This window comes from Cervus elaphus, chromosome 8 (genome assembly GCF_910594005.1).
Source record: "Cervus elaphus chromosome 8, mCerEla1.1, whole genome shotgun sequence".
Lineage (NCBI taxonomy): Eukaryota > Metazoa > Chordata > Mammalia > Artiodactyla > Cervidae > Cervus > Cervus elaphus.
Genome location: NC_057822.1, coordinates 21,094,718 through 21,166,806, shown reverse-complemented (window position 1 = coordinate 21,166,806; position 72,089 = coordinate 21,094,718). Strand labels below are relative to the sequence as shown.

Genomic DNA, 72,089 nt, shown 5'->3' with positions numbered 1-72,089 from the left:
TGAAATTTTTTTTAAACTGATAGTGTAGGACAAGCCATAATTAGACCTAGATGGAAGATAAGAAGAGAGACTAGCTTTGAATTCCGCAAACATTCAGAGTTAAAGCACTTTTTAAAAAATGTGTAAAACTGACTTTATAAAAACTTTTATTCCCATTATCTCTCTTCTCCCTCAACCCACAATTTCTCTTAGTTAAACTGTTCCATTAAACCTTTTAAAATACATATCATCTTGTATTTCCCCTGTATTATACATTCTCTCTTTTAAATCCTATTTCCTCCTTTAGGCCCCTTTCTCCTTCATTTTCTCTTCAATCACCCTACTCCCTATTTTTCTCTTAGTCAATTATTATTTGCTTATGTTTCTGATCACCAACAAAAAACTACCATTGACAGAGAATGGCCTACTTTGCTTCTCCTTATTAAAGTCTTAAAGAATCTTGATAAGATTCTCGTGATTCATCCTATCCCATTCCTTTTTAAAACTTTTTATTGGAGTATAGTTGATTTATAATGTTGAATTAGTTTCAAGTGTGCAAGTATAACTTAAATCACACAGACACACACATACACACACACACACACACACACACACATACACATATACATATAGCCACTCTTCTTTCGATTCTATGCAGCACTGTTTTTGATAGCCAAGACATGGAAGAACCTAAATGTCCATTGACAGAAGAATGGATAAAAAAGATGTAGTAAATATCCCATTCTTGATAGCTTAGTTGTCACCTTCACCTCCAAGTTGCCACTATTGACTTTCCTTCCAAGCCATCATCAGGCCCTGATAATTTACCTTATAAGGAAGTGATCTATCAGTCCCATTCCATACCCCCAAAGAGTCTTGTTCCAACCCCTCAGATGCTGTTGGGTCCTGCTTATTAATGTTTCCAGTGTGTATCTGGCTATAATTTTGGCTATTTCCAAATAATTAGAAACATGGGCACTAGTTGAGAAATACACTTTTACTCTTTGGCATCTTCTCTTAGTGATAACTAATATAAGTGAAAGTCACTGTCATGTCCGACTGAGTCCCCACGGACTGTAGCTCCCCAGGCTCCTCTGTCCATGGGGAGTCTCCAGGTAAGAATACTGGAGTGGATTGCCATACCCTCCTCCAGGACATCTTCCCACCCAGGGATTGAACCCAGTCTCCCGCTTTGCAGGCAGATTCTTTACCAACTGAGCTACCAGAGAAGCCCTTGATAGCTAATATACTCCTTTGAAATTTTGGAAACTACCTATAATAAATTCTTTAGTTTGCTTTCTGGTGGCTTATATTAGTCAAGACTTTCTTCATTGAGAGTAAGAAATCCACTCAGGAATTTAATACCATATAAAAGGAAAACTGTTGCCTCAACTAGGAGTTGAAAGGATGATTATCTTCAGGATTAGTTAGATCCAGAGCAGTGATGATATAATCATACTGTCTGCTCATTCTTTGCCTCACTCTTAGTTTCTCAGCATTGCATCTTTTCTGTGCTGGCCTACTTATCTGCTTCCCAGTCACATAGACTAAATTTCTGCATTATAATGATTCCAAGACAATATTCTATAACCTTAAAATCCAAAAGCTATGTTTTCTTTTTTATCTCCAACAGAAATTTGAAGAGAGAAAATCTCCCTTGGGTTTATTCCTATTTTTTATAAAGAAAATAAGCTATAGTACTCTGTGTGGCCCAGTCTAAATAAAATACCCCAATAGTGGTAGAGTCTTACAGTGTCTTGATTGAGGTCCCTATGAAAATTATATGAAATGGAGGAAATAGTTCCAAAGGGAGATGGGAAAGCATTATTAAGAGGAAACAATTATATTTAGAACAGTCCAAACTTCAGACTTTTCAAAATTATACAATTCTGGGGTGTATCCTTGTAAACTCAAAACAACTATCACAGATATCTGAAAATTTCAGGAAACCACTTAAATTCCAACAAATAGGAAAAGTAGGTATAGACTGCATAACTAATGTAACTAATCCTTTGAAAATGTGCCAAATTTTTATGGTTCTTAAATTAAACAGCAATTACCATAGTTTTTCACATCACATTTGTTTAAGAATAAGTTCACATGTATTAGTGGATCAAAAGTGAGTTTTATGGTTTGCTTTTTTCCTTCCCAACGTTTATTTCTTCTCTTCTAGTACTTCAATTCTCTTCTGGGATACCACTTTTATACAATTTTCAGTCTAAGATTTAATCTTTAACATCTCCTGCCCAAGGTGTCTCAATTCACTGAGAATGAAATTTAAAGCCCTTAAAAATATCTATAGGACTTATAAAACCCTGCCCCAGTACTTCTAACCTCATATTCTCTTTAATCCACTTACTCTACTCCAAGTCACGCTGGCCTTTTCTTATAGTCCTCAAACTTGCTGAGTACACTCCCATCTCAGGGTCTTTGCATGTATTTATCATCTTCCTGGAACACTCACCTCTCCATAGCACATGGCTTACTTCTTCACATAGTTTATTCACTTAACTGTCTTCTTTTCAGGGAGTTCTATATTAGTCTCTTTAAAACAAAGAAATAAAACCTTCTCTATCTCATTAGCAACTCTAATTTTCTTCAGAGCACTTTTTACCAACTGGCATGTTATATTTCTATTTGTTTATTTTCTCCTTACTCATGGCATGTGAGTTACTTGACAATAAAGATTTTGTTCAATGCCATGTTTCAGCACCCAGGACAGTACCCGACACATTGCTATTGTACAATAAATAAGTGTTAAGTAAATTTCTAAAGGGAGAAAGAATGGAAGAATGGTCCCATCATTCAGATACAAATGTTGACTTATGACCTGTTTATCTGTTCTATCATATTATCATTCCTAGCCAAAGTGATGCTTGAAGAATGGCCATGAAACCTACATCAAACAAGTGATATATACTCACAATAGAGCTGTGTGTGACGCTACAGGAAAAACAGCACAAATCAAAGCAATGAGACCCATGAAGACGTCAGCCTGATCAATAGTCCAACACAGGCATGATGAGAAGTATGATGACCTTAGTAATACCTCCTCTTTTTTTTTCTTATGTCAGTTGGGACTGGCTTTCTTTTTCTTAAAATTGAAAGAATTCTGAAGTCCTTGATATTTTTTTCCAAAAGAAATGTAGTGTCTGTATCACAATGATCAATTATAATGCAGTTATACATACAAATATAATAATTAATTATCAATAATTAATGAGTATTTCAATTTTTGATAGTATAATTTGTTATAAATTTTATATAGTTTGCTAATCTGGAAAAGGATAAAATGTACTGTTTTTAGTATATATGAATTCCAGTCATTTTAGCATGACTAACTTATTAAAAGCATTTAGTGATAGATTGAGTTATTAGTAATGACTTGAAAATATCAGATGATATCAAAATGTGGCTAAATAAAAGATGCCCTTGCTTATATTTCCCTCTCAACAATAACAATTTGGCATCTATCCATGGACAAAGACACCTTTATGGAAGCTGTGAAATCCAGCATCAAATGTCAATGGATCCAGAAAGACTCATTCCCATCCATGCATTGAATAATTGTTTTGACTATGGCCCCAGCAGTGAACTGTAAATAAGCTCTGACCTCTCTTGGCCACAGTCTGGAAGCCCCAGAGAAACATTATCTAAAACAACCATGACAGATGTAAGAGCAGTTGTGGAAGTTCAGGTTTTTTGAGACAAGTGTCTGGTACAAAGCTGAAGGAAATAAAAATGAGTTTGGACATGTGGAAGAAGGTAAGAGGCACACCTTCGCTTTCCTCATATTGTGTCTCTCCCTGGACAGCACAGCTCGGTGCCAAGAGGCCCTTTTGGTTCATGATTTCTCTCAAGAGGGAATGTGAGAAAGTATGAGTGAGTGTCTAGCTTCCTCAGCTGTGTGGGAGGTTTCCAAAGAGGCTTATTTATCTCTCACCTCATTCAGAGTACCAAGTAATGTGCTGCATGACTGGGGAGCAGGAGGAAGCTGGGAGAGTGGCAAATAGGATTCTCAGAGGACATTGAAGGGAAAAGGATCCGCTGATTGCATTGCACATGCAATCAGGAAGTCCATCCATGAGTCACTTGGGATGCCTGGCGTGTAGATCTGTTTACTATCCTGCGGGTACTTTCAGTGCTCTGCAAAGCTCATCCACACCCTCACACCCCAACCTGTAGTTGGCTTCCTGTGGCTCCCAGTGGTGATGAGAGTGACCTTTGGCAGACACATAGTGAACATGCATAGAAAGTCAGTTTGCTTCTGCAGGTCAAGGAAAGACCACATTTCAACATGAGTCCACACTTAAAAACAGAAAAGAGAGGCTGTCAGGACCCATCCAGGTACATTGCCAGGATGAAGAGAAGCCATACAAGCTTAAGAATTCTACCACAGGAGGGAGCAAGATGCATGGGGCAAGCACATGGTATAAGGACTGAGAAAGTTTCAGAATCCCTAGTAAGGCTCATGGAAAGTATTTCTCCCCCAATGTCAATTAGTAAAGACTGGAAGAGATGATTGCTATTTGAAATGTGATTTCTACCATACAAAATTTGAATCAACATTGAAAATCTAGAAAAAATAAACACCACTATGGGATGACACTAATCTTTCAAAAGACGTGGAGATAAGTGGTATACCTATAAAGAATTCTAAATAGCTGTTTTATGGAAGCTTGATGAACTACAAGAAAACACAGGCAATTCAGAAAAATCATGAAAACAATACAGTAAAAAAAAAATGAGAGATATTAAAAAAAAAAGAAATCACTAAAAAGAACAAAATGGTTATAAAGAAGCTTTGTGCAAGCCTTATGGTAATCATAAAATAAAAACCTGCAGTAGATACACAAAAATAAAGGGAAAGAATCAAAGCATACACTTATGAAAAGTCAACATTTCATGAAGAAAAACAGCAAGAGAGGAAAAAAGGACAAGGGGACTATAACATATTCAGAGACAATTAAATGACATTGCTAAGTCCTTACCTATCAATGTTTACTGTGAATTTAGATGACTTGAATTTTCTAATGAAAAGACAGAAAAAAGACAGGAAAAAAAACAAGTGAACAGCAACAAAAACAACAGCATGACGTAGCTCGCTATATACTGTTTATAAGAGATTCACTTCAACTTTAAAGACACATATAAGTGCAAAGCGAGGGGATGGAAAAAGATACTTCATGCAATTATAAACCAAAAGAGAACAGGGGTTTATATAGATCCAATGGATAAAATAGACTTTAACTCAAATTTGTAACAGGAGACTAGGTTATTATACAATGACCAAAGGGTAAATTCATCAACAACATATCCAACATCAGAAATTCTAAAAGAATTAAGGAGATACTGACATATCTGAAGGGAGAAATAGAAAACAATACAACAATACAGTAATAGTAGAGGACTTCAATGCCCGACTTTCAACTATATATAGATTATCCAGACAGTAAATCAATTAGGAAACTTTAAGCTTGTACTATACTTTAGACCAACTGAGCCTAACAGACACATAGAGAACATTCCATCCAACAACAGAAGAATACACATTATTTCTCAGTGAACTTGGAACATTCTCCAGGATAGATCAAATGACAAGTCACAAAATAAATCCTAGCAAATATAAGAAGGCTGAGATCACACCATATATCTTTTCTGACCCCAGTAGTTTGAAACTAAAAACCAATAACAGGAGGAACACTTGAAAATTCACAAATGTGTGAAGCAATTAATGGATTTTTAAAAAAATCTAAAACGAAAAATTTTCAAAGTCATGAAAAAAGTGAAAATGAAAATACAACATATTAAAACTTATGGAACAAAGCAAAAGCAGTTCTAAAGCAGAAACTTGTGATAAATGTCTACAGTAGGAAAAAAAAATAAAGTTTTCAAGTAAGTAACTTAACTTTACACCTCCAGTATTGTGAACAGAAGAGCAATTGGAAACCAAAATTAGAAGAATGAAGGGAATAAAGATTAGAGCTGAAATATATAAGAATCAAAAAATACATACATAAAATAGAAAGATAAAAAAACTAAGACCTGTTTTTTAAAAAGGTAAAAGGTGAATAAAATTGACTAAATGAAGGAAAAAAAGAGAAAAGATTCAGGTAAATCAGAAATAAGAAGGAAGACATTACAATGCAAAGCACAGAAAGAAATATAAAGGCTCATAAGTTACTATTATGAACACTAGCATGTTGAATAATTTAGAAGAAATGAATAAATTCCTAAAAAAACACAGTCTATTAAGACTGAATCATGAAGAAATAAAACAAAAATATGAGTAGGCCAATAATAAATGAGGGGATTGAATCAATAATGAAAAACATCTCAACAAAGAAAAGTCCAGGATGAGATTACTTTCACTGGTGAATTGGATCAAATGTTCAAAGAAGAATTAATGCCAATAGTTCTTAAACTCTTCCAAAAAGAGTTTAAGAAGAAATACCTCCAAACTCATTTTACAAGGCTAGCATTACCTTCATAACAAAGCAATATGAGGACACTACAGGAAAAGAAAACTATAGGCCAATATCCCTGATGAAAATTGATGTAGAATTTCTCAACCACCCCTTAGTATGCTGAGTTCAACAGTATGTTAAAAGGATCATACACCAAGATCAAGTGAGATTTATGCCTGTGATACAAGGAAGTTTCAACATATATAAATCAATAAAAATGATATGTACATTAACACAAAGATAAAAATTATGTGATTTCCTGATTTCTTTTTAGATGCAGAAAGAGCACTTGACAAAAGAAAACATCCATTGAAAACCCTCAAAAAATTGGATATAGAAGGAACATACTTCAACATAATACAGGTCAAATATGGCAAGCCCGCAGATAATACCATACTCAACATTGAAAGTCTGAAAAGTTTTCCAGTAAGATTAGTTATAAGAGAAGAGTATCACTCTCACCACCCACATTCAACATGATACTAGAAGTCTTAGCCAGAGAAACTAGGGGGAAAAAAATGAACAACAGAAAGAAGCAAAATTGTCTACGATTTTAACTATGTAATAATATCGTATACTAAATACAGAAAAGTCTAAAGGCTCCACCTCCCCCCAAAAATGTTAGAACCAATGAATGAATTCAGTAAAGTTGCAGAATATAAAATCTGCATACAGAAATTAATTGCACTTCTCTACACTAATCATGAAATATCTGAAAAAGAAATTTTTAAAATTCCCATTCACAATACCATTAAAACCAATAAAATACATAGAAACAAATTTAATTCAAGAGCTAAAAGATCTACACATTGAAAGTACAGACTTTGATAAAAGAAATTGAAGAAAACCCAAGTAAATGAAAAAAATGTCCCCTGTTCATGGATCAGAAGAATTGATATTTTTAAAATGTGCCACTCAAGGTCATTTATAGATTCAATGCAATCACTATCAAAATTCCAATGGCAATTTCCACAGGAAAAAATCATCCTAAAATGCGTACGGAATCACAAAGGTCCTGAATATACAAAATAATTCTGACAAAGAACAAAGCTGGAGACAGCACACTTTAAACTATATATGCAAAGCTACAGCAAGCAAAACAATGTTACCAGCATTCAGTCCAGTTCAGTCGCTCAGTCGTGTCTGACTCTTTACGACCCCATGGACTGCAGCACGCCCCAATGAAATAAATTAGAAGCCCCCAAATAAACCTTCATGTATATGGTTAACTAACGTTTGGCAAGAGAGTTAAGAGTACTCAATGCAGAAAAGATAGTCTCTTCAATAAATTATGTTGCCAACCTGGATAATCATTTGCAGAAATATGAAACTGGACACTTAACTTACGGAATTAAAAAAAAAAATGGATTAAAGACTAAGCATAAGACCTGAAATTTTAAACCTCTTAAAAGAAAACATAAGGAAGAAACCTCCTTTAACTTGGTTTTGGCAATGTGTTTTCGTATATGACACCAAAGGTGCAAACAGCAAAAGTCAACAATCAGTAAGTGGGAATGTGCTGTGCTGGGCTTAGTCTCTTAGTTGGGTCCAACTCTTTGTGACCCCGTGAACTGCAGCCCACCAGGCTCCTCTGTCCATGGGGAGTCTCCAGGCAAGAATATTGGAGTGGGTTACCATGGCCTCCTCCACGTGATCTTCCCAACCCAGGGACTGAACCCAGGTCTCCCATATTGCAGGTGGATTCTTTACCATCTGAGCCAACAGGGAAGCCCTAGAATACTAGAATGGGTAGCCTATCCCTTCTCCTATCCCCTTTCTATGTGACCTTCTACCTGACCCAGGAACGAATCGGGGTCTCCTGCATTGCAGGCAGATTCTTTACCAGCTGAGCTACCAGGGAACCCAAGTGGGACTACATCAAACTAAATATCTTCTGCATAGAAAAAGAAACAATTGACAGGACTAAAAGGCAATTTGAAGAATGTGGGCAATATTTGCAAAACATATATCTGATAAGGGTTAATATCACAAATTATAAAGAGCTCATAAAAATTAATAGTAAAAAATTTGATTTAAAAATAGGTGCAGGAACTACTTAGACATTATTCTAAAAATAAATGGCCAGCAAGTGCACGAAATGGTGTTCAATATCACTAAACATGAGGGAAATTCAAATCAAAACCATGATGGGTTAACACCCTGCACTTGTCAGAATGGCTAGCATCAGACAGACAAGAGATGGAGATATATAAATATATATATATATATATATAAGATAACTAATAACCTACTGTATAGCACAAAAACTCTATTCAATACTTGGTAGTGACCTATATGGGGATATAATCTAAAAAAGTGAATGTATGTATATATATATAAATGATTCAGTTTGTGGTACAGCAGAATATTCACATCATTGTGAATCAACTACACTCCAATAAAAGAAAAAAAAGAGAGATAATAAGTGTTGGTGAAGACGTGGAGGAAAGGGAACTCATGTGCATTGTTGTCAGGACTACAAATTGGTAAATACACTATAGAAAACAGCATGGAGGGTTGTCAGAAAACTGAAAATAGAATTACTATGTGATGCAGAAATCTCACTTCTGGGTATGTATTTGAAGAAAATGAGCCAGGATCTCAAAGAGATATCTACACTTGCATGTTAATTGCAGTGTTATTCACAATAGCCTAAATGTGCAACTTAAGTGTTCATATATGAGTTACTGGATAAATAATACATGATACACATATGATATATAATATAAAATGATTATATATATAAATGAAATATTCAGTCACAAGAAAAAAGGAAAATCTTGCCATTTGTGGTAGATGAAAGTTGAGCACATTATGCTAAGTGAAATAAGGCAATTAGATACAGAAAAATGAATATTGCATGACATCACTTACTTGTGTATCTAAAAAAGCAGAATTCATAGAAACAGAGAGGAGAATACTGGTTTTCAGGCACTCGCAGTGGGGGAAATGGGGAGATCCATTCAAAGATACCAAGTTATAAAATGAATAAGTGCTAGAGATGTAATGTACAGCATGGTAATGGTAGTTAACAATACTCCATTGCACACTTTGAAAGTGGCTAGGAGAGTGATTCTGAAATCTCATCACAAAAGAGATGGTTATTGTGAGAGATGATGGAGCTGTTAACAAACTCTACTGTGGTAATAATTTCCCAATATATAAGAGCAACTACTCCAATAAAAGAAAAGAAAAATGAGCTTTATTGTCACCATTTGTCAATTACGCTTGTAGCTAGTAATTTAATTCATTGCTTAATAAATCCAGAGAAACTTAGATGGAGAGGATCTAAGAATCAAACTGCACCCCTTTATTTCACAGATTAGGACACTAAGATCAGGGAAATGTAATAATCTAGGTAGTAAATTAAAAGTCATACATGTTTCATTTTATATAAGCCTTATCGAGAGCCTAGTTGAATTTTAGTATTTACATATTCACAAATAGAAATGTAGCTGTGAAATTGAAACCAAATTATGAGTCAGTGGTGACTAAAAATTTCATAGCAGGTGCAGCCCTTAAATTTATCTTGTCTCACATTCCAGATGATGCACCAAGTGAGGAACCTGACTATATTAAATGAACACATCCTAATATAAGAGACTGCAAATACTCATATGAAAGGTCAACATTAATACCGAAAGATCAGTGGTATGAATACAGTTAAGACATTTTAACCTAATTGACAATAATATCATACTATAATAAAGACAAGTCTTATTAAGACCCAGAGGGATCGGATGGGGAGGGAGGTGGGAGAGGGGATCAGAATGGGGACCAGAATGTAAATCCGTGGCTAATTCATGTCAATGTATGACAAAAACCACTACAATATTGTAAAGTAATTAGCCTCCAACTAATAAAAACTAAAGGAAAAAAAAAAAGAATGAAGCAAACAATGAAGAAAAAAGAGTGATCTGAGGTACGCAGGAGAATATGTTACATGAGTCACAAAATTTCCTTTTTACTTAAATAATTTGGAATTGAATTTTTGTCACTGGCAACCCAATAAAGGGCTTAACAGGTGGCTCAGTGGTAAAGAATCCACCTGCCAATTCAGGAGATGCAGGCTGGATCCCTGGGTCTGGAAGAGCCCCTGGAGGAGGAAATGGAAACCCACTCTAATATTCTTGTTAGAAATTCCTATGGACAGAGGAGCCTGGTGGGCTGCAGTCATGGGGTCACAAAGAGTTGGACAAAACCAAGCACAACCAAGAAGATTTGATTAGCACAGGACAGTGCCTACAGGAAACACAGAATAAATACATACATCTGCTTCTTTCCAAAAGCTTACATTACCTTCAGAAAAACGTAACTAGATTGCATGAAATAATAAATAATATGATGATAGAATATAGAATTAATTACTGACTTGATAGTTTGTAAATCGCTTTGTGCTCATTTATATATGCCATACTCATTAGAAACAGGATCTTACATGCTCTAATAAGTAGGACATTTGACAAGTTATATAATCTTTTTACAGTTTTCCATCAATGAAAAAGGAAATGTGATTGTATCTCTTACAAAATTGCTCAAGCATTAAATTAATAGTATATACAAGGCATAAAACACAATGTTGCCAAATAATCATTTCTCAATATTAACTATGATTATAATTGGTACTGTCATTATTATCATCATTTTGGTAGGCAGCTTGTAACAAGGATCCCAATGATTTCACATCTTAGTATTTATTAAGTCTTTGTATAATCCCCTGCACTTGAGTATTGGCTGTATCTAGCTGCCTGCTTCTAATAGAATACAGGAAAAGTGATGAAATATGATAAGATAATAAGAAAGACCATGAGTTCTATTTTGCTAGCACTTTCTCTCTTGCTGTTAATCTCTCTTGCCATTCTACTTGCTTGCTCTGAAGCAATGACCTACGAGGCCTTAAGATGTTCTATGGAGGTCTGGTGGGCAGGAAATGTTAAAGCCTCTGACCAAACAGAGCCTCCATGAGAAAGTATATTCTTCAAAACCTATGTAGGTAGGCTTAGGAGCAGATCTTCTCCAATCAAGCCTTCAGTTAAAAATACAGTGTTGGTTGATATATTGATTGTGCATTGTGATCTGCAGACACTGTAATATAATAAATGTCTATTGTTTTTTAAATCATTATATTTCATGTAATCTGTTATGCAGCAATAGATAACTAATAGAGTCATCATTACCACATGATACTCAAGAAATACTCAGGAATAATACCATATTCTATGAATGCCTTTGGAGGAGTAGGGACTTTAAAAGATTAAAATAAGATTGGGATAGGCATAAGAGGTGATTTGAAAGTGTGAGGTCATTTAAGGAGACAGAAGAACATGGGCTAAAGCATCAAAAACAGAATACGGAACATTTAAAAAGTGCTAGTGTTAGTTGTTCAGTCTTGTCCAACTTTTTGCCACCCCACGGACTATAGCCCGCCAGGCTCCTCCGTCCATAGCATTCTCCAGGCAAGAATACTGGAGTGGGTTGCCATTTCCTTCTCCAGGGGATCTTCCCCACCCAGGGATTGAACCCCTATCTCCTGCATTGCATGCAGATTCTTTACCATCTGAGCCATCAGGGAAGCATAAGAAGCATTAGTGAAACTGAAAGTCACTAGGTTGGGTCGACTGTTTGTGATCCCATGGACTATACAGTCCACGGAATTCTCCAGGCCAGAATACTAGAATGGGTAGCTGTTCCCAACCCACAGGTAGAACCCAGGTCTCCCGCATTACAGGCAGGTTCTTTAGCAGCTGAGTCACAAAGGAAGCCCAAGAAGCATTAAATTAAGCTCAAATATGACTGAGATGGGAATGTGTAAGTTTGTAAGTTTGACGGAGGAAAAAAAACCAAGTTCACTCAAGTGCAGGCTTTTCCACTGGACTTATTAGATACTTGATAGCGAAATAAGTGACATGGTGGTAAGAAAAAAAAATGTTTATAGAAAGTTTTTGAGTGGACATCTGCACCATTGATTACAGAGAGAAGAAACTTGTCATGGAGGTCAGCTCTTATCCATGTATGATAACACGTGAACACAAACTAAAGGGAGAGCAGTAAGGATGGAAGATACTCAGTGACAAAACACGGTTTTCCCAGATGGCCACAGGTGAGCAGACTGTGCCCAGAATGTCAGATCGTTAAGGATGTCAATATATATATAATTAACTTTATCATTCCTTCTACTCTCCTCACTTGGAAGTTACTAAACTATTAATTCTTTACTCATTAACTCTTTGACTGCTGTCCATCTATGCAACTACTGTCCATAAGTAGCTGAAATAGCTATAAATCTATAAGGACGGATAGGGTAGATAGGGTCTTAGGCCAAGAACAGTACTCAGAGAGAGGGGAAATCATGAAGACGGATTCCAAACACTCATCTTTTTTTCAACCTAAGGATGTCCCATTTGATTCCCAAAATTGTCTCATAAATCTAACAGAATGAGATAAATACAAATTACTGTATTTGAGAATGAGTCCACTATTTTTTGTTTTTGTTGAACAACACAGTGCTAAATTCCGAGCAAACCAAAAAAAAAAAAAAAAAACCCCAAAAGTTACACACACAAAATTGCTGCCCTAATGAACCTTTCAATCTGAGTTTAAAAAGTAAAAATGCTTAACTAGCCATTCATAAAAGTAATGAAGGGTCATTAAATTATAGAGGTACTCTTAATGTGAAGCACAATATGAGAGTGATTTAGCAGAGTCAATATTTAATGGAATATTGATTTATATGTAGAAACCCTATTACTAACAATTTAAAATAGAATTTAAGTATTTGAGCAAATTTTTCTAGGGCAGTCACTTTTCTTCCTCACCTGTTTCTTGTTTGTAATTTTATTGTTTGCCATCTGTTTTGTAGCTTTGTTTTGTACTAGAAGCTATTTTGACATTCTGTAAAAAAAGGATGAATTATTATTTAAATGTAATTAAAAACACATGGAAGGGGGGATCGGGATGGGGAATACGTGTAAATCTATGGCTGATTCATATCAATGTATGACCAAAAAAATAAAAATTAAAAAAAAAAACAAAAACACATGGAAAAATCATTGATAGCAGTGTGACAATGAGAGAAAGTTCTGTAAGCAAGAAAACTGTCTACATGATATTCTTAAGAAAAGCAAAATCGAATCAAATTTGGGATTAATATCCATGCAAGAGGTCATTTAGATAAGAGAACAGTCAGGCCTTTTCAGTTTGTATCTTAGATTTTTCAAGTAAATTTCTCATTCATATACAACACACTTACAGAAAAGTACATAAATCATAAGTGTAGAGCTCAATGAATTTTTTATAAATTGAACCCAACTGCTCAGCCAAAACCCAGATCAAAAAACAAAATATTGCTGGCACCCCATAAAGACCCTTAATATGTCTCCAAGTTACTTCTGCCCTCTGAAGGATAAACGCCCTATTCATTTCTCAAATCATAAATAGCATATGCCTATTATGTAAACGGTAATTAATGTTTACTTAAATGTTTTCAATTTTCATCCTTGTGTGATGGTGCAGTCATCAATTCTCATTTATGTAATGGTATTACAATGAATATATTAATTTACCAAAATGTATTATTCTTTCTCCTCTAGATGGACATTTGGGTTTGTTTCTAGTTTCAGGCTATTACAAACAGTGCAGCTATGAACCAGCTACTATCAAATGAACATACATTGATATAAACATCCACTTTAGGGCTTTCCTTGTGACTCAAGCAGTAAAGAATCTGCCTGCAATTCAGGAGACTAAAGTTCGATCCCTGGGTTAGGAAGATCCCCTGGAAGGAAATGGCAACCCACTCCTGTCCTCTTGCCTGGAAAACTCCAATGAACAGAGGAGCCTGGCAAACTACAGTCCATGGGGTCACAAAGAGTTGTATATGATTGAGTGGCTAACACAACACAATGACATACAAACACTTACATAATTTGAACTAGATACTATGCATGGTGTAAAACTCCTTAGATGACTGACTTCATATAATTTTTCAATAAAATAGCATACTATAGATATTATTAATATCTTCATTGTTAAACTACAGAAACTGAGGTTTGGAAAAGCTGCCTAAGGTATCATAGCTAGTAAGCAAGGAAGATGGAAGTCTTGATTCAATGCATAATATGTGTTGGAACTTCATGTAGAAACAGTGTTATTGTTGTTAGTCTCTCAGTCATGTCTGACTCTTTGGGACCCCATGGAATGTAGCCCACCAGGCTCCTCTGTTCATGGAATTCTCTAAGCAAGAATATTGGGGTGTGTTGTCATGAGCTTCTCCAGGGGATCTTCCCAACCCAATGATCAACCCCAAGTCTCCTACATTGCAGGCAGATTCTTTACTATCTGAGCTTCCAGGGAAGCCACAGAAACAATAGAGATAGCAAGAAACAAAACAACTCACAATCCCTGTCAACTGTTTTGGATGGTTTTTGGAAAAGGAATGATAAAATGCCATACATTAGTCTGTGAGGTAAAAAATGCAAAGAGAAGGGTAAAATAGGAAGGAAAATAAGGAGTGGGGAAGTATTGATTTCAAAGCATGATGGCTAGAGAAAACTGATGAGAAGAATGCTGTTAGAATAAAAACTCAGAAGGAAAAATATGTCTAATTACAGAACCCATCCTGTTTACTGCCATATTAAACCATTACACATACACTTATATCTTCTTAATGGAGATTCCCTGGAAATACTGTGCATCTTATTTTGAATAAACAGTCTATTGACCACACAGCCTATAGACCATTCAGTTCAGCTCAGTCACTCAGTAGTGTCCGACTCTTTACAACCCCATGAACCACAGCATGCCAGGCCTCCCTGTCCATCACCAACTCCCGGAGTCCACCCACACCCACGGCCATCAAGTCAGTGATGCCATCCAACCATCTCATCCTCTGTCGTCCTCTTCTCCTCTCTCCTTCAGTCTTTCCCAGCATCAGGGTCTTTTCCAATGAGTCAGTTCTTCCCACCAGGTGGCCAAAGTATGGGAGTTTTAGCTTTAACATCAGTCCCTCCAATGAACACCCAGGACTGATCTCCTTCAGGATGGGCTGGTTGGATCTCCTTGAAGTCCAAGGGACTCTTAAGAGTCTTCTCCAACTCCACAGTTCAAAAGCATCAATTCTTCGGTGCTCAGCTTCCTTTATAGTCCAACTCTCACATACCATACGTGACCACTGGAAAAACCATAACCTTGACTAGATAGGCCTTTGTTGGAAAAGTAATGTCTCTGCTTTTTAATATGCTGTCTAGGTTGGTTATAACTTACCTTCCAAGGAGTAAGCATCTTTTAATTTCATGGCTGCAATCACCATCTGCAGTGATTTTGGAGCCCAGAAAAATAAAGTCAGCCACTGTTTCCATTATTTCCCCATTTATTCACCATGAAGTGATGGGACCAGATGCCATGATCTTAGTTTTCTGAATGTTGAGCTTTAAGCCAACTTTTTCACAGTCCTCTTTCATGTTCATCAAGAGGCTGTTTAGTTCTTCTTCACTTTCTGCCATAAGGGTGATGTCATCTGCATATCTGAGGTTATTGATATTTCTCCCGGCAATCTTGATTCCAGCTTGTGCTTCCTCCAGCCTAGCTGGAGGAAGATGTACTCTGCACATAAGTTAAATTACAATATACAGCCTTACGTACTCTTTTCCCAATTTGGAACCAGTCTGTTGTTCCATGTCCAGTTCCAACTGTTGCTTCCTGACCTGCATACAGGTTTCTCAAGAGGCAGGTCAGATGGTCTGGTATGCCCATCTCTTTCAGAATTTTACACTGTTTATTGTGATCCACAGTCGAAGGCTTTGGCATAGTCAATAAAGAAGAAATAGATGTTTTTCTGGAACTCTCTTGCTTTTTTGATGATCCAGTGGATGTTGGTAATTGATCTCTGATTCCTCTGCCTTTTCTAAAACCAGCTTGAACATCTGGGGAAGTTCAGGGTTCATGTATTGGTGAAGACTGACTTGGAGAATTTTAAGCATCACTTTACTAGCGTGTGAGATGAGTGCAATTGTGTAGTAGTTTGAGCATTCTTTGGCATTGCCTTTCTTTGGGATTGGAATGAAAACTGACCTTTTCCAGTCCTGTGGCCACTGCTGAGTTTTCCAAATTTGCTGGCATATTGAGTGCAGCGCTTTCACAGCATCATCTTTCAGGATTTGAAATAGCTCAACTGGAATTCCATCACCTCCACTAGCTTTGTTCGTAGTGATGCTTCCTAAGGCCCACCTGACTTCACATTCCAGGATGTCTGGCTCTAGGTGAGTGATCACACCATCGTGATTATCCGGGTCATGAAGATCTTTTTTGAACAGTTCTTCTGTGTATTCTTGCCACCTCTTCTTAATATCTTCTGCTTCTCTTAGGTCCATACCATTTCTGTCCTTTATTGAGCCCATCTTTGCCCGAAGTTCCCTTGGTATCTCTAATTTTCTTGAAGAGATCTCTAGTCTTTCCCATCCTATTGTTTTCCTCTATTTCTTTGCACTGATCCCTTAGGAAGGCTTTCTTATCTCTCCTTGCTATTCTTTGGAATGCTGAATTCAAATGGGAATATCTTTCCTTTTCTCCTTTGCTTTTAGCTTGTCTTCTTTTCACAGCTATTTGTAAGGCCTCCTCAGACAGCCATTTTGCTTTTTTGCATTTCTTTCTCTTGGGGATGGTCTTGATCCCTGTCTCCTGTACAATGTCACGAACCTCTATCCATGTTCATTAGGCACTCTATCAGATCTAACCCCTTAAATCTATTTCTCACTTCCACTGTATAATCATAAGGGATTTTATTTAGGTCATACCTGAATGGTCTAGTGGTTTTCTCCACTTTCTTCAATTTTAGTCTGAATTTGGCAATAGGGAGTTCATGATCTGAGCCACAGTCAGCTCCCTGTCTTGTGTTTTGCTGACTGTATGGAGCTTCTCCATCTTTGGCTGCGAAGACTATCATCAGCCTGATTTCAGTGTTGACCATCTGGTCCTGTCCGTGTGTAGAGTCTTCTCTTGTGTTATTGGAAGAGAGTGTTTGCTATGACCAGTGCGTTCCCTTGGCAGAAATCTATTAGCCTTTGCCCTGCTTCATTCTGTACTCCAAGGCTAAATTTGCCTGTTACTCCAGGTGTTTCTTGACTTCCTACTTTTGCATTCCAGTCCCCTATAATGAAAAGGACATCTTTTTGGGGTGTTAGTTCTAAAAGGTCTTGTAGGTCTTCATAGAAATATTCAACTTCAGCTTCTTCAGCGTTACTGGTCAGGTCATAGGCTTGGGTTACCGTGATATTGAATGGTTTGCTTTGGAAACGAACAGAGATGATTTTGTCGTTTTTGAGACTGCATCCAAGTACTGCATTTTGGACTCTTGTTGACTATGACGGCTATTCCATTTCTTCTAAGGGATTCCTGCCCACAGTAGTAGATATAATGGTCATCTGAGTTAAATTCCATTAAACAGAACAAAAGAAAACAAAGCAAACAAACAAATAAACAAAAAAACTAATAACATTGGATTTAATTACAAGAGCTTTAAAGACTAATTATGAGTAAGTAGCAAAACCATGTATACTTTTTACTTATAAATGACTGAAAATTCATAGCTAGACTAAAATATCAATTTTGATTAGACAAACACTGTTAGTTAATGGCAAAATTAGATAACACACTAGAAAGAATCAAGCTACTAGCACTTGTCTTTATGATTTAACCTTTATTCTAAGGGGTAATATACTTATAAAGTCAAACATAAAGTTATATAAATTGATTTCTGAAATATTTTATACAGTATAAGTTAATGAATCATTGGAATCATTTTTATTTTTATTTACCTCAAGAAAACTGGGTTAAATAGTTTGATAAGAGGTTTTTATTTCTGATGTGACCAAGCAGCTATTAGAGGATACTACCTTGACACTTATTATTTTGAAAAATATAAACAAGCAAACATAATCAAAAAACTCCATAATGACCTGAAAGTATTGGGAGAGTGAACCGAAGCACATCATTTTAGATGGAAGTTGACATTCATTAATAGAAGAATGAAGATAAGTGAATTACCAATTTTTATAGCTTTTAACCCAGGTCAGGTAAAACCTGTACATGGGTTGTCTAAAATCCTCATTGAAAAATCTACAAAGTTTCTGGCTTGAAGAACCACAGGACAAAGATTTGATAAGCTATAGCCACTGGTAAGTTTTGGAAGGGGTTTTAGAAAGGAGTGAATCAAAGAGAGAAAATCCAAAATTTGTTAACAAAATTTTTACAGTCTCAGGCTAATGTCTAAATAGTCATGTAGAAGACATCTTTCAAAATATAGAATAACTTTGTCTGAGTTTGAGTTGCCAGTCAAAAAAAAAAAAAAAGGGTTTATAGTTTTAGTCTAGTTAATTTAATTATATGTTAAAGAAAAGAAAATAAATAAACAAAACCACATGGTCTTAACTATATTCAAATGATGCTTAATATAATGTTCACAATATCCATGATAAAATCAAATATTAGTAGATATTTGAAGATTCAGGAGAAACGACAACAAAAGCAACTGCTAAAATTATGCAGTATTTATCAGAAAAAATCCACCTTTAACAGAACTATGTTAAACTCATAAAGAAAATCTCCTTACAATAAATAAAAGTATAGACAGTTGCATCAAAAAATAGAATCAATTTTAAAATCAAATGGGAATTTTACTACAATATAAGGAATTACTACAACATAAGAAATGTTTAGAATCATTGGGTTTATATAAATAGAATAAAGATAATGGAGGAAAATCAATGAACTTGTAGAAATAATAGCAGAAACAATCCAGGATAAAAAAAAATTAACATGATTTCAGGAACCTGTGAGTCAGTACAAAAAAATTCCAAGGTATGTGTAATTACAGTTCTAGAAAGAGAGGGCATAGAGAAAGAAGAACACAAAATATTTGAAGAACTGACAGCCTAATAATCATATATTTTAAAAAGGTATTAGTTTTAGATTCAAATAGTTCAAGAAATATAAACACAAAATAAGAGCAGGGGCCATATTACCTTGAAAGAAATGTTAAAAGCAGCTAATCAGTTCAGTTCAGTTCAGTTCAGTCACTCAGTGGTGTCCAAACTTTGCGACCCCATGAACTGCAGCATGCCAGGCCTCCCTGTCCATCACCAACTCCCGGAGTCCACCCAAACCCATGGCCATTGAGTGCGTGATGTCATCCAACCATCTCATCCTCTGTCATCCCCTTCTCCTCCCACCTTCAGTCTTTCCCAGCATCAGGGTCTTTTCCAATGAGTCAATTCTTCCCATCAGATGGCCAAAGGATTGGAGTTTCAGCTTCAACATCAGTCCTTCCAATGAACACCCAGGACTGATCTCCTTTAAGATGGACTGGTTGGATCTCCTTGCAGTCCAAGGGACTCTCAAGAGTCTTCTCCAGCACCACAGCTCAAAAGCATCAATTCTTCAGTGCTCAGCTTTCTTTATAGTCCAACTCTCACATCCATACATGACCACTGGAAAAACCATAGCCTTGACTAGACGGACCTTTGTTGACAAAGTGATGTCCATTAGTTTTAGATTCAAAGAGTTCAAGAAATATAAACGCAAAGGACCATATTGCCCTGAAAGAAATGTTAAAAGCAGCTCATTAGAAAGACCAATGACAGATAAAAAACTAGTGCTTTGTTTTAAAGAAAAAAGAGAAAGCATCAAAAATGTATAAGTGAAGGTAAAATAAAAACTAGTTAATCTAAAAGATAATAGTTTTAAAATAATGGCAAAAGTATATTTGGTTATGTAAAGTTATGTAAAAGTGAAATGAATGGTAACAATGATGAAGGTGCAGTGTTTTTCAAAAGTGGACTAGGGTTAGTTGTAAATGTGTATTGCAAACTCAAGGGTAATGACTTCAAAAGATAAAATAGTAATAGCAATAATCTCTTTGGCCACCTGTTATGAAGTGTTGACTCACTGGAAAAGACCCTGATGCTGGGAAAGACTGAAGGCAAAAAGAGAAGGGGACGGTAGAGGATGAGATGGATAGACAGCATCCATGAGTCAACAGACATGAATTTGAGCAAACTCTGGGAGACTGAAGAACAGAAGAGCCTAGAATACTGCTGTCCATGGGGTTGCAAAGAGTCAGCATGACTTAGCAACTGAACAGCAGCAACAACAACATAGTTGATATAAGAAAGGAGAGAAAGCTGAATCACATAAAATTTCAGTTAAAAGCATAAAAGGCAAAAAAAGGATGGAATAAAAATAGATAAAAGGAACTATGACAAATGAAAAATTATCAAATAAGGTATATGTTACTGGAATTATATTTAATCAATAATTTCCTTAAACAGTAATGGTCTCCTTAAACACTAATGGTTCTTGCCTGGAGAATCTTATGGCGGGCTATGATCCATAGGGTTGCAAAGAGTCCTACATGACAGAGATGACTTAGTATGCATATAGACTAAAACTAAAGGGATGGAGAAAGCTATTCCACAGTAACACTAATGAAAAGAAAGAGTAGCTATATTAATTTCAGACAGAGTAGACTTCAGGCCAAGGAAAGTTATTAGAGATAAAGAGAGGTATTACATAATGATAATGTGGCCAATATTCCAAGAAGACAAAATAACCTTTAATAAGTATTAGCCTAACATCAGAGTTCAGAACCGTGGAACTTTCCAGATGTTCAAGCTGGATTTAGAAAAGGCAGAGGAACCAGAGATCAAACTGCCAACATCCATTGGATCATTGAAAAAGCAAGCGAGTTCCAGAAAAACACCTACTTCTGCTTTATTGACTATGCCAAAATCTTTGACTATGTGGATCATTAAAAAAAGTGTGGAAAATTCTGAAAGAGATGGGAATACCAGACCACCTGACCTGCCTCTTGAGAAATCTGTATGCAGGTCAAGAAGCAACAGTTAGAACTGGACATGGAACAACAGACTGGTTCCAGATCAGGAAGGAGTACGTCAAGGCTGTATATTGTCACCCTGCTTGTTTAACTTTTATGCGGAGTACATCATGTGAAATGCTAGGCTGGATGAAGCACATGCTGAAATCCAGATTGCTGGGAGAAATATCAATAACCTCAAATATGCAGATGACCCCACCCTTATGGCAGAAATTGAAGAAGAACTAAAGAACCTCTTGATGAAAGTGAAAGAGGAGAGTGAAAGAGCTGGTTTAAAAACTCAATGGGGAATACGTGTAAATCTAAGGCTGATTCATATCAATGTACGACAAAACCCACTGAAATGTTGTGAAGTAATTAGCCTCCAACAAATAAAAAAAAAAAAGAAGAAGAAAAAAAAACTCAATGTTAAAAAAACTAAGATCATGGCATCTGGTCCCATCACTTCATGGCAAATGGGTGGGGAAACAATGGAAAGTGACAGACTTTATTTTCTTGGGCTCCAAAATCACTGCAGATGGTGACTGCAGCCATGAAATTAAAAGATGCTTGCTCCCTGGAAGAAAAGTTATGACCAACCTAGACAGCATATTAAAAAACAGAGATGTTACTTTGCCAACAAAGTTCCACCTAGTCAAAGCTTTGGTTTTTCCAGTAGTCATGTATGGATGTGAGAGTTGGGCAGTAAATAAATCTGAGCACCAAAGAATTGGTGCTTTTGAACTGTGGTGTTGGAGCAGACTCTTGAGTCCCTTGGACAACAAGAAGATCCAACCAGTCCATCCTAAAGGAAATCAGTACTGGATATTTAATTGGAAGGACTGATGCTACAGCTGAAACTCCCATACTTTGGTCACCTGATTTGAAGAACTGACTCATTGGTAGACACTGATTCTGGGAAAGATTGAAGGTGGGAGGAGAAGGGGATGACAGAGGATAAGATGGTTGGATGGTATCACCAACTCAATGGACATGAATTTGAGTAAGCTACAGGAGTTGGTGATGGACAGAGAAGCCTGGTGGGCTGCAGTCCATGGGGTCACAAAGAGTTGGACACGACTGAGTGACTGAACCAAACTGAACATCAGAGTATCAAAATATGTGAGGCAAAATGTGATAGAACTGCAAGAAGAAATATATGAATCCACAATTTTAGCTGAAGAAATTAACATGTCTCTTTAAGAAATGGACAAATCCATTATGCAGAAAATCCAGTAAGGGCATAATTGAACTTAACCCTGCTGCTTTTGCTTAATCTCTCAGTTGTGTTGGACTCTATGAGACCCTAGGCTCCTCTATCCATGGAATTCTCCAGGCAAGAGTACTGGAGTGGATTGCCATGCCCTCCTCCAGGGGATCTTCACAAGCCAGGAATCGAAACCAGGTCTCCCATATTGCAGGTGGGTTCTTTACCTCTGAGCCACCAGGGAAGCCTGAACTTAACTCTACCATCAGTCAAATGGTTATAATTGACATCTACACAACACTTCATCTGACAACATTCTGCTTGATAGAAGAAGGCAATGAAGGTATTTAATCTTAGAGTGTTATTTATTATAGTTCAAATTCTGTTGGAAATGTGATGCTATTTAAGTTATTTATTTCTCCTTGAGTGTGCTCTGGCATGTTGTGTCTTTCAAGTCATTTGTGTATGGCATCTAAGCAATCTAATTTATTAACATAAATAGTCTGGCATATCCTCTTATCATCCTTTAAGTGTCTGTAGGATCTACAGTAATATTTCTGCATTTATTCTTTATATTGGTAATTTGTATGCTTTCCTATAATAAAATAAATTTAAAAGGCACAATCTTTTAAATATATAATCTGATGAAATTTAAGGATGGATACCATGTAGGGATACCATGTAAATAACCAAAAAGAAGTTGTTAAATGAACAACAAAAAATACTTTCACAAGAAAATTAATTGAAATAAAAGGGATATTTCATTAATAAAAAGGGTCATCCAGCAAAAATAGAACAACTATAAACTCACCAACTATCTAGATTAAAATACTTCAAGAAAAAAAATTAACAAAACAAAAAGAAAAATCACCCAACTTTTAAAAATTGAGACTTTAATAAACATCTTAGTAATTGATAGAATTAGAAGGTTACTAGGTAGTAAAAATCATATAGAAAATCTGAAAGCAGAGTTCTAGACTTGGCTTAATATATAAAGATACTCCACCTAATAATTGCAAAATATATATTTTTTCTTTATAAGTAACCATGAAGTATTTAGCAAAATTGATCATTTACTAGCAATAAAGCTATCTCAACACATTATAGGATGAAATGATGCATAATTAATTCCAAAATCGGAATAGAACTAATCTAGAAATCGGTTAAAACCAAAAATATCTGAAAATATCCATATATTTGGAAATTAAGGATCACTTTTCCAAATAGAGTACTATGCATCATAAAATAAATTCCTTGAAAATTAGAAAGTATATTAAACTCAATATTAACAAAATAATTACATATGTCAACATGTGACCTGAAGCACAGCTGTGCTTACAGAGAAATTTTACCCTTAAATTAGTTTACTAGATTTTTTTAAAGACAAAAAGCAATTATCTAAATATCCTTTTCAAAAAAATTGTGTTAACATCAAAGAAAAAGTAGAAATAAAATAAAATAAAGAATAAAAATGATGAAAAGAGAGCAAACATACAATATAGTGAATCAGCAAAACCAAAAGTGAACACTTCAAAAAGGATAATTCAATTAATAAATCCCTTACAATATTGATTAAAAAAAAGAGGGAGGGAATGAAACAGAGAGAGAAAGAGAGAAGTTATATAGCTAGGAGTGAAAGCAGTAACATCACTACTAACAGCTCCGACATGAAAAAGATAACACAAAGTCATCATGATCAACTTAAAGCAATGAAACCCTAGAAAAATGGCAAATTCCTTAAAAATACAAATTACCAAGACTGAAGATAATTCACCAGCAAATTCTGACAAACATACCAGGAAGAAATAGCAACAAGCACAGATTCTTTCAGAGACAAGAAATAGTTGGAATGGTTTCCAACACATTTTATAAGGTCAGCATAACCTTGATAACAATATCTGACATCCAACAAATTTTAAAGGGAAAATTACCAAGGCAGTCCCACAGAAAAACACAGCTGGAACATGCCATGAAGAAATATTAACAAAATAAATCCATCAATATAAAAAAAGATAACATGTTATGACAGTATTGAGCTTATTCTCACTGGACTATAATCCAAAGCAATAACAGAACAATTTCGTTAATGATAGTTTATTGTCGATAGATAGTTTATTGTCGATAGGTAGTTTATTCCAAGAGTCATTCAATACTCATAAAGCAACCACTATGAAACACAATAACAGGCTGAGAAGAAAAATCACATGATTATAACAGTTGATGCAGAAAATGCATTTGAAAAATTTTAAAAACCTATAAATGATTAAAAACATTTCTAAAATATAGGAACGTTTTATAAAATTTTATAAAAATATTCCTAAAATATAGGAATAGAGGAAAATTTCCTAAATTTTATAAAGAGCACCACAAAAACCTATGCCTTCAACATAATTAATGGTGAAAGAAAGAATGCTTCCCCTTGAGATTGAGAAAAAGATAAGGGTGTCCATTATGTCACTTTTATTTGACATAGTGCTAGAAATTCTATCTAGCATATTAAGGCAGGAAAAGAAAGATAAAAACACACAGAACACAAAGAAGAAATAAAACTCTCCTTTTTCTTAAATGAAATAATTATTTATCTATGTAAAATAATTCCGATGATTTTACAAAACAAACAAAAACATTCTTGGAGCTAAGTAGCTCAGCAATATTGCAAGCATACAAGAGAACTATACAAAAATCTATTTTATTTCCATAGCAATTGACACTGAAATTGAAAATACCAGTCTAACAACATTTACAGGACTTCTATACTAAAAACTGTGAAACAGTATGAAAATATAAAATATATAAATTAGTGGAGAGTGGTATCATGTCCATATATTGAAAGACTCAACACTGTAAAGTCAATTCGTTCCAAAGTGTTCTATAGACTTAGTGAAATTTCTATCAAAACCCTCACAAGATTTTTATAGATTTAGACAAGATTATCCTAAAGTTTATATGGAGGGAAAAGACACTATAAAAGGAAAAGCAATTTTGCAAAGGAAAAATTAAAATTCAAGTAAATTTACCTGATTTCAAGAGTTACATAGCTATAGCAATCAGGACAACTTACTTAAACTTCCTTTAGGCAGTAATGTGTGTGGGTGGGTGTGGGTGTGTATATGTTAGTCACTCAGTTTTGTCCTACTCTTTGCAATACCATGGACTGTAGTTGGCCAGGCTCCTCTGTCCATGGAATTCTCCAGGCAAGAAAACTGGAGTGGGTGGCCATTTCATTCTCCAGGGTATCCTCCTGACCCAGGGATCAAACCCAGTTCTCCCTGGATTGCAGGCAGATTCTTTACCATTTGAGCCACAAGGGAAGCCCTTAGACACTAGTATAAATCTGTAGTTATTCCATTTTTTAAAATTTAATTTCATTCTTTGAACCCATTCCAGTACATTGACTTGGAGAATCCAAAGGATAGAGGAGCCTGGTAGTCTATAGTCCATAGGGTTGCAAAGAGTTGGACAAGAATGAAGTGACTTAGCATGCACGCACTCAAAATATAAAGTCTACTATTTTAAATTTCCTTTTTCTCCCTTTAATTCAATCAATATTTACTTCATTTATTTTGAATTTCTGTTGTTATGTTCAGTTCAGTTCAGTCGCTCAGTCGTGTCCGACTGCTTGCGACCCCATGTACCACAGCACGCCAGGCCTCCCTGTCCATCACCAACTCCCGGAGTCCACCCAAACCCATGGCCATGGAGTCCATGATGTCATCCAACCATCTCATCCTCTGTCGTCCCCTTCTCCTCCTGCCCTCAATCTTTCCCAGCATCAGGGTCTTTTCCAATGAGTCAGCTCTTCACATCAGGTGGCCAAAGGATTGGAGTTTCAGCTTCAACATCAGTCCCTCCAATGAACACCCAGGACTGATCTCCTTCAGGATGGACTAGTTGGATCTCCTTGCAGTCCAAGGGACTCTCAAGAGTCTTCTCCAACACCACAGTTCAAAAGCATCAATTCTTTGGTGCTCAGCTTTCTTTATAGTCCAACTCTCACATCCATACATGACCACTGGAAAAACCATAGTCTTGACTAGATAGACCTTTGTTGGCAAAGTAATGTCTCTGCTTTTAAATATGCTGTCTAGGTTGGTCATAACTTTCCTTCCAAGCAGTAAGTGTCTTTTAATTTCATGGCTGCAATCATCATCTGCAGTGATTTTGGAGCCCCGAAAGATAAAGTCAACCACTGTTTCCACTGTTTCCCCATCTATTCACCATGAAGTGATGGGACCAGATGCCATGATCTTAGATTTCTGAATGTTGAGCTTTAAGCCAACTTTTTCATAGTCCTCTTTCACTTTCATCAAGAGGCTTTTTAGTTCCTCTTCACTTTCTGCCATAAGGGTGGTGTCATCTGCACATCTGAGTTTATTGATATTTCTCCCGGCAATCTTGATTTCAGCTTGTGTATCTTCCAGCCCAGCGTTTCTCATGATGTACTCTGCATATAAGTTAAATAAGCACGGTGACAATATACAGCCTTGACGTACTCCTTTTCCTATTTGGAACCAGTCTGTTGTTCCATGTCCAGTTCTAACTGTTGCTTCCTGACCTGCATACAGGTTTCTCAAGAGGCAGGTCAGGTGGTCTTGTATGCCTATCTCTTTCAGAATTTTCCACAGTTTATTGTGATCCACACAGTCACAGCCTTTGTTCTTGTTATGTACACGTGTTTATAGTAACCGCAAGTTCTTGGTGGATTGACTTTTATCATTATAAAATGGCTTTCTTTGTTTCTGGTAACAATGTACACCATAAAGTCTGTTTTGTATGACATTAATATATCTACTCTAGCTTCTTTTTAGTTACTGGTTACATGGTGTCAGGGGACGTTTAAGGAATCCAGTATGTTGCATTTTTCTTCCTTTGTGTGCCATTTCTCAAGGATTCTCTGTTCCTTATCAGTTCCTATTCCAGGAACAAGTAGAGCTGCATGCAGCTCTCAGGACTGAGATCATGAGAAATGGTATCTGCTTGGATTCCTTTCAGTAACTCCCTTCAGTGACTCTTTTCAGCGTTAGCGACCTTGTATGTATTAGACTATCCATATTGTGACTATTGATAAAATTTCATCCTGTGTAATAGCTGTGTAATCATCTTACTAAACTTATCTAAGCCTGCATTTCTGCTAATAAAATACCTTTGCTCCATCAGAGCTTGGGTCCCCGTGTCTTTCTCTCTCTCTCTCTCTCCCTCCCTCCGGCTAATTCTCTGGAGCACAGAAACATGATTGGTTCTCTGCATAAACCAGGGAATATTAGCTTCTTTCTCTCTTTCACTTTCTTATTGTCGACTCCAGACTGCCAGGTCCTGGTCCATTAAAGGACCGCAACAACATGGTATGTCTTTTCATCCTCTTCCTTTCAACCTATTTGTGTATTTGAATCTAAAGTGTGTCTCTTATATATAGCATATGTGTTGATTTAGTTGCTAAGTTGTGTTTGACTCTTCTGTGACCCCATGGACAATAGCCCACCAAGTTCCTCTATCCATGGGATTTTGCAGGCTTTTAAGAATATTAGAATGGGTTGCCATCTCCTTTTGCAGGATATCTTCCTGACCCAGGGATCAAACCCAAGTCTCTTGCATTGGGAGAGTCTTTACCACTGAACTACCTGGGAAGCCTCATATACAGTATATAGTTGGATTCTGCTTTGTTTTGTGTTTTTAGCATTCTTCCAACATCTGACATTTAATTGAAGAGTTTAATTTAGTTACATGTAATATGCTTACTAATAAGCTGTGATTGGCCTCTGATCTTTTGTTGTTTTCTATATGTCTTAGGTATTATTTTTGTTCCTCAGTTCTTCCTTTACTGCTTTGTTTCCTGTTAAATAAATATGTTCTGGTGTTCCATTTTAATACTCTGGCAGTTTCTTGTACTATATATTTTTGAATTATCAGAGATGGCCCTTGGCATTACCATTAACATCCAAATTCCTACCAACCCAACTTCAACAGTATACAAAAATTTCAATCTTATATAGCTTCATCCCCCTCCTTTATGCTACAATCAAAATGTAATGCATCCTTACTCATTGTGTGCCCGTTGCCTTAGATTTATAGTTATTATGTTATGAAGCTGTGATTTAAATCAGAAAGTGAAATAAAAAGGAACTACAAACAAAAACATTTATACTGTATTTTATATTTACCTATATGTTATCATTTATTAGTACTTTCAGTTTTTTTATGTAGATTTGTGTTATGGTCCAGTGTCCTTTAACTGAACTTCAAGGTCTGGCAGGATGAGAACTTAAGGCTTCTCATGTCTTTTGTGATAATGCGTCCAGCTGCATATGGCCTGTACATGTGCATTGCGTTCTAGGACTTTAGGAATATGTTGAAGCTTTCCAAACACCCGAGGGGCATCTCATTCTGCAGTTTTCCATGTTAAACTTTTTAGATGATCTATAATTTGCCACAATTTTTATCCTCTGCCTCAAACAGCTGTAATTTTAAAACACTAGACAGAAGCCTCCTCACTCCAGCCTTTTAGGACTGGTAGAGTTCAAGTTTGAATAAAAACAAGTCTTTTGAAAGAAGTTTTCCAGGGAACCACCAGACAGGTCAAATAATGGCAACTGTTTGGAAATGAGATCTTTTTTTCTCTTAAATTCCCCAAATATGAGCTGTTAGTTTCCAAGGCTACTGCTGAGTTTGGGAGATTGGAATAAGACTAAAGTCAAAATTCCACAGAGCTTGCTGTTCTTACTGAGATCCAGTAATTTCTCTGAATTAAATACTCCCCTAGTTGTGGCAAGCCTTTGGTTAATTCTCATAATTCTGAAAAAAGAATGGTTCTGACAATTTTTTGCCAGTTTTTGTTGTTATTGCTGTTACATTTACAAAGGAGGTACCCTTTGGGAGGTTTTGTTGGTCCTTGTTTTTCAGCCACTTGGTAATGTCCGACTCTTTGTGATCCCATGGACTGCAGCACACCAGGCTTCCCTGTCCTTCACTATCTCCCTGAGTTTCTTCAAACTCATGTCTATTGAGTCAGTGATGCCATCCAACCATCTCATCATCTTTCCAAGGATTTCCCTCAATCTTTCCAAGCATCAGGGTCTTTTCCAATGAGTTGGCTCTTTGCATCAGGTTGCCAATATATTGGAGCTTCAGCTTCAACATTAGTCCTTCCAATGAATATTCAGAATTGATTTCCTTTATGATTGACTGGTTTGATCTCCTTACTGTCCAAGGGACTCTCAGCAGTCTTCTCTAGCACCATAGTTCGAAGGCATCAATTCTCTGGTGCTCAGCCTTCTTTATGGTCCAACTCTCACATCATTACATGACTACTGGAAAAACCATAGCTTTGATTAGATGGAACTTTGTGGGCAAAATGATGTCTCTGATTTTTAATATACTGTTTAGGTTTGTCATAATTTTTTTCCAAGGAGCAAGCATCTTTTAATTTCATGGCTACATTTACCATCTACAGTGATTTTAGAGCCCAAGAAAATAAAGTCTGTCACTGTTTCCATTTCCTCCCCCTCACCCCCATCTATTTTCCATGAAGTAATGGGACTAAATCCCCATTTCCATGAATATTAGATGATACCTTATATTTTATGACACATAATCATATTGCATTGACTGTAAGCATTACTTTAATAATTTAAGGAGTCATCATTGTGAAAAAATAGGTGTTTACAGTATATGTGTGAAGCTATCTGTCCTCAATTGCTGTGTTTGCTCATAAGTTTGGTATATTCCAGTTTCTGAGAGCTCAAGTTCAGCATCCATATGCAACCAGTATTTTTTGACATAAATATTGAAAATTATTTAACATTGCTTACCAGTTTATGGACTATAAAATAGATTAGGTTCATTACCTGGAAATATTTTAAAAATAGCAGAAGGACCTTTCTATAGGAAGGCTTTAACTACAAGTGATTTAGATCCCAATGCTGCTTCCCAGGTAATTCAGATAGTAAAGAATTCATGTGCAATCGAACCTGGGTTCGATCCTTGGGTTGGGACGATCCCCTGGAGGAGGGCATGGCAAACCACTCCAGTACTCTTGCCTGGAATAGGAGTCCCTGTGGACAGAGGAGCCTGGCAGGCTATGGTCCTCTGCAGACATGACTGAGCGACTAAGCACAGCAGAACATTATTGTAATGACTGAAAAACTATGATTTTAATTACAATTAGGAAATGTTTTAAAAATTTATACCAAACTCACACTACCAACAATGCCTCACATTAGACTAGAAACTACTATTAATACTTTATTGAGGGACAAAGTAAGTTTAGAAATCACTGTGGGGTGACGGAGAACATAAGCCTAAAATTACATGAAACTATCTTACTTATCTCCATCTAATCTTTTAATTTTGTTATTTCATTAGTAGATTCTGTCCTTCAACAGCTTTTAATTTTTCTCAATTTTTCTCTGAAGCAGAGTATTCTGAACAGCTAGCCCCTAAACAAATTGCTTGCTCTGAGGTGGTATAATGTAAGCTGAACTGCTAATGCAGAGTTAGTTTGGATGAGCTTGGATATGTGGATGCAAATAAAAATTAATACACCTGAAAACAAAAGATATGTAATATCACAACCTCCCTTTCAACACCATTGTCCTGGAATTCCATAATACTTCATGGTCTCTGAATGAGGTATTGTGTACTTTTCTTTTCTATCTAAATATTCACTGGAAAAAACAACATATTCTTTACCTTCTAATAAAGGAAAAACAGTGACAGTGTTCAAGATGGAAGCAGAGATTTGAAGTTTTCAAATGATGAGTCTTTTAAAATATATCCCTTACATGAGTTCCAAGTCACTTTGCTACTAAACTGTCCATTACACTGTGATGCTTTTCCTTCTAACCCCACAAAGGGCTAAATTCATATATCCTTTCCTTGCGTGTCATTTATCTGTGAAAATACTTCTGTTACAGATTTTTTTAGCATTATGTAATAAGGACAGATACACATGTGTATCTCCTCAATTAAACGTTATGTTCTTAAAAAGTGGGAACAAGTTCTTAAAGAGTGGGCAGAAATCCTAGTATTGGGTGGATAAGTGTCCAGGCAGGGATGGACATTGTCCATGGAAAGAGGTGGACAGATATAAGATATGCTTCATAGTTACAGTAAGTAAGAGGTACAAATGAATGAATGGATGTGACAGTTATGAGAGACCTAGGTTGTGGAATTGAGCTGGGAGGAAAGCAGTAACAAACACTGAGGATAAGCTGGATAGACAATGAGCAAAGCCAGAGAAACAGAGCAATTTTTCATTTAAGAGAAATTTAAGTCAGATGGAGAGGAAATGTGAAACATTCAAATTTGGATGTCTGGAATTCAAAAGAGAGGATTACATTTGGAAGTCATCAGAATATGGATGTTATTAGAAATGATAGAGAGACTTCCCTGGAAGTGTAGTGGTTAAGACTTCACCTTCCAATGCAGGGCTGAGGGCATGATCCTTAGCTGGGAAACTAACATCCTGTATGCCTCCTGGTCAAAAAACCTCAAAATATAAAAACAGAAACAATATTGTAGCAAATTCAATAAAGACTTTAAAAATGGTCCACATCAAAAATCTTAAAACTATAGGGATGGGGAAGTTTAAAGCAAAAACAGAAGAAGGCTCATTTACAAGGCCTGGGGCACTCCTACATTTAGAAAAAAAGGTATGAGAAAGGCCAATAAGTTGAAAGAAATGCCAAAGAAAGACAATACTAAATAAGCCAAAGGACAAAGTTTTTAAGAGGCCGTTTTATTTATTAATTCATAATGTAAAACTAAGCTTTGGATCTGGTACCAGGCTGTCTGGGTTCATATCCCAGCTCCATTTTTCACTTCTTTGCACCTTAGAATCTTCCAATTTTTTTTTTTTTTTTTTTTTGGTCACGATTAAAGTAATTCATACCCCTATAATATGTTTTTCATTCATTGAACAAAATTGATTTCATTAGAAGTTTAAAAAGTAAGAATTGAAGCCCTTAGTTAATAGGGAGTTATTGAATTAATTTGAGGAGAGAAGAGACTGTAAAAGACAAAAGTGATTGGTTAACACAACAGCCACTGCCAGCTATTTTATTTTTTTATTAAGTTCTGCTACAGAGATTAGAAAGCTGGGTTTTTAGTTTCCAAATTTCTACTGCAACCAGAGATATTGAGGTATCTACAAGATATATTTTAACATTGTTGAATTTACTGTTACTAACATAATACTTGACTCACTGTCCGGTCATTTTAACATAAAATGTACTGGACAATAATCCCTTTCCTTACCCATACTGATTCTAAGGAACATTCTTATAGCCATATTCTTACATGATAGCAGACAACCAATGACTACAAGATCTTTAAAGAAAGCCAGTAATGTGAAATAGAAATACAAAATAAATGACAAAATAAATAGTGATACAGAACAGAACCTAATTATAAGATTTTTTCACAACTGTAGTCACATTTAGGATTTATATTGATAAAACAAGAAGAGTGAGCTATGAAAAATGAGCATAAAACATGAACATGTATCTTAAGTTGAAATATGATTTTCATTGAAAATTAAGAGAGGAGAAAATGTCAGAAATATCTCCCAGATTATAAAGCAGAGAGATAAAGATTAGAATGTAAGATTCTAAAGATACACAAAATCTCAAAAATTTCGTCTTCCTTGCTAACTTCTTTCTTATCCATCAGAGTGCAGATATAATGAAAACCACAATCACAGAAAACTAACCAAACTGATAACATGGATCACAGCCTTGTCTAACTCAAACTATGAGCCATGCCGTGTAGGGCCACCCAAGATGGACTGATCATGGTGAAGAGTTCTGAAAAAACATGGTCCACTGGAGAAGGGAATGGCAAACCACTTCAGTATTCTTGCCTTGGGAACCCCGTAAACAGTATGAAAAGGCAAAAAGATATGACACTGAAAAATGCATTCCTCAGGTTGGTAGGTGGAAAGACCCTGAAGCTGGGAAAGACTGAAGGCAGGAGCAGAAGAGGATGACAGGGGATGAGACGGCTGGATGGCATCACTGACTTGATGGACATGAGTTTGAGCAAGCTCCAGGAGTTGATGATGGACAGGGAAGCCTGGCATGCTGCAGTCCATGGGGTCACAAAGAGTTGGACATGACTGAGGGACTAAACTGAACCGAACTGCTGACTTCTTTGGAAAACCAATTAAGGATATACTTCAAAAGCACACAAGAGTGAGGAAGGCATGGAGTCCATGAAATAGATTTAGGCAAATGCTGCAGTGTGGATTTAATATAAAATTGACCATATACATTCATGAGTAGTTTCACTAAATAAAGCCTTTAGTGGTGAGTACTAGTATATTTTGCTTCTCTGGATAGGGTTTGTTTATCCCTGACACCATCTTATTCTGCTTCTGTACTTAATAGAAAATTCTGTACATGGCTGGCAGTCATCTCATTCAACACATTTGACTTGTAGTAAGAGCTTGTACATAGAAGAGAATAGAGAACCAAAAACAAAAATTTTAGAGAACATGAAGAAAAGGAGGGACAAATGAATTTAGCATTGAGTGACTGAACAAAAACAATAGAAAAATTAATTCAACTGAAGCAAATTTTGGTATGTTGTCTTCAAATGCACAGGGAACATTCTCCAGTATAGTTTTTAAGTTACAAAACAACTGAGATATATTTAAAAGAAACAGAATTATACAAAGTATGTTCTATATACATAATGATATGTAGTTAGAAATAAAAAATGGAAGGAAATGTATAAAAATGTAGACATTAAATTATACACTAATGTAATTTAATTGAAAAAATAGTCAAAATTCATGGGATACAGCCAAATGGTACTAAAAGAGAATTTATATCACTAAATGTGTACTTTCCAGAGGTAAACAATCTTAGATCAGTAACCTAGAAATCCACCTTAAAAATTATAAAAGGAAAAAGAAAATAAACCAAAGGCAAGCAGGAGGAAAAAAACAGTAAAAATTAAAGTGCAAATGAAGACTGAGAATAGATAAACAATAGAAATAACAAAACCCAAATGTTGATTTGAGAAAAAAAAAGATGACAGACATTTATTTACCTAGATTAAAAAACAGAGAGAGAATATTCCAATTACCAAAATCAGAAATACTATAGGGGATATTTGTTATTGTTGTTGTTCAGTCACTAAGTCTTGTCCAAATCTTTGTAACACCATAGACTGCAGGACATCAGGTTCACCTCTTCTTCAGTATTTCTCAGGGTTTGCTGAGATTCATGTCCATTGAGTCAGTGATGCTATCTAACCATCTCATCCTCATCCTCTCCCTTCTCCTTTTGCCTTCAATCTTTCCCAGCATCAGAGTCTTTTCCAAAGAGTCAATTCTCACATCAGATGGCCAAAGTATTGGAGCTTCAGCATCAGTTCTTACAATGACTATCCAGGGATGATTTCCTTTAGGATTGACTGGTTTGATCTCCTTGACCACAATTTGAAAACATCACTTCTTCAGTGCTCACATCCATACTTGACTACCGGAAAAACCATAGCTCTGACTATATGGACCTTTGTGGGCAAAGCGATGTCTCTGCTTTTTAATACTCTATCTAGGTTTGTCATAGCTTATCCTTCCATAGCAGATGTTTGTTAATTTCATGGCAGCAGTCACAATCTGCAGTGATTTTGGAGCCCAGGAAAAGAAAATCTGACACTGTCTCCACTTTTTCTTCTTCTATTTGCCAAGAAGTGATGGGACCGGATGTCATGATCTTAGTATTTTGTATGCTGAGTTTTAAGCCAGAATTTTCACTTTCTTTTTTCACCCTCAACAAGAGGATCTTTAGTTTCTCTTTTCTTTCTGCCTTTAGAGTGGCATCATCTGCATATCTGAGACTGTTGATATTTCTCTCAGAAATCTTGAGTCGAGCTTGTGAGTCATTCAGCATAGTATTTTGCATGAAGTACTCTGCACATAAGTTAAATAATCAGGGTGACTATATACAACCTTGTCATGCTCCACTCCCAATTTTGAACCAGTCCGTTGTTCCATGTTTCAGTCTAACTATTAGATTTCCTTTTCATTTGTATCATATAAGTATAGAGGACATAACTACTGATATTATATAAATAAAAAGGACTTAACAGTATACTGTAAAAAATATGTGAAGAAACTAGATTAGACCATTATCATCCCAGTTGTGGATGTGACTGGTGACGGAAGTAAAGTCTGATGTTGTAAAGAGCAATATTGCATAGGAACCTGGAATGTTAGGTCCATGAATCAAGGCAAATTGAAAGAGGTCCAACAGGAGATGGCAAGAGGGAACATCCATATTTTAGGAATCAGCTAACTAAAATGGACTGAAATGGGTGAATTTAATGCAAATAACAATTATATCTACTACTGTGGGCAAGAATCCCTTAGAAGAAATGGAGTAGCCATCATGGTCAACAAAAGAGTCTGAAATGCAATACTTGGATGCAATCTCACAAGTGACAGAATGATCTTGGTTCATTTCCAAGGCAAACCATTCAGTCCCACAGTAATTCAAGTCTATGCCTTGACCAGTAATGCTAGAGAAGCTGAAGTTGAATGGTTCTATGAAGACCTACAAGACCTTCTAGAATTAACACAAAAAAGATGTCCTTGCAATATAGGGGACTGGGATGCAAAAGTAGGAAGCCGAGAGATACCTGAAGTAACAAGCAAAGTTGGCCTTGGAGTATAAAAAGAATCAGGTCAAAGGCTAACAGTTTTGCCAAGAGAACACACTGGTCATAGCAAACACCCTCTTCCAATAGCACAAGACAAGACTCTACACATGGACATCACCAGATGGTCAATACTGAAATCAGATTGATTATATTCTTTCCAGCCAAAGATGGAGAAGCTATGTACAGTCAGGAAAAACAAGACCAGGAGCTGATTGTGGCTCAGATCATGAACTCCTTATTGCCAGATTCAGACTTAAATTGAAGAAAGTGGAGAAAACCACCAGACCATTCAGGTATGACCTAAATAAAATCCCTTATGATTATACAGTGGAAGTGAGAGATTTAAGGGACTAGATCTGATAAACAGAGTGCCTGATAAACTATGGAGGGAGGTTCATGACATTGTACAGGAGACAGGAATCAAGACCATCCCCAAGAGAAAGAAATGCAAAAAAGCAAAATGGCTGTCTGAGGAGGCCTTACAAATAGCTGTGAAAAGAAGACAAGCAAAAAGCAAAGGAGAAAAGGAAAGATATACCCATTTGAATGCAGAGTTCCAAAGAATAGCAAGGAGAGATAAGAAAGCCTACCTCAGCAATCAATGCAAAGAAATAGAGGAAAACAATAGAATGGGCAAGACTAGAGATCTCTTAAAGAAAACTAGAGATACCAAGGGAACATTTCAGGCAAAGATGGGTTCGATAAAGGACAGAAATAGTATGGACCTAACAGAAGCAGAAAATATTAAGAAGAGGGGGCAAATACAAAGAAGAACAATACAAAAAATACCTTCATGAGCCAGATAGCCATGATGGTGTGATCACGCACCTAGAGCCAGACATCATGAAATGCGAAGTCAAGTGGGCCTTAGGAAGCATCACTACAAACAAAGCTAGTGGAGGTGATCGAATTCCAGTGGACCTATTTCAAACCCTAAAAGATGATGGTGTGAAAGTGCTGCACTCAATATGCAAGCAAATTTGGAAAAACTCAGCAGTGGCCACAGGACTGGAAAAGGTCAGTTTTCATTCCAATCCCAAAGAAGGCAATGCCAAAGAATGCTCAAACTACCACACAATTGCACCCATCTCACATGCTCATAAAGTAATGCTCAAAATTCTCCAAGCCAGCTTTCAACAGTGTGTGAACCGGGAACCTCCAGATGTTCAAGCTGGTTTTAGAAAAGGCAGAAATCAAATTGCCAACATCCATTGGATCATCGAAAAAGCAGGAGGGTTCCAGAAGAATATCTGCATCTGCTTTATTGACTACGCCAAAGCCTTTGGCTGTGTGGATAACAAAAAAACTGTGGAAAATTCTGAAAGTGATGGGAATACCAGACTACTTGACCTGCCTCCTGAGAAATCAGTATGCACATCAAGAAGCAACAGTTAGAACTGGACATGGAACAACAGACTGGTTCCAAATCGGGAAAGGAGTATGTTAAGGGTGTATACTGTCACCCTGCTTATTTAACTTCTATGCAGAGTACATCATGTGATATGCTGGGCTGGATGAAGCGCAAGCTGGAATCAAGATTCCCGGGAGAAATATCAATAACCTCAGATATGCAGATGACACCACCCTTATGGCAGAAAGTAAAGAAGAACTAAAGAGCCTCTTGATGAAAGTGAAAGAGGAGAGCAACATGATGGCTTAAAACTCAACATTCAGAAAACTAAGATCATGGCATCAGGTCCCATCACTTCATGGCAAATAGATGGAAAAACAATGGAAACAGTGAGAGACTTTATTATCTTGGACTTCAACATCACTGCAGATGGTCATTGCAGCCATGAAATTAAAAGACACTTGCTCCTTGGAAGAAAAGTCATGACCAACCTAGACAGCATATTAAAAAGCAGAGACATTACTTTGCCAACAAAGGTCCATCTAGTCAAAGCTATGATTTTTCCAGCAGTCATGAATGAATGTGTAAGTTGGACTGTAAAGAAAGCTGAGAACTTGAAGAAATGATGCTTTTGAACTATGGTGTTGGAGAAAACTCTTGAGAGTCACTTGAACTGCAAGGAGATCCAACCAGTCCATCCTAAAGAAAATCAGTCCTGAATATTCATTGGAAGGACTGATGCTGAAGCTGAAGCTCCAATATTTGGCCACCTGATGCAAAGAACTGACTCATTGGAAAAGACCCTGATGATGGGACAGACTGAGGGCAGGAGGAGAATGGGATGATGGAAGATGAGATGATTGGATGGCTTCACTGACTTGATGGACGTGAGTTTGAGTTAGCTCTGGAAGTTGGTGATAGACAGGGAAGCCTGGCATGCTGCAGTCCATGGGGTCACAAAAAGTCAGACATAACTGAGCAATTGAACAACAACAACAATAGACAAATAATTTTAGTTTTGGTGAAGTCAAATTTATCTGTTTTCCTTGATTGTTTGTGCTTTTGGTTTCATATATAAGAAACTGTTAACTAATCCAAGTCATATTTATATCTATGTTTCCTTTTAAAAATTTTAAAATTTGATCAATTTTAAATTAATTTTGTGTTTATTGTGAAATAATGGGTTCAAATTAGCTTTTAAGAGCATATAAACATCCAATTATCCTAGCATCTTTTGTTAAAAAGACTTATTCATTCCCCGTTAAATTCTCTTGAAACCTGTTATGGGTTGTACTGTCTCTACCCTCCCCAAATGTGCTGAAATCTTGACTCCCAGTACCTCAAAATGTAATTTTACTTGGAAATAGGACTGTTGTAGATATAATTATGAGAACACACTCTTACTGAAGCATATTGGGCCCCTAATCCAATATGACTGATGTCCTCATAGCAAAGTGGCCATAGGTAGACAGACACACATAGGGAAAATGTCCTTTTCTGATGAAGGCAGAGAGTGCAGTTATGAAGTTGCAAGCCAAGAAAAGTCTAACATTGTCAGAAAAACCACCAAAAACTAGAAAGAAACAAGAAAGGATATTCATATACTTTTCTGAAAGATTATGACTCTGCTGATAACTTGATTTCAGATTTCTTGTCCATTGAACTTCTGTTGCTAAGTCACTTCAGTCGTGTCCGACTCTGTGCGACCCCATCCCTGGGATTCTCCAGGCAAGAACACTGGAGTGGGTTGCCATTTCCTTCTCCAATGCATAAAAGTGAAAAGTGAAAGTGAAGTCGCTCAGTCATGTCCGACTCTTTGCGACCCCATGGACTGCAGCCTACCAGGCTCCTCTATCCATGGGATTTTCCAGGCAAGAGTACTGAAGTGGGGTGCCATTGCCTTCGCTGATAGAACTTCTAGCCCCTTGCAAAAACTGACCATTAACAGAGTGATATGCTGGTGGATTTTCAGTTCTATTACATTGATCTCTGTCTATCCTTATATTAGTGCCATAGTTTTGATTATTGTAGCTTTGTAATACATTTTAAAATCAGAAAGTGTAAGACCTCTGAATTCGTTCATCTTTTTCAAGATGCTTTGTCTATTATTTTAAAATGTTAAAATAATATTTCTTGCTATTCCACTAAAATGTTAAGATAAGCTTGTCTGTTTCTGTAAAAAGGCATTGAAAATCTTAATAGAAGTTTTGTTATATCTGTAGATCAGTTTGAGGAATATTAGCATCTAAACAGTATTATGCTTTCCAGTCTATGAAAACCAACGTCTTTCCTTTATTTCTTCTACTTAGGTCTTTTAAAAATCATTTCCAACAATATTTCATAGTTTTTAGTGTCAAGTCTTATACTTCTTGCTTAAACTATATATATATAATGTTTTTATATATATAGAGAGAGAGAGATGTCTGTGTACAGAATTTATCTTTAATTTTGTTAAAGCTATAGTTCTAACCAGAAGAGTTGCATTTGAAACTCAGAAACAAGCTTTTTCCAAATAATTACTTGCAGGGACTGTTTCAGCTCCTACTCTTCCTAAAATTCACTCATTTAGTAATGCATGTGGGAAATGTAAAAATGACCCCACAATAGCAGTTTGTTGAGGCAATGCACAATAGACTTGCAAGTTATTCACTTAACCAATGAGGTTTTTTTTTCTCAGAGACCTCAACCATCTGCTTTCTGGAAGTCAGACTGCTTAGAGTAACTTCAAACATAGCGAAGGAAACCAGTAAGTGGAAATCTAGACAGAACAGATTTGTCTAAATAGAACAGATTTCTAAAACAGGTCATTAGGTAGCCACAGAACCTCTACAAACAAGGAATTAAGTCCGAGAAATTGTGATGATAGTGTAGCCAAGAAGATCAGTGATGCTCTTTGAAGTGTTTCATAAGGGTTTCTAGATATCCAAGCGCTTCACCAGCGGCTCAGTGGGTAAAGAATCTGCCTGCAATGCAGGAGACGCAGGAGACGTGGGTTCCATCCCAGGGTAGAGAAGATGCCCTGGTGGAGGGAATGACAACCCAGTCCAGTATTCTTGCCTGGAGAATCCCATGGACAGAGGAGCCTGGCAGGCTACTGTCCACGGGGTTCCAAAGAGCTGGACACATCTGAGAGACTGAACATTCATGCCTAGATATCCAAAACATATTTTACTGAAGGAGAAAAAAAAAAAAAAAAAGAAATGGAGAAGCCTTTGCTCTTCTGCGCATTGAGAGCTCTTATTTTCTATTTAGGGAGAATAAATAATAGATAAAATCTTAACTGTTTTGTTTTGTTTTGAATCAGAAAATTTAAATGTAGCACTGCATAATCATTGCATTCCCAAATAGTCTTTTCCTGATTATTAATGAAAAAGAGTACTACATGAGTTGTAAAATCCATAATAATGTTTAGCCCATTTTGCCTATCTTCCTTTCACACTTTCTTGCCAGGCGTGCATACTTTTCTGTGGGTCTATGTCCATGAAGACTCACCTCTGTTGATCTTCCATGGAAACACCGAGTCTGATAATATGACAACCTATGATGGGTGATAAAAAAAATCATTCTAGCTGTCTGCTCCTGCCCATTCGACAGATAGCCCTAACTTTCGTGCTGTGCCAGCTGCATCTTGAGACAAGATGGTGAAGGTCGGAATGAACGGATTCGGCCGCATCGGGCGCCTGGTCACCAGGGCTGCTTTTAATTCTGGCAAAGTGGACATCGTCGCCATCAATGACCCCTTCATTGACCTTCACTACATGGTCTACATGTTCCAGTATGATTCCACCCATAGCAAGTTCCACGGCACAGTCAAGGCGGAGAACGGGAAGCTCGTCATCCATGGAAAGGCCATCACCATCTTCCAGGAGCGAGATCCCGCCAACATCAAGTGGGGTAACGCTGGTGCTGAGTACGTGGTGGAGTCCACTGGGGTCTTCACTACATGGAGAAGGCTGGAGCTCACTTGAAGGGTGGCGCGAAGAGGGTCATCATCTCTGCGCCTTCTGCCGATGCCCCCACGTTTGTGATGGGCGTGAACCACGAGAAGTATAACAACACCCTCAAGATTGTCCGCAATGCCTCCTGCACCACCAACTGCTTGGCCCCCCTGGCCAAGGTCATTCATGACCACTTCGGCATCGTGGAGGGACTCATGACCACCGTCCACACCATCACTGCCACCCAGAAGACCGTGGATGGCCCCTACGGGAAGCTGTGGCGTGATGGCCGAGGGGCTGCCAGAACATCATCCCTGCTTCTACTGGCGCTGCCAAGGCCGTGGGCAAGGTCATCCCTGAGCTCAACGGGAAATTCACTGGCATGGCCTTCCGCATCCCCACCCCCAACGTGTTCGTTGTGGATCTGACCTACCACCTGGAGAAACCTGCCAAGTATGATGAGATCAAGAAGGTGGTGAAGCAGGCGTCAGAGGGCCCGCTGAAGGGCATTCTAGGCTACACTGAGGACCAGGTTGGCTCCCGCGACTTCAACGGTGACACTCACTCTTCTACCTTCGATGCTGGAGCTGGCATTGCCCTTAACGACCACTTTGTCAAGCTCATTTCCTGATACGACAATGAATTCGGCTACAGAAACAGGGTGGTGGACCTCATGGTCCACATGGCCTCCAAGGAGTAAGGTCCCTGGACCCCCAGCCCCAGCAGAAGCGAGAGAGGAAGAGAGAGTTCCTCAGCTGCTGGGGAGTCCTTGCCCCACCTCGATCCTCCACCACACTGAGAATCTCCGACCTTGACAGTTTCCATCCCCAAGGCCCTGAGGAAAGGGAGCAGCTTAGGGAGCCCTGCCTTGTCGTGTACCATCATTAAAAGTACCCTATACTCTCCCCCCCAAAAAAAATCCTAAATAAGCTGACAAATCTCCAATGCTAATTCAGTATAATAGTATTGCTGTACAATATTTTTATTTTTATATAGTGTCTTAAGTCAAAGGAGTGACAAGTTCAAGGTTTTCAAGCACCATCTCAGACAATGATGAAAACATTTGTACTCTTCCCCCTCCTTTTTTGAAAGAGCTCAACTGGAATTCCATCACCTCCACTATCTTTGTTTGTAATGATACTTCCTAAGCACCACTTGACTTCACATTCCAGGATGTCTGGCTCTAGGTGAGTGATCACACCACTGTGAGTATCTAGGTTGTGAAGATCTTTTTTGTACAATTCTGTGTACTCTTGTCACCTCTTCTTAATATCTTCTCCTTCTGTTAGGTCCATACTATTTCTGCCCTTTATTGAGCTCATCTTTGCATGTAATGTTCCCTAGGTATCTCTAATATTCTTGAAGAGATCTCTAGTCTTTCCCATTCCATTGTTATCCTCTATTTCTTTGCACTGATCACTGAGGAAGGATTTCTTATCTCTCCTTGCTATTCTTTGGAACTCTGCATTCAAATGGGTATATCATTCCGTTTCTCCTTTGCTTTTCGCTTCCCTTCTTTTCACAGCTATTTGTAAGGCCTCCTCAGGCAGCCATTTTGTTTTTTTGCATTTTTTTTTCTTGGGGATGGTCTTGATTCCTGTCTTCTGTACAATGTCACAAACCTCCGTCCATAGTTCATCAGGCACTCTGTCTATCACATCTAACCCCTTAAATCTATTTCTCACTTCCACTGTATAATTGTGATTTTATTTAGGCCATACCTGAATGGTCTAGTGGTTTTCCCCACTTTCTTCAATTTAAGTCTGAATTTTCCAATTAGGAGTTCATGATCTGAGCCACAGTCAGCTTCTGATATTGTTTTGGCTGACTGAATAGAGCTTCTCCATCTTTGGCTGCAAAGAATATAATCAATCTGATTTCAGTGTTGACCATCTGGTAATGTCCATGTGTAGAGTCTTCTCTTGTGTTGTTGGAAGACGGTGTTTGCTATGACCAGTGAGTTCTCTTGGCAGAACTCTATTAGCCTTTGCCCTGCTTCAGTCTGTACTCCAAGGCCAAATCTGCCTGTTACTCCAGGTGTTTCTTGACTTCCTACATTTGCATTCTAGTCCCCTATAATGAAAATGACATCTTTTTGGGGTGTTAATTCTAGAAGGTCTTGTAGGTCTTCATAGAACCATTCAACTTCAGGTTCTTAAGCATTACTGGTAGGGGCATAGACTTGGATTACTGTGATATTGAATGGTTTGCTTTGGAGACGAACAGAGATGATTCCGTCGTTCTCGAGACTGTATCCAAGTACTGCATTTTGGACTCTTTTGCTGACTATGATGGCTACTCCATTTCTTCTAAGGAGTTCTTGCCCACAGTAGTAGATATAATGGTCATCTGAGTTAAATTCACCCATTCCAGTCCGTTTTAGTTCACTGATTCCTAAAATGTTGACATTCACTCTTGCCATTTCCTGTTTGATCACTTCCAATTTGCCTTGATTCATGGACCTAACATTCCAGATTCCTATGTATTGCTCTTTACAGCATCCTTGCTTCCATCACCAGTCACATCCACACCTGGGTGTTGTTTTTGCTTTGGCTCCATCTCTTCATTCTTTCTGGAGTTATTTCTCCAGTGATCTCCAGTAGCATATTGGGCACCTAATGACTTGGGGAGTTCATCTTTCAGTTTCCTATCTTTTTGCCTTCTCATACTGTTCATGGGGTTCTCAAGGCAGGAATACTGAAGTGGTTTGCCATTCCCTTCTCCAGTGGACCACATTTTGCATGCCCTACAGCAGGGCCAAAAGAATAAACAAACAAGTCAACAAACAAAAACCCATTTATTACCCAGGCTGTTTGTTGTTTTGTTGTTTTCTTTCTTTTCAACAGTCATAAAGGAGTAGTATAGTAAATGATTTTAAGAGTCCAGGTTCCAGAGCCAGTCTGGTTTAATTTGAAAACTGCTTCTTGCCTTTTTTTTAACAGTATGATCCTGAGAAAGTTACTGAAACTGTTTCTTACTTTTATTGTTTGCAAAACATAGGTAATAATAGCACCTTCCTCATAGTTTTTGGGAAGAGTACATGGATTAAATGAGTTCACATATGTGAAATGCTTATAATAAGGCCAGACACAACATGTATAAATGCAATGTTAACTCTAATTATTTTGTTATTCATTTACTACAGTCTTTGTGATTTGTGGTATTTCAGACTATTCCCTGGTACTGATATTTTAAAAAATATATCTTCTTGATGAAACTTAAGTATTAGATTTTAAAATTATATTCCAATCCAGTATGAATTGAATAATTGTTTGTCTGTTTTTTGGTTTTTGTTTTGCTTACTCCAGTCAAGTTGAAGATATCAAAATTGGAAATTAATTTTATCTAGTATATGGAAAGTCTTCATGTCCAAACCTTTTTTCCAAGCTCTGTGCCTAGCTTTAGGGATGATGGTGGTCATACAAGGTGGAGTTAAAATTACAGTTGGATTTTTTGCTTTCTTTCTTACTTGGTAGAAGTCTGACCCTGGGTCCTGGTTGAAAACAAAAGCCAGGCCTACTTCAGTGATTGTGTGAGAGCTCCGAGTCTGTCATTGTTCACATCTAGAAGTAGGAGTGTGATGTCATATTTGCAGGAAGAATTCTTCCCCAGGACGCAATGGCTTGCATATGTGATGAGACCAGAAATTCATAAGATACCCTACTACAATTTTGGAACACATAGAAATCACAGTTTTTAGAGATGGAAAGAAAAAGAAAAAAAAATACAATCTAGTCCATTGACCCATTTTCTAGACTAGAAAGGCCCAAACACCAAGTCCCTTGTGAAAATTTGCACAGACAGTTTAGAGGGAGAAGTCCAGAAAGGAATTGTCTGATTGCTCAGTCATTGTCAATTCTGTTATTCCAGAATTATTATTTCACATCAACACCAAAGAGTCTCATGTTGTAAATATTTGTAACTAATTTGAAATAATTATAATGTATTAGCAATTTAGGAAATCTAAGATATCAGATTCAATCATCAGATAATACAAATATAAATGATTAATAATTACCTAAGGTTTATTTTGGAGAAGGAAATGTACTCTTGCCTGGAAAATCCCATGGACCGAGGAGCCTGGTAGGCTACAGTCCATGGGGTTGCAAAGAGTCGGACATGACTGAGTGACTTCACTTTCACTTTCACTTTCAAGGCTTATTTTAAGATACTGTGCTTTTGAATTAATGATATAGCACTTACAATAAAGTACTAATATGTATGAATTCAGCTGTAACATTTAGCTGAGTGTTTTTTGTCTACCAAGTTCTCAATGAATGCTCATAAAGGAATACTAATAATTTGAACACTATCTGAGTGCCCCTAATATCAAATAAGATAAAATTAATATCTTAATAAAATTAAATTTAGAACCTTTATCCTATTGATAGTCTCTTTTACAGTTGTTCCAAATTTTAAAGAGCTATTCAAAGTGTATTTCAGGTAGCATAAAATGGCTTATCACAGAAGTTTCAAATGCATTACTTTAACTTTCTTTGAAATATTTTCTGAATGTGCATATATATTCAGTGATAGCACTCTAATTCATAATTTTTGATAGGCATCAGATCCTCTAAATCTTCCTGTTTAAAGAAAATATCATTGATAAGTTTTGTGTCTACTGCTTTTGCACTCTTGCTTTCAACTAATGTCTTGCTTATGGTTTCAGACTTTTGGCCTTTTCCTATCAGATATCACTCCCTTTAAGATGCTTATCATACCTTATTTTCTCTTTTTTCCTGCAGATGACTTATTAATTATTTGTTAATCTATCCATTTCATTTAGCTCCACCTAGATTGCTGGTCTTTTGATGACAGAAGTCTGATTTAGCACTTCATCCCCTTGCTCAATGCATGGCCAAGAAAGATACAGGCTAGTTATTGTGAAATTTACAAAGATTTTCATGTCACTAGGGTTATTTTATATTTCACATGCAATGGCTTGAAAACTTTAATCCTGCTCCCACCATTTCTAACATATTGACTTGTTGTGTATTTGAATGTCTTTTTTTCCTTGTACTTGGGTGCCAGCTTCTGTCAACAGGGTCTCTCTAGGGGTCCAATGATCAATAATGACTGTAGCATAAGATCAAGGACATTGTTTATAAGGACATCAACCTTTCTGGAGGTGATATTGCCTGTTAGGGAAAATAATCCTGGTCAAGCTTTATTTACTTTGTATACAGAAACCACAGCCCAAAGCTTTTGCTGTTCACAAGGCTGAGGAAGAACTTAATATAAGCTATTTGCATCACGCCCACTCTTCCTCTGTGGCTATTCTGAAAATTCCTTAGCTTTAACTCATGCTAAACAGGAGGGGGGCCTATTTCATTGTAAGAGAGCTTTAAAAGTCAACAAATTAATTTCCTTTCCCCTGTGCTTTTCCCTGTGCTATTCACCCCCACCTTCGATCTGAGTTTTAATTATGTACATGCTTTTATAATAAAACTAATCTTTTCCTAGTGCTTCCCCAGCTGCAGATTCTGACCCAGATTCCCATTATGAATCATGACTGTCACATGTGCTTGAAATAGACTCCCTTTCCCTCTGGCCTCTCCCAGCTGCTGGAGGTTCTCACTTCTGGATGTTGCTTCAACCTTATTGCAGAGGTTGAAGAGAATGGATTTAACTTGTGTGAGCTCTTCTTTGAAATCCTTCTTTTTTTTTTTGTTTACAGAGGGCATGCCATTCAAGCATCCAGTAATGACAGCTGGGAAAACAAAAACAAAAACAAAAAACACCACACACACACACTCAGTATTGTTGAGTAAAACTAAAGCTGGCCACTGAGTTTATTTAGGTGTAAAATTAATAAAACATTTTAAAGTGAAGGCACACATTTCTGATAAGGAATGAGAGGTAAGAAGAAGTAGCCAAGAAGTGTGTGGAAGCCTTATATTCATGAATCGTGCCTAGTCCCTTTTCCAATCTGTATCTCTCTCTTTTGAAGAGCTTCCAGCTTCTCTCCATCTCCACTAGAATTTCTCTCTGCTTCAAGTCACCGTTGCCACCATCATCTCTTACTGTGAAAGCCTTCAAACTGGCCTCCACATTCCCATTCTTGTCATTTCCTGATCCATTATTCATAGTCAGAAGTTTCTTTGAAACACGCTGATTAAATTTTACCGTTCTACTCCTAAGACTCTCTACCAGCTTCTAATCGTGGCCTACGGGATCTGACAATTTGCAGAAGGGCTACTAACTCTTCATCAAAAGTCGGTTTTATATTTTCCCTGGCACATGGCTATGCTATGTTTTATAGCCTCTTGTAGTTTCGAGGTGGGGAGCTAGGGCAACCATACAACTGAGTATGAACCACAGAATATCAGCAGAAGTGATATACGTGGTTCCCTGGATAGAAATATGAAAGCCTCCTATGTACCATCTTCCGTGTTCTTTTCCACCTATATGATCATCCAGAGCAAGCTTGGAAGGCAAGCACTGGTTATGGCAGCATCGGCGTCAGCCTGTGTCTCCGAATGCCTTGATGGGGCCTTTTCTCTGTACCGGAACTTAATTGGATTAGAATGTAAATGCCAAGCCACTAAAATTTGTGTATTTACTTGTCACAGCCAGAAAACTTTCCTAAGTCATACAACTCTCCATGTAACATAGTCAACTAGTCACTCACTCTCTACCACACCATTACTTTCTATTCCTCTGCATAGCACTCATCACTCTGATATTTCCTCTTCATTTAAAATATTGAAATATCTATTTGTTTATTTTTGCTTCATTTCTGGACTAGGATGTAAGCTCCAGGACTATAGGGCCTTGTCTGATTGTTTTAAGATATGCAAAAACACAGAAAGCAAGGGTATATACTAGTCTTTAGTGAATTTTTAACTGAATGAATGAATCCCATAGAGTTTTTATAGGAAAATTATTGTTATTTATACAATATCTCAAAATAGTAAAAAAGATTACTTTTGTAATTAAAAAAGCATGGTTTTTTATAATTAAAAGCTACCATCAGGAGATCTTTATAATATTAATACATGAAACTACATTTTAAATGTTATCTTTTATTTCCATGAAGTAAACACTAAAGGTTTTTTGATGTATACGAAGGATTCAAAGGAAGCTAGACCCATCATTTAAATAAATAGACATTTAATTCTAATTAAAATCAAGTTTCAAATCTGGCATGCTCTATTCTTTGTTGCTTCTATGATATTAGCTAATACAAGTCCAAAGCTAATTCATCTTCCAATGTCAGAGTTCCTTCTCTCTTCATTTCTCTCAGTCTTTGTCCTCTCAATGTTCTTTTCTCTCTTTTATCAGACATCAGTCTCTTGGCAGAGATTTATTCTTGTTGCAAAAAGTCTGTTCATCCATCTCAGAAGTAAACAGTCTTTCGGCCTTCTTATTCCCTGGAGATAGCTCCCATTTCTGCTCTTTCACCACCTCTGCTCAGAAGCATGACCTTCCCTTACTGACTCCAGCTGCTAATTGCCTTCTTCTCCATCAATTTTTTATTCTATTCCAACTCCGCTAAAACTTTTATCTTTTGGAGATTGTCAAGCACATAAAAGAAAAGAGCTCTTATAAAGTCATCACAATATTCACCTTCTCTTCAGTTCCTGGCCCTGGTAAGACTTCTTTACATCTTATAACTTTCCCAAAGTTTATAGAACACTTCCATCACCTGTTTTTAATATGCTATCCTGACTGTTCATTGTTTGGCCATCTTTTTCATTTGTAGCAGTTTGTATCTCTTAATCTCAGACCTCTGTCTTGCCCTTCTGTCTCACACTGGTGACCACTGGTTAGTTTGCGCTCTATATCTGTTATCTGTTTCTGCTTTGCTATATACATTCACTTGTTTTATTTTTTAGATTCCACATATAAGTGACAACATAGAGTATTTGTCCTACATCTGACTTATTTCTCTAAGCACAATACTGTTGCAAATGACAGAACTGCATTCCTTTTTTAGGGCTGAGTAACATTCTGGGATGTGTGTGTGTGTGTGTGTGTGTGTGTATCATCTTATCTATCCATTCACGTGTTGATGGACACTTAGGTTAGGTTGTTTTCCTATTGTAAATAATGCTGCTATGAACATTGGGCTGCATGCATCTTTTCAAATTCAGGTTTGTATTTTTTGCAGCTATATGCCCAGGAGTGAAATTGGATTTTACAGTACTTCTAATTTTAGTGTTTTGAGGAATCTCCAAACTGTTTTCCATAGTGGTTACATTAATTTACATTATTGCCAGTGGTATACTAGGGTTCCTTTTTCTCCACATCCTTGCCAACATCTGCTAATTGTGCAATTTTTGATCATAGCCATTCTCACAGGTGAGTGGTGACAGCTCATTGTGGTTTTGATTTTCATTTCTATAAGAATTAGCAGTGTTGAGTATTCTTTTAATGTGCTTGTTAGCCATCTGTGAGTCTTGTTTGGAAAAATGTCTATTCAAGTCTTCTGCCTATCTTTTAAATTGGCTTGTTTTTTTGATATTGAATTCTATGCATGCATGCTCAGTCACGTTTGACTCTTTGTAACCCATGGACTGTAGCTCACCAGCCTCCTCTGTACATAGAATTTTCCAGGCAAGAATACTGGAGTGGGTTGTCATCACCTACTCCACGGGATCTTCCTGAGTCAGGGATTGAACCTGTATCTCTTGCACCTTCTGCCTTTGCAGGCATATTCTTTATCACTAGCGCCACCTGGAAAGTCCATAGACAAACTTTATTATTAATAACAGTCATTCTTCTTTCTTCCTCACCCCCATTTTTTGTTGAGAAGAAAATGACAACCCACTGTGGTATTGTTGCCTGGGAAATCCCATGGACAGAGGAAACTGGTGGGCTAGAGTTCATGGGGTCACGAAAGTGGTTCATGACTAAGCAACTAAATAACAACAATATACCTGAAAATGACTTTCTGTTTGTAGGGATTTGCCTATTCTGAACATTTCATATAAATGGAATTATATAAAATACAGCCTATGTGTCTTGGTTCTTTAAATAGCACAATGTTTTCAGGATTCACACATGTTGTAGCATGGATCCATATTTCACTCCTTTTTATGACTAAATAATATTTAATCTAATGCATTTACCACATCTATTTATTCATTTATCAGCTGACAGGCTTTTGGTTGCTTCTACTTTTTGTCCATTATAAATAATGTTGCAAATACCATGTACACATTTTTGTATGTTTTTTCGGTAATATACTTACGAAGAGAACTGCTGAGTCATTTGATAGCGGTATATTTAACCTTTTTGAAGAATTACCACACTGTTTTCCACAGTAGCTACATCATTTTATAATTTCATCAGCAATGAATATATATATATTAGTATATAATATATATTAATACATCAAAAAAGCAAGAGAGTTCCAGAAAAACATCTATTTCTGCTTTATTGACTATGCCAAAGCTTTTGACTGTGTGGATCACAATAAACTGTGGAAAATACTGAAAGAGATGGGAATACCAGACCACCTGACCTGCCTCTTAAGAAACCTGTATGCAGGTCAGGAAGCAACAGTTAGAACTGGACATGGAACAACAGAATGGTTCCAAATAGGAAAAGGAGTAGGTGAAGGCTGTATATTGTCACCCTGCTTATTTAACTTATATGCAGAGAACATCATGAGAAACACTGGGCTGGAGGAAGCACAAGCTGGAATCAAGATTGCCAGGAGAAACAGCAATAACCTCAGATATGCAGATGACACCACTCTTATGGCAGAAAGGGAACTAAAGAGCCTCTTGATGAAAGTGAAAGAGGAGAGTGAAAAAGTTGGCTTAAAGCTCCACATTCAGAAATCTAAGATCATGGCATCTGGTCCTATCACTTCGTGGCAAATAGATGGGGAAACAATGAAAATAGTGGCTGACTTTATCTTTTGGGGCTCCAAAATCACTGGCGATGGTGATTGCAGCCATGAAATTAAAAGATGCTTGCTTCTTGGAAGGAAAGTTATGACCAACCTAGACAGGATATTAAAAAACAGAGATATTACTTTGCCAACAAAGGTCTATCTAGTCAAGGCTATGGTTTTTCCAGTAGTCATGTATAGATGTGAGAGTTGGACTATAAAGAAAGCTGAGCACCGAAGAATCAATGCTTTTGAACTATTGTGTTGGAGAAGACTTTTGAGAGTCCCTTGGACTGCAAGGAGATCCAACCAGTCCATCCTAAAGGAGATCAGTCCTGGGTGTTCATTGGAAGGACTGATGTTGAAGCTGAAACTCCAGCCCTTTGGCCACCTGATGTGAAGAGCTGACTCATTTGAAAAGACCCTGATGCTGGGAAGATTGAAGGCAGGAGGAAAAGGGAACAACAGAGGATGAGATGGTTGGATGGCATCAGCAACTTAATGGACATGGGTTTGGGTAGGCTCCAGGAGTTGGTGTTGGACAGGGAGCCTGGCGTGCTGCAGTTTATGGGGTTGCAGAATTGGACATGACTGAGCAACTGAACTGAACTGAAAATATACACACATATATACATATACTATATATATACACACAGATATACATATATATATATATATACTGTATATACACATATACATGATATATATACACACATATACATACATACATAAAGAGAGAGATGTCTGTGTACATTAAAACATGAATTTTTTGTAAAAATGTGAATTTTTTTTATTTCATTAAAGCTTCAGTTCTAACCAGAAGAGTTGCATTTGAAATCTAGATTATAAATGCACACACATATTTATTATATTGGCTATATTGGCTTTTACACTATATATGCACACACATATATATTTTATTGGTTTTTACATTATGTGTTACATTGCATTTTATTTATCCCTTAATTTTACTTAGGATGAAATTATTAAAAGTGCTAACTGTTGTTTTCTTTCTTTTATTTTAAGTTTGACAAATATATATATTAGTAAAATTATGGGTACATTTTGAATATCTTTCCCCTTATCTAAAGGATGGACAAGTGAATGTTAAATTTGGATAGCATGCAATTTTAGAATACGAATTTTAGCAAGTGTGGCACAGTCTATGAGTCACCAGAGAGATTCCCGAAAAGAATGCATGTAGTAATACTGGTAAGGTTTTTTGTTTTTTGTTTTTTTTTTTTAAAGAAAATTGCTTTCTTGAAAACAAAATGAGATCTTAGTATACTATTAAAATTCTATATTTTCTCCTTTTTAGTTCATAAGTGAAATACTCCTTCTCAGAGACCTTCAAATTGATGAACATATCTTTTGCCATTTGATATAATAGACCATTAGCCATCTGTGGAAGTAATTGAAGGAGTTGCCTGCAAATGTGTGATTGAAAAATCAGTTATGGGTAAGATTATATGAGAAAATAGTTCTAGTGAGATTTGTGATGCCGACTGTGTGCCCTTTCTCCATATCAGAGTACTGAGCTATGGAAGGAGTTCCTGAGAGCTGAGGACCAGCTTACTGAGTAGATTAGACAACTATCCGTATAAGTCTAAAGTGCAGGACACACTTACAAAGCTTGATGTGACAATATGGCTTAGAGTAGACTTCTAAAATTTTGGCTAAAACTGTGGGAAGAGTTATGTCTGAAAACAGATTTATTCATCAGATTTAGCAGATTTATTTTATCAGAATCATAGACCTGCGTCACACTTCTATCAGAAGCAGACCAATATGATGAAAAATCAGTTCAAAAATAACTTTGCCAAATGAGTAATTCATCAAAAATAAATTGGCAAATTTTGTTGGTGCTTTACCACCATCTCGTTAAAGCCAATCAATAGCAAGCCCCTTAGAGGGCAAACTCTTGCCTTTGATCCACCACACAATCACTGCTACATTATGTTGAAGAAAAACCCAGAAACGTGCTCTCAAAAAAGGATACAGTGTGTACTTTTTTTCCCCACAATTATTTCACAAAAATCCTTTTCTGTAGAGTATCTAAGAAAATTATTATTATGAGGAACAGACTTAGGGAGAAGGTAATACATAAGAAAAATAAACCACCAAAGGCAGAAATCAGCAAAGCCCATTCAAACACTACCTAATGGTGACCTGGTGCTCAAACTCTGTTCACTGCACTTTGGGGAAGATTATTCTTTCTGAGTCATTCAGTTATCTCCTGTGATCCCGACTCTCTGCTTACATGGTAATCTTCTATTATAGTTTGACTTCCAGTGCAGATTTGCCTGCAAGGAGGGAAGATGCTGATTGAGTCAACAAAACCACTACAATCCTGCTCTTTGACTTCACTGGAACGTCCCGTTCTTCCAATCCCTCAATCTTTTTCTTTTCTTTGCTTTGCTCCTCATCCAACTTCGAGTTCGTGAATGATTCCAGAATTTTGGTTTGCCGCTTGCCAGCATTCTACATTCCCTTGTTGCATTTCTTGTTATTCATAGGGTACAGTCACCACTCTGGATGAATTTTAACTACGTTTCTACTTGTGTGTGCTTAGCTGCTCAGACATGTCGGACTCTTTGTGACCCCATGGACTGTAGCCCACCAGCCTCCTCTGTCCATGGGGATTCTCCAGGCAAAGATGTTGCAGTGGGTTGCCATTCCCTTCTTCCCAATCGAAACTGCTGAATTCTGGTGGAGAATGTCTCAAAATAATTGTTTAGTTTATGATTACAAACTCAAGTAGGACCTCCATGCTCCCTAGAAAACATTATAATTGTCCCTTGCACTCAGTCTCCAATACTCCACAGTGACTTTTTTGAATCTTTTTTGTTGCCGTCAGATTCCATAGAGAATGGAAGCATTCAGAGGAAACGTTCTCATCTTCCCACAAAAATGCGTACAAATCTACCTACAATTCGTATGAATCTTTTCTTTCTTCCCTTGTATGACAATGAAGAATAGAACTGCCTCCCACTTGAAGCCAGTCCAATAGCCACGCTTTGGGTCTCTATCCTCACCTTTTCAGACACCTTATACTACGAACTGGGCTTTCCAGGTGACTCAGTGGTAAAGAATCTGCCTGCCACTGCAGGAGACACAGGAGATGTGGGTTGGATCCCTGGACCAGAAAGAACCTCTGGGGAAGGAAATGTCAACCCACTCCAGTATTCTTGCTTGGAAAATTTCATGGACAGAGGAACCTAGTGGGCTACACATGACTGAGCATGCACACAGGCATACGACTAATTATCACCGCACTTCACGTGCACATTTACCTTTTCACCGTAGCTTTCTCATTAGCCTAAATCATGCTCACATTTCTTCAATAAAACATACACAGCACTCATTCTGGAAATCTCTTCTTGCTCCACAGCTTCCATTCTTTCTATCTCCTCTCCTCTTCCAAACTTTTCTAAAAATTTCTCTGTTTTCATTATGTTTTCTCTTTAATTCTCCTTAGTGGTGTCTGGTGCTTCTTTTTTAAGGCTTGATTTAAAATAGCTTTTTCATTCTTCTTTCTTTCAAATGTCTTCTTGAGTCAATGTTTGATAATTTGCATTTTCTTAGAAGTATCAGCTTAACCTCAGATGTCTCAATAGATCTATATAAATGTATAGAACTGATTGCTTATAACTTTTGTGTATTGTATTAATAGCTCTAGCTAAGACTTCTTTCTCATCAATGATACTGTTTCTTTCTTATTTCTTTTATTATTTGATCAAACTTTTCAAAGATTTTCCTATTCACTGAAGTTTTTAAAGAACTACTTTTGGGTTCATTAATAAATTTAAAAAATTTATCTAAGAGTACTTCATTTACACTATAGTGTTAGTTTCAGGTGTAAAGTGATGGTTATATATATTTCAGATTATTTTCTACTGTGGTTGTAAAATATTGAATATAGTTCCCTGTGCTATGCAGTAAGTCCTTGTTGCTTATCTACTTTATGTAGGTAGTTTACCTGTTAATCCCATAAAGATTTATTAATAATTCTTATGCTCATATTTTAGGGCTTCCCTCATAGCTCAGCTGGTAAAGAATCCACTTGCAATGCGGGAGTCTTGGGTTCAATCCCTGGGGTGGAAAGATCCCCTGGAGAAGGGAAAGGCTACCCACTCCAGTATTCTGGACTGGAGAATTCCATGGACTGTATAGTCCATGGGGTGGGAAAGAGTCATACATGACTGAGTGACTTTCACATGCTCATGTTTGTATTAATTAGTTTCTGCTTTTATCTTCACTCATTCTTTTCTTCTACCAACCTGAAGTTTTCTTTGTTGTTTATTCTTTGCCTTCACCACTTTCTTTTATTTTTTGTTTTTAAGCAAATATATTAGAGCTATAAATGTTCCACTTTGTAGCATTTTTTTTACTTTCCATTGGTTTCATAGTATTATATTTTAATTGTCATTTATTTATAAATAATCTTTAATTTTGGTTTTGACTTTTGCTTTAAACCAAAGGTTATATAAGAGTGTATTTTTAGCTTTCTGGATAATGTGCCCTGTTGAATGTGCAATTTAGAGAATTGCTTGAAATTGTCTCTGTAGCCCAAGACTTAGGCCAATTTTGGTAATACTCATGGATATTTGGGAAAAAAATGTATATTTCTAAGTAACAAATATCTGAGACAAGGATATATATATATTTCTATAAAAATATAATTCTTCTTTCTAAAGCATATCCTGAGAGGTTTCTGCATACCTGTGCTTTTGGTTGGTACCCATTTTCCAAAAGATCTTCAAAAAGTTTTCACTAAAGCCAACTAAACTAAAATATCAATAAATATACACCATTTATGAAGACTCATATGATATTTCCTCACCTCACATAAATTTTCCTCTTGGGTGTGTGTTTGTTAGTCACTCAGTCATGTCTGACTCTTTGTGACCCCATGGACTGTAGCCCACCAGACTCCTCTCTCCATGGGGTTCTCCAGCCAAGAATACTGGAATAAGTTGCCAGTTCCTTCTCCAAGAGATTTTTCTGACCCAGGGATTGAATCTGGGTCTCCCATGTTGCAAGCAGATTCTATACTGTCTCAGCCACCAGGAAAGTGAGTTTTTCCTCATAACTCTGTACGTAATATTTTTAACTGAGCTGTTTTGCTTATTTCAAGCTTTCTATATTTGATTTTTTAAACTTTCTAGACATGTGAGTATTTTTTAAGCAAATGCAATATTACACAAAAAAGAAAACCTCATCATATCAGTTCCTTTCCATTATTCCCAGCTCCTAAGTTAATAAATGTTACATTTCTGGTGTGTATATTACCACAGCTTTGTCTTGGATCATCATAAGCAAGAGAGGAGAGGAGTGGATGAATTGGGGAAGTAGCATTGACATGTATGGACAGTCATGTGAAAAACAGATAGCCACCAAGAAGCTGCTTTATAACATAGGAGCCCAGCCTGGCGCTTCGTGAAGAGTTAGAGGGGTAGGATAGGAGGGGAGAAGGTGGCTCAAGATGGAGGGGAGATATATACATACACACAAATATATATGTGGTTGGTTCACATCATGGCTGGTTTGCATTGTTGTAAAGCAGAAACTACCTCACTATTGTAAAGCAATTATCTACCAATTAAAAAATAAATAGTGAGAGAGTAAAAAATACAGATTAAAAAAGAGAAACAGTTTAAACTATTGTGCAATGACATTGACCACACTTCAATATGTTCCACTTGCGTTTGGTTTAGAGTTCACATTATTTAGTGTCTAAATTTCCTATTTGTGCTAACGATTCTGCAAACCTAAATAAGTCAATTATGCAGCTTCCTCTAGTTGTCAGTAAGGTAAAGCACACTTAGGAAGGTCAGGATTATTTTACCTCTGAATTGAGGAATGCCTACATCAAAGAAACCTTCAAGTGACCTTAGCCATGCTCTGATTACTAACTAGTCTTGATTTAGCAAGATGGCATATATCATTTTCAGCAAAAGAAAAAGAAAGAGAAACTTCAAAGAAAATAGGGTTCTGGATGCCTATGAAAGATGCTAAGTGATGAAATCCCATCTCTGATGTTAATTATTTATTTTGAAGCTATTGACACACATTACACAATCTGTTTTTTAAGAGGTTTTGATGAAAGAAAGCAATACAACAATAAGGTTTCAATAAAAAAGCCACATTCGCAAGCATATTACACACAATTTCCAACACCCGAGCACTGAGGTTTTTAAAAGCATTTCTACTTTTCTCAATAGAAATGTAAAATAGACAACTTAAAACAAATGTGAAAGGGCAATATGGCACCAAATAAATAAATTTTGTAGCTAAGTAATAGACTACGAGGTAGCCATGAAACTAGATATATGGATTAATATTTATGCCATATATGGATTAATATTTATGCTTAGTGCCATGAGAAAATATCTATGTCATATATAGTATTAAATCAGATTACAAAACATGTGTGCATGATGGTTTCATTCACTTGTGTGATATGTATTAATATATATGTATATGTACATACCTATGCATATGCCTTTATATTTTACAATATACATGCTACTTATATATTAGCAGGTTGGAGAGTCTCTTTGTTTTCAGATTCTTGACTCACATTTCCTGAATTATTTTCTTCCTCTTTCATCTAGTTTATAGATGTGTATGGACAGGCAGAGTTTTCCAGGCAGAGTTTCTGATGTTCTCATGGGACAGGGTTTCTGACAGCTGTTCTCCTTTCTCGATGGCTCCAGTTTCCATCAGAGAGGCCCAACATAATCCCATTTTTCCTTGGCTTGATTCTAGCTTCTGACGCAGACTGTCATCCTTGGGCCCTGCAAATTCTTTCTCCTCCCTTCGTTCTTTTAGCCTAAGCTTGGTGATAGCTTCATCTGGCTGTCATATTGTTTCCTATTTGGCTTTGGGATTCTTCCATCACCAAACAACATTCGACTACTCTGGTTTTATTTCCTAAGCATGCCTATAGTGCTAATGGGAGCTGCTTCGTGCAAATACACCCTCACATATACAGACACACAGAGAAAGTACTGATACCTCTGCTGGCTTCTAGGTAGACTTACTCTAGAACCTACTCTCTTGAATCTCCATCAAGTGAAATTTCTCCATCAAGTGAATTTACCCTGGCCTGAAATATTTAAATACATTTGGCTTAACTAACTTTGTTTACACCCTGGGAAGAGGAGTATGCTCCCTGCATTTTCTGTTGGTTTCTAGAATCTAATAACTTCATGGCTTCTGGCTTCGTTTCTTTTATCACTAAACTTGACCATATTTATCTTCCTGATATTATTTAAACAGAGCTGCTTAGTTTCTTTGTCTGCTTTCTTGATATCATGCCTTCTGAGCCTCCCTTTTTTCATTCAAAGTGATCTATAAGGGTATTTTACTAAATAAAAACAATTCTTTTCCTCAAAAATTGTTTACAGTGCTTATAAATGAAATGTAAAATAATTATTTTCTCATAAAATACTGAAACTAATCATTGTGATTTTATAACAATTTCTTATCCATCTATAGGAAGTATTTCTGATTGATGAGATTATGGATGTCTTTCTTTGTGTTCATTTGAAATTATTTGTATAATGAGCACATATTACTTGTGTGATTATGATAACTTTGCCAGCCATAATAACTGTTACCATTTTTCCAAAGAAATAAACTAACTATGAGTTTAGAATATATAAATTAAATTTACCATTCCTTCAAACCCTAGATATATTTTTCAAGGAAAAGTTTAAATGATTTAACACACACACTTGAAGATTAAGTGCTTAACAAAATGTGGGTGCTTTACTCATTTTCACATGCAGGAAGATATGATTATGGTTATGGAATAATTGCTTAGTTTCTTCAGAATAGTGTTTTGTCACAGACTTTGCCTTAAGATGTGCTTAATTTTTAATAGTGCTATCAAGTCATAACAAAAGTAAAGAACAAAGAAACTGTTCTAGACATATTATTCAGGATGTAATTCATTATTCACTCCTACAGATCTCTAAGAAACTGAGACTATATTGTCACAATTATATAAACTATTACAGTAAACAGACCATTTAAAGGGTCTTAAATATATATATGGGATTCAGAAATTTCATTTTTTAAAGAAAAGTTATTTATTTTTTGGCCACATCAAACAACATGTGGGATCTTATTTCCCAACCAGGGATTGAACTTGCACCCAATGCATTGGAAGGGCAGAGTCTTAACCACTCTACAACCAGGGATGTCCCCAGAGATTTCGTCTTAATGGGATTTCCCATAATAAGATTTGACCTGTCTAGAGCTCTCTATGAGACAATACATCTAGGAATATAAAGAGAATATTGAGAATAAATAATATTGAATCCAGTTTAGTGAGTCTCATGTCCAAGCCAGGCTTCAGAAATACGTGAACTGTGAACTTCCAGATGTTTAAGATATTTAAGCTGGTTTTAGAAAAGGCAGAGGAACCAGAGATCAAATTGCTAACATTTGCGAGATCATCGAAAAAGCAAGAGAGTTCCAAAAAAACATCTATTTCGGTTTTATTGACTATGCCAAAGCCTTTGACTGTGTGGATCAAAATAAACTGTGGAAAATTCTGAAAGAGATAGTAATACCAGACCACCTAACCTGCCTCTTGAGAAACCTGTATGCAGGTCAGGAAGCAACAGTTAGAACTGGACATGAAACAACAGAATGGTTCCAAATAGGAAAAGGAGTAGGTGAAGGCTGTATATTGTCACCCTGCTTATTTAACTTATATGCAGAGAACATCATGAGAAACACTGGGCTGGAGGAAGCACAAGCTGGAATCAAGATTGCCGGGAGAAATATCAATAATCTCAGATATGCAGATGACACGACCCTTATGGCAGAAAGGGAACTAAAGAGCCTCTTGATGAAAGTGAAAGAGGAGAGTGAAAAAGTTGGCTTAAGGCTCCACATTCAGAAATCTAAGATCATGGCATCTGGTCCTATCACTTCATGGCAAATAGATGGGGAGACAGTGGAAACAGTGGCTGACTTTATCTTTTGGGGCTCCAAAATCACTGCAGATGGTGACTGCAGCCATGAAATTAAAAGATGCTTACTCCTTGGAAGGAAAGTTATGACCAACCTAGACAGCATATTAAAAATCAGAGACATTGCTTTGTCAGCAAAGGTCCATCTAGTCAAGGCTATGATTTTTCAATAGTCATGTATGGATGTGAGAGATGGACTATAAAGAAAGCTGAGCACCGAAGTACTGATGCTTTTGAACCGTGGTGTTGGAGAAGACTCTTGAGAGTCCCTTGGACATTTGAAAAGACCCTGATGTTGGGAAAGATTGAAGGCAGGAGGAGAAAGGGACGACAGAGGATGAAATGGTTGGATGGCATCACTGACTCAATGGACATGAGTTTGTGTAAACTCTGGGAGTTGGTGATGGACAGGGAGGCCTGGCATGCTGCGGTTCATGGGGTTGCAAAGTGTCGGACACAACTGAGCAACTGAATTGAACTGAACTGAACCGTCCAAAGAACTTGCGCTGAGTATCAAAATACTTTATCAAGAGCAAACTGGTCTCTGGAGGAAAAGGGAGAAAGAAAAGAGAGGATACGTAGTTAGGTGATAACTTACAATTTTCGCTTTATTTCACAGCTCTTAGTTAGCAAGCACTATTGAATATCTAGGTGACAGGTAATGCACCAGAGTAACTAGAGATGAGAGTAAGAGTTCTTCCTTTCAGAGAAACCTCACATTAGATCCAGGGAAAGGCAAACATTCCTAATTCAATACAAAGTGACAAGTGGCTTATGTAGATACTGAGTGTACTGTAGGAGCCTTGAAAATTGCAGGTGGTGGGGGCAGAAAGGGAATGGAGATCTAAACCTCTTTTGAACTTAGGGAAGAACAAAGACTCTCCCTTTACTTAGGTTCCTCTGAGCTCTCTTCTCCATTAAGCCTGATCTTGGTTCCATGTGGTTGTTGGTCTGCCCAGCCCAGTCTTAGCAAAGAGTCTTGCTAAAAGTTAACACTTGATACCTGATCAAGTTCCTCATCTCCCATCTTTGATGCCTAAGTCCTTGACTACTCTTTAGCAAGAATCTTAGCTAAAGTCCCCTGACCCTTAATGTCCCCTATTATTGGTAATTATCTATCCACTCACCCCCTCATCCTGCTCATTAACTATAAATAACCATTTGCCCTTGTTGTAGTCAGAGTTGAGCCTAATCTCTCTCTCCTATGGCAATGCATCTCTTGCAGTAGTTTGGAATAAAACCTTACCATTCTAACATGTGATAGAATACTTTTTCTTTAACAGAAGGCTTTGCAGAAGAGGTTACAGGAGACCTAAACCATGAAGGACAAGAAAGAGCAGACCAGGGGAGAAAAAGCAGTGAAGAACATCCCTTACTCTTTCTTCTTCACAAGCAGAGGAAAGACATGTGTAAGAGCAGACTACTTTGAGAATCTGATCAGTTTAGAGTGGCATGGACTTGGGTGTGGCTGGAGAAGAGGATGTAACTGACCTCGTGCCGTGAGTTGAGGCTGGAGTTGGCCAGGGACTGTGTTTGCATGAAGGAGCTTGTCTATCCAGCCAAGGAACTTGAATTTACCCTAAATGACATTTTTATTTTATGCAGTAAAGGATTTTAAGTATAACTGTGACACTGATAGATTTTCATTCTAGAAAGATCATGGTGGCAGCTGTGCTGAGCAAGAATTTAAGGATGAGTGCTCAGTGGGCTGCATGCCTAGCCGAGAAAGCTCAGAGATGGTTAAGTAGTGAGGCTCTCAATTAAGATCAGATGGCGGAGGAAATGGGTGGCCCTGCACTGAGTCACCTAAACATCTACAAGGGATAGGATTCCGTGGCCATACTGTTGAAGTAACGACTAAAACAGCTGGGGTGATTCCTGGGTCTCCCTGACCGGGGTGACTGCAAGGGCGGTGGCTCATTTATTGAAATAGAATATAAAAGAAGAAGGAGGAGACTTGAGGAAAAGATGATGATTCCCCTTTTTTTCCTTAAATCCCATTATGAGAAATTTACAGAATGGAAATTGCTAAACGGCTGTGCAGTCTTCGGAATTAGCTGTGTAAGACCAAATTACAGTAATTCATAACTATAATCATTCTAAATCCATTTGATTTTAATATGTTTCAAATATTTTTTACTGTATAATTTACAAGAAAATTGTTCTATATTAAAATGGTCATTTTCTCTAATTGCATATTACCAAATCAGGATAGACTATGAAACAGAAATGTGTTTGGGTAAATTTGCAAGGCAGGATGAGCTAGAATTGCTGAAGTAGCTTATTGCTGAGCATTTCTGTGTAGAATTGCACAGAAGATACCAAGGATGTCTCATTTTTTTTTTTTTTGGATGTCTCATTTTTGATGGTTGATTTTAATTTATTTATACTGAGAGCCACAGTGAATTTAAATTATCTTTAATACTGAGGGTTTCTCTCTCTGCTCTCTCTGTCTCTTATTAATGTATTAATGTCAGCAATTCATAGACTTGAGCTGATTCAAAATGCTCTTAACTGTTGATAAAGACAATTTTAATTAGAAAGTAGAGCATTGAGGAATTCCCCAAAGGAAAATTTACTTAAATATAGATAGAAAATGCACACAGAAATTATGTTTTGCTAACCTATTGGAAAATGTTTCAGCATGTATGTAAATGTCAGCATTTTCTTCAAATACCTTTGGCCAGAATATATGAACATCTGAAGATAATTATATTTCTAGTAGCTTTTATATTCTTGTCATAAAAAGACAATTCAAACAACACTGAATAGAATATGCACACATTCACATTGTCATCTTAAAGAGCTAAGTACACAACATTCTTTTATCCCTTAAACACATGTGGCAGCACAACATATATACCGGTTTTATGATGAAACTGTGAGACTGTGAACGTGTTCAAGTGGCAAAATTATTCACTAAATAAATATACTGCTAGTGTCACCAGTCCAGAGAAGAGGTCTATACAGATATGCAAATAGAAAACATAAGTGAATATTAGGTTTTTGAATTTTGCCGAGCATTTGTGAAGATAAATTACTATACGCACACTACAAGCTTCTAATATTAATCTGCTATTACAAGGAAATATTATGCTGGCCTTTATTTTACTCAGGAAAATGGATAAGTGGGGGGAAAGTCTCTGGGCTACTAAGCAATGTCACTTTGGATAAAAGAACTTATTTATTACTAAGTCAGTGGTACAGAATCCTCATAATAATAGTTTCAATTTCCTAGGATGATGCAAAACAGCAATAGGAATGATCTTTTTTTTTCCCCAGCAGTAGTGAAAAGTATAGAATATAAGAATCTAACTCTATTCTAAAAAATAATTTCAGGTGGCTTTCTTTTTTGTAATTTTGCTATAGGTTGAAGTGGTTTAGTTCCTTGCTTCTGATAAAACCGATGATATTTCTGATAATTTTCAGATATAAAAAAAGCAAAAATTTTGTACCATGATTATATATCATAGAATCATGGTTATTCAGGAACCTCAGAAGATGTCCTAACATCCAACTAATATTGAATCGGACAGCATATACGTTTTCTTTTAGTCCTTAACAAGGTGACATATGACCTATCTTGGGATTAAGTGTAGCCTAATTTTCTGATTTCTTTTTCCTGGAAAACTAGTAGATTCGACTAGATTTAATCATTTCTTTGAAAGACTAAAGAATGACATGGTTTATTTTAAGGTTTTTCAACTAATGTAATCATGAAAAAGACACGCTATAGATCACAGGATTGAGAAAAGTCAGTTGGTACAGCACATAATCTCAGCATTTACTAATACACTCAGCCAAGAATATAATTGCTAAAATAACCTTGAAAAGGGATGAAAGCACTGAATACTGCAGTGGTGATTACCCTGATTTCAATTACTCTGGTTTAAATGGAATAAAATAGGGCTCTAACTCTGTTAATTAACAAGCCTATCCACAGGTGATCTCTAAACGCTGCCTTGTAACTCCCATTAATGAAGAAAATGTACATGCCTAGAAATGGCAAGTCTGTATATTAAAGTCAATTATGCAGTTTACGAGAGAATTGGCTTTCTTTTATTTTTCCACAAGAAAATTATAGTGAAGGGTGAAGGGAGAAAGAAGGAGTGAGACAGAGGGAATGGTGCATACATTAATGAATAGGAATCTGGAGGCAACGCCTTTCTTGAATTTTTAAGGCGAACAAAGAAATTGTCCTGCTGGGTACCTTTTCAGCAGGGATGCCCAACTGACTTATTTTTGATCTGACCATGACATGGTTTCAATTAGCAGTAGTACTTACAAAACGAGTAGCCATCACTGTACCAGAAAATATGAGTGTAAAAGGGTCAAAAAAGACTTGAGCTGGATACAAGTGTTGTCTAAGGGCATGTTGCTATAGCTTCTGCATGGCTAACTATCCCTGTCCTTAAGTCTCTTCAGGTATTGAGAACTCAGGGTAAGTATCTCATCACATCTACACCACATCCTCTAAAACAATTTTTTCTTTTTCCCTCTTATTTTCCTTAACTCTGCTTTGGGCAAAGTGAAGAGAGAATTTCTACTTTATATCAATAATACAAGTGAGGATGTTTTTAGCATTAGATAAATTATAACACATGCAACTTGAATCCAACATCGACAATAATTTTTTATAAATTAACTATATGAAATTGCCAATATTCAACCATTTTTCACCACTGATATTTTTAATGAAATATATCCAAATATGAAGGAAGGCTAAATTTGAATGAAGATATCCATGGGGCAATTGATCTCCTAGGAAACGGGAAGAAATATAACAAATAAACAAAAATGCAGAAGAACAGTAGGGACCTTTTTCACTGTTAGCATGACCTTCCTGAGATGTTCCAAACCAATTACTAGGATAACTGACACGAAAGAATCCCTAACAGGAACAGAAGCTCAGCTTGCAGATGTCTTTCAAAGTATCTCATGGCTTTTACTGCTTGGACTTGTGAGGGTCAGTAGCGCAGGGATGAATGACTTCCTCTTAAGTGTTCTGTCTCTATAAGGATATTGTCTGCCACCAGGGCTGCAGCTGTAACTTACAACTGTCAGATCCAAAAGGTGTTCTACACGTCATATGCAATTCATTGACTCAGAGAAAAATCACAATTTTCTTATCAAGTTATGCATTGAAAAAGTTTTTATTAAAAGAGTGAAGTATGGATTCTAAAAACATATTTCACAGTATAGAACATGATTTAAATAAATGCAAATACCTATGTCAAAGTTATTAACCTATAACCGTAACTGGTCAACAATCTATGGCTCGTGAACCAAATCTGGTCCTCCTATTGGAACACATCACGCCATTCATTTCTATTTCGTCTGTCTGCTTTCCTGGTGGAATGGCAGAGTTTAGTAGTTTTAATAGCAGCTGTATGATCCTCAAAGCCCTAAACTTTATTATCCAGTTCTTTATAATCTTCATTTAAAGAAAAATAGGATTCTTTCATTAATTTTTCCTGAATCGTTATGACTCTAGTTAAAAAAAAAAATATCTTTCAAGGATATACATCCAATTTTCATACAGACAAGTATGAAAAAAGTACCAAGCAAAGACCTAGCACAGTTGTAAGCACAATAACTATTAGTGATGAGGAAGCCGTATATATTGTAAACTAAGGCACTGTGTAAATCAGAGGTGTCAGAGAAACAGGAAACAAAACTTCCAGAAATTCCTTCACGCTTTTTCTTCATGTAAAATATAACAGTGCTTTAAAACTCCTCTTATTTATGAATCAAGAGATGAACTAAGATATGTCCCTATATACTTAGAGACAGATATTCATAAGCCAAGTGCATTTAGCTGAATAAACTCCTGCCTAGACATGTTGTAAAAGTAATAAGTATTCTTGAAAATGTCAAGCAATGTTAAAAACAAAATGTAAACATTAATGAAAACTTGCAATTGGAACAGAAAAAAAATCTCTAATCAAACAATTGACATTTAAGTAATTGTAGATATACAGACAGATATCCTTTGCGTCATTACAACACAAATCAGTCTGAGACCTACAAACAGGTGTGCAAAAACAGCAGAGTCAGTAATAGGAAAATCAAAGGGCAAGATCTTAATTCAGAATGAATAAGAATAGAAAACTGTCCTGATAGCTATTAGAAGAGACTACTGTCATTAATATGGATTTACCAGAAAATTATACCCGTATATCAGTTGTTAGTGAGGGGGGGAAAATGTATATGTATATATACATGGGCATCCCTGTGGCTCAGACTGTAAATAACCTGCATGCAATTCAGGAGACCCGGGTTCAATCCCTGGGTTGGGAAGATCCCATGGAGAGGAGAATAGAAACCCATTGCACTATGCTTGCCTGGAGAATTCCATGGACAGAGGAGCCTGACGAGCTACAGTCCATGGGGTTGCAAAGAGTTGGATATAACTGAGTGAATAACACACACACAACATGTCTCACTCTCATATACATATACATGTCTCTCTCTCTCTTTCTATGTATATATATATATATATATATATATATATATATATGTATGTAACTATTCAGAATACTATATATTTTGTTTTATAATGTTGATATTTTCAACGAATCTTTACAACTTTTATACAAATTCTCCAGTAAAAGAATCATCAAAGTTATTTTAATGTTAAAGTAAGGGTCGAACACGACTCAGAGACTGAACTGAACTGAATTCAGATTACTATATATTTTGTTTTATAATGTTGATATTTTTAACAAATCTTTACAACTTTTATACAAATTCTCCAGTAAAAGAATCATCAAAGTTATTTTAATGTTAAAGTAAGGCTATAAACAAGGTAGGCTGGCTTCCATTTATAGATTACACAAGTAACACAGAGGTTATTTTTCTAACTGAATGAATTGAGAATAATTCTACTTAACCACTCATTTATATCCATTGTGGATTCAATTCTTATATTTAAGGTATTTATTGAAAATTTACTGTATGCCAGGCACTGCTCTAGGTGCTTTGATTCAGCAGTGAGCAATAAAGAAACCCATACCCTCATGAAGTGAACAATTTGGTCCAGGAGACAGACGGTGAAAGTGAAAGTGTTAGTCATTCAGTCTTGTCCAACTCAGATAACCAGTAGCCAAACTTGACCATTCTACTTGCAAATGTACGTCCTAATCTAACTGCTTCCCACCACCTCTGCAACTACCCCAGCCACATCACTATCATCCCTTGTCTGGATAATTCCATTAACTTCCTGATCCCTCCCCACCCTGCCTTTGCCCTCATCCCCTAAGCTTCATTTTCCACATTAGAACTAGAATAATTCTGTTAAAACCTCCTTCACTCCTGAATGTTTTTTCACTCCTGAAAGCCCTCCAGTTGTTTTCCAGCTCATGAGAATAAAATGACAAGTCCTATCATTATCTCCTAGTGTCTACCCTCAGTCTCATCTCCCATCTCCTGCTTTACAACTCTTTTTCTAACTCCACACCAGACCCATGGGTTATTTGATTTGCTCTATGAAAACACCAGGCATAAGGACATACCTGAATGAGGAAGGTTGAACTTACAGCTCTCTCAGCACATGATCTTTCCCAGAAATCAAAATGCTTTTCATCTCCCTTTCATTCCTGTTTCTGCCCAAATGCTGCCATGTCACATAGAACATACCTGATACCCCCAAATAGTGCCTCATCCATCATGAATATCTCTTATGTCAGCTTCATTGCTGTTCTTGGTGTTTATTTATACATTATTCTTCCATTTGATTATATGTTGCAACCCCTCCCCCCAACATTTGCTTGTTTTTCTTTGGCTGTTTCTTTTATGATTCTTTGTTCTCACTATAACTTAACTCTTTAAATGATATTTATTATTTTTACAACTGGTTAAGGTAGGAATTTATTCAACTGAAGCTACTTGGCTTGTGATTATCTGTCTCTGTTTTGCCAGTTCTTCTTTATGTCTGTTTATCATCTTTCTTATTGTAAAATATCTGCCTATTCTCTTTTACTTTTTCTGGATTTGGATACTTTTTATATATCCCAAATGTAAACTACATTGTTCAGTAAATGTCTTCGTGACTTGGTTTTGACTTTTATACAATCTGTTGTCTGGACTTGCTGAAATAATTGAAACTGTAAAGTGGAAGTTCTTAAAATCTTTATAAAATAGATTTTATAATTTTTCATGCATAGTTGATTAAATAAAAAATAATTAGTTCTGAAGATCTTTTCTAATGGCTCAGAATTATTTTTAATAATTCACATTTTTAAATGTCTGTCTATATTCTATCAAAATTATTAAAATCTAGATATGAACATGTGTTTTTTTTCATTTTTAATACACTCAGATATAATACACACCCCATAGTAAAAAAAAAATACAAATATAGATATAGATTTGGATATATAAACTAAGGGATAGGAACTACATAATTCCTCCAAATTTATCAAATATAACATTAGTAAGTGAACATTATTTAATATTACCATCAGACTTTTCAGGTTTGCAACTATAATATTAATATACGTGAACTTTTTTCATCCCGTCTATATGCTTTACTTTCAGATATGGATCCCCAGTTAAATTAAAACCAGTACAAGCTCTTTTTTTCCCCTACTGAATCAGTTACATTATCATTTGATTCATAACGATGTTTACTTTCAGAAAATGTACATCTTAACAATAATCTGATTAAGTTCACTTACCTACTTTAAACTGTTTAAAAATGAATAATACCAAGTTCACTTCTCTGACTGAACTAGTATTGTTAAACTATAAATGAGAAACAGACTAGATTAAAAATTACAAAAATTATAAAAATACACTGGTTAAAAACATTCTGTCTAATCCCAGTTTATGCAGCCTCTCAATTTCTCTTGCACTTTCTATAGCAATACATACAACTCTGGACTCACTAATCTAAAACAAAAGGCACATACAAAAAGGCAAGCAAACAAACTTCATTCTCTTCATGAACAGAGAAATGGGGGACTGGGAAATATTAAGAACTTTGGCAATATCACAAGCGTCTTGATTGGGGCAAAATTGGTGCCAGAATCATCTCTCTGACATTGACATTCAGATCAAGAATGCAAACTCAGGAAGCAAGATAATCTAGGCTTAATCCTGGCTATCCTATTTACTAGGTGTTAATTTACTTAATCTCTTTATGTACTTCATCTGGAAGTAAGTATTAGGAAAATAGAGCATATTGCAAATGGTTATCACACGGACTAAAGAACCTAAAGCCTTTGTCAGTAGTACCTTGCATTTGATAAAGGGTTAATAAATATTAAGTATTGCTGTTAATCCTCAGTCTCTATTGCTACACTGCTTTCTCATTTGTATCTTTAAGAAGTGTACAGTTCTTCCCTTTTTTCCTTTGCAAAGAAGACCTATGTGTACCCTGAAATCTCATTATATTTGCTATATTGGAGGCTTCATCTTCTCCCTGCAATAGGCAAAAATATAGATGATAGGCAGAGAAGATACAGGGCCTAGGTCCTAAGAGGTAGAGTGCATCTGGAGACACACCACAGTAACCACTACACTGGCCTTATTAGGTGACTTTTTGTATACAAAGACCTCTAAATTCTCCTTCTCTTCCATACTCAGTAACATTCTGCTGTATGCTTCTGTTTTCAAGACTCAGCTACCACTGCCCCTACATTCCCTCCACAAGCTTACCAATATCCTTGAAACTTCCCATAGAACACTCTGTCTTTTCCCTTGGTTTCGCTGAAACCTGACCCAACTCTAAGTTGTGGCTTTCTTCTCTAGTGACAACCACTTATCTTCCTTCACTCAACCAGAATGTGTTAGTTCAGATGGATTAACATGCTCCTCCATCCCCACTGCCAAAATTTTTCTTCTGGACTCCTTTTGAAACTCTACTTCCTTTCTAACAACTAATGATGTCTTGGTCACCGTCTCACATTTTTCAAAGATGCTGGCCCTGCTTTATGGTATAATTCTATCCTCTGCATCTTGGCACTATCTCTAGTGACTTCATATTCACCTGAAACACTTGTGAAACACCCTAGCATCATCATACTCAGAAAGTATGGTCCATAGGCCAGCAACACTGGCATGACCTGAGAGCTTTGGAGAAATTCAGACACTCAGAGCCCCGCAGAAACGATTGTGAAGAGCAAGAAGACATACAAAAAAAAGGCAAATTTTAGTCAGTGAGAAAACTATAACAGTTTCTGTAATAGGAAACTAGAATGGAGATCTTGAGCTGTAAGCTGGGACTAACAAATCAGAGGAAAAGGAGGTTAGAGTGGATGATGGTTCAGTAAAGATAAAGTGAAAGTGTGAAAGTGTTAGCCAACAAGTTGTGTCCAACTCTTTGTGACCCCATAGACTGTAGCCAAGATCCTCTGTTCATGGAATTCTCCAGGTAAGAATACTGGAGTGGGTTGCCATTTCCTTCTCCGAGGGATCTTCCTGACCCAGGGATCGAACTAGGGTCATACGCATTGCAGGCAGATTCTTTACTGTCTGAGCCACAAGGAATGCCCTTAGGCTAAGATCAAAACATGGTCACACAATTCATGAGAGTGTGGATATTCAGATGATGATTTTCAAGTAGTGGTGGTATTATTAAATCTGAGAAAAATAGAATAACATAGTGAGCAACAAAGATTTAGAAAATAATTTAGAAGACCATTATGGCAGAGAGAAACCAAAAAAAGTCGATATTCTGCAGATAAATCGGAGAATCTAGTTCCTAGTGTTATTCTGTGGGCATTAGAATCACTCTGGCAAGATCCCCAAAGTAGAAATTCCAGAGCCTCAGTTTCCATGATTGTTATTCAGGATATCTGGGGTGATGCCAGAATGTTTATTTATATATGCATTATTTATTTTTGGTAATTCTTCCCTGTTTCAACCTCTGTAGTAGATCTAGTAAATGTCAAGTGATGTTGTTGACACTAAAGTATTCCATCAAAGTGTGTTAGTCAGTCATATCCTATTCTTTGTGACCCCATGATTGTAGCCCACCAGGTTCCTCTGTCCAAGGAATTTTCCATGCAAGAACACTGGAGTGGGTTTTCCATTCCCTTCTCCAGGGGATCTTCCCAATCCAGGGATTGAACACTTGTCTCCTGCATTATTGCAGGCATATTCTTTATTATCTGAGCTACCAGGGAAGCCCCAATTCACCAAAGGGCACTTCTTTTCCTGGTTTTATAGAGAAGAGGTGTACTACATTGGGAGAAAGAAAAACAACACTATCATTTATTCACCAAAACAAATAGCTTATCTCATAGAATCCTATGAGAAAACCAATCTTATATACATTAACTTTTTCAAAAACCTCAATGAGGCCTGATGAATTTTATTTAATAACTAGTTATTCTGATGTTTTTTCCTTACCCTCCATTCATGCGACAGATCTCTATGGACCCATCTACTGGAAAGGTCTTCACTTAAATGCACTAGAAAATCACACAGTGCTTTGGTAGAGGGAACAAATGAATGCAGAGCCCTTTTGATTTGTTGATACGGTGTACATTTACTTCAATCTAGCATGGTCCTAAAGAAATATAAGTTATTTTAGAGAGTTAATCTGCCATCTAATACACAAAACATAGGTTGATAATTCTTTATTCAGTTTTAATCATGATACCATGTGGAGTTCATAAAAGGATTGGCTGACAAATCTGGCTATAGAGGACTTCATACATCTTTAGGATTAAGTCTCCATAATGAAAGTTAAAAGATAAACAGAAGTCTGGGAGAACCATTTACTACACTGTATAAAAGAAACAAAGCCTCTCATTAAAAAGAATTTCTAGGAATCATA

At 36.7% G+C, this 72,089-nt stretch overlaps 1 pseudogene; it reads left to right on the top strand.

The window, feature by feature from the left end:
* Nucleotides 1-41,137: 41,137 nt before the first annotated feature.
* On the top strand, nt 41,138-42,371 carry LOC122698610 (annotated as a pseudogene).
* Nucleotides 42,372-72,089: the final 29,718 nt, after the last annotated feature.